The 70,223-nt window shown below is 48.2% G+C and overlaps 2 protein-coding genes across 3 annotated transcripts; both read left to right on the top strand.

Moving 5' to 3' along the window:
• Positions 1 to 915: 915 nt before the first annotated feature.
• Positions 916 to 3,639, top strand: PFDN4 (prefoldin subunit 4). Its single transcript, XM_038159372.1, has 4 exons — positions 916 to 1,121; positions 2,083 to 2,190; positions 2,806 to 2,949; positions 3,214 to 3,639. The coding sequence occupies exons 1-4, from the start codon at positions 1,098 to 1,100 to the stop codon at positions 3,343 to 3,345; spliced, it is 408 nt and encodes a 135-aa protein (XP_038015300.1). The 5' UTR covers positions 916 to 1,097; the 3' UTR covers positions 3,346 to 3,639.
• A 29,438-nt stretch (positions 3,640 to 33,077) lies between these two features.
• DOK5 (docking protein 5) lies at positions 33,078 to 58,576 on the top strand. Of its 2 annotated transcripts, none has more exons than XM_038159240.1 (8): positions 33,078 to 33,280; positions 45,431 to 45,538; positions 52,140 to 52,254; positions 52,344 to 52,463; positions 53,199 to 53,349; positions 55,695 to 55,830; positions 56,355 to 56,475; positions 57,977 to 58,576. In XM_038159240.1, the coding sequence occupies exons 1-8, from the start codon at positions 33,215 to 33,217 to the stop codon at positions 58,042 to 58,044; spliced, it is 885 nt and encodes a 294-aa protein (XP_038015168.1). In that variant the 5' UTR covers positions 33,078 to 33,214; the 3' UTR covers positions 58,045 to 58,576. The 2 variants fall into 2 exon arrangements, with proteins under 2 accessions (XP_038015168.1, XP_038015167.1); XM_038159239.1 differs by having other exon boundaries at positions 53,160 to 53,349.
• The last annotated feature ends 11,647 nt before the right edge of the window (positions 58,577 to 70,223 follow it).

The following is a 70,223-nucleotide window of genomic DNA, read 5'->3' as shown; positions in this document are numbered from 1 at the left end:
CCCCTGGGAGGGCAGAGAGTGCCTTTGTCTGAGCTGCTGAACGGGCCACAGCAGTTCAGGGAGAAGAATCTTGTAGATAACCAACAATAAACAACCTTGAGAACAGACAACAGAAGACTACTGAGTCTTTCTTCGAAGGCACGGGTTGGAGGAGGGACTTTTCCATCTTTCGGGGTCATCCCAATCCGGGGGTGAAACCCCACACCCCACTATCCCGATATCCCACTATCCCACTATCCTGATATCCCACTACCCCACAATCCCAATATCCCACTATCCCGATATCCCGATATCCCACTATCCTGATATCCCACTACCCCACAATCCCGATATCCCACTATCCCGATATCCCGATATCCCACTATCCCACTATCCCGATATCCTGATATCCCAATATCCCACTATCCCGATATCCCGATATCCCGATATCCCACTATCCCACTATCCCAATATCCCGATATCCTGATATCCCGATATCCCACTATCCCACTATCCCACTATCCCACTATCCCGATATCCCGATATCCCAATATCCCACTATCCCGATATCCCGATATCCCGATATCCCACTATCCCACTATCCCACTATCCCAATATCCCGATATCCCGATATCCCGATATCCCACTATCCCACTATCCCACTATCCCACTATCCCAATATCCCGATATCCCACTATCCCACTATCCCACTATCCCACTATCCCACTATCCCACTATCCCGATATCCCGATATCCTGATATCCCAATATCCCACTATCCCGATATCCCGATATCCCACTATCCCACTATCCCACTATCCCGATATCCCATCCCATGGATTCCCGTCTCATGGCGCCCCCTGGCGGACCAGCGCCCCGAAGCCGCCTCCCACCGGGCGGTACCAAGCGCCGCGGGGGCGCCTTCACATTCACTCCGTGCCCCGAGGCCGCTCGGGGCATCCCGCCGCGCTGCGAGCGGTGCGAATAGAGATAATCCCCGATGCTCACAGGATCGCGGCCGTTTCCTGGCGTTTTTCATCCTCTCCCTTCTTTTTCCCATGCCCGCTGCCCCTCCTGTGCGCGGAGGGCGGATGGCTCAGCCCTGACGGACGATCCAGCATGGCCGCCACCATGAAGAAGGCGGTGAGTGGGGAGCGGGCCCGGGGCGATTCGGCCCTTTTGAGCAGGATTCGGTCCCTTCCCGGCGGGGTTCGATCCCTCCCGAGGAGGCTTCAGCTGTCCCCCGGGCCGCTGTGTTCCGCTGCCTCCCACAGCCCCGGACGCGGCCGGGTGAAGCCCAGCCCGGAACGGCGCGGCCGCCGCCGGGGAGCTGAGGCGCTGGCACCGGGCTGTGGGACCGGGCTGTGGTATTGGGCTCCGCCGCGGGGCTCTGGCTTGGCACGGAGCTCTGGCACCGGGCTCTGGCACAGCGCTTGTCCCCGGGGTCGGTGGCCTTGCGGAACCTCTGCTGCTGCGGCTCGTTGTAAACAACAAGGGCAGGGTCAGGGTGGATGTGAGCAGAAGTTTATTCCTTGGGAGGATGGTTAGTTATGGAGCCGTCATCATCATGGCTTGGATTGGAAAGGAGCTTAAAATTCATCTTATTCCATCGTTCCAGCCCTGCCATGGCAGGGACACCTCCCGCTGTCCCAGGTGCTCCAGCCTGGCCTGGGCACTGCCAGGGATCCAGAACAGCCACAGCTGCTCTGGGCACCTCTCACCACCCTCCCAGGGAACAATTCCTGTCCAATATCCCATCCATCCCTCTGTCAGTTTGAAGCCATTCTGCTTTGCATGTCACCAGCTGCTGCTGTTCATGGTCCCTCTGCAGAGAAAACTCGGAGCAGGGTGTCCAGCTCAGCCACCAGTGCCAGGGAAACCTTTGCCTTTAGGATGCTGTGGCTGGCCGTTGTTTTAATGGGATGTACCCAGCTAAATGTGGGTATTTCTGGTGTCCCTGAGGAGGCCCTTTGAGCAGCCAGGTGCACAAGCAGAGCGTGGTGGCTCTCAGATTGTTTTCCATCTCTTTGTAGGAGTGTCCTGGCAGGGAGACTCAAGTCAGTGTAAGAACTGAAATCATCACTTTGACCTCTCCTCCTCGCAGGCTGCGGAAGATGTCAATGTCACCTTTGAAGATCAGCAGAAAATTAACAAGTTTGCAAGAAACACCAGCAGGATCACAGAGCTGAAAGAAGAGATAGAAGTGAAAAAGGTATATTTGCCTCAGATCTCATGAGCTTCCTATTGGATTTTCAGCTGGAACACAGGAAATTAGCAGCAGTGAGTTACTGTGAGTTTAGGTAATGCTTGGGCTCTGACAGGAGCTTTCTGATCCTTTGCAAATAGAGAATGGTAAAATATCAGATGATTTAATAAACGTCACTAATATCAGGTACTAGTGACATTTAAACCTGCTGTATTGCCCCTGCCTAGACAGTTAATTATTCTGTTAATGACAGATAACGAGTGCTGCCATGGAGTTTGTGCTGGATTGAACTGCTGAATTCCAGCTCTGATCTCTTGGGTGTCCCGGGGGTGGGATTTGTTCCCAAAATCCAGCTCTGAATTCCAGCTCTGATCTCTTGGGTGTCCCGGGGGTGGGATTTGTTCCCAAAATCCAGCTCTGAATTCCAGCTCTGATCTCTTGGGTGTCCCGGGGGTGGGATTTGTTCCCAAAATCCAGCTCTGAATTCCAGCTCTGATCTCTTGGGTGTCCCAGGGGTGGGATTTGTTCCCAAAATCCAGCCTCTCTGGGCTCCTTGCCCAGCTGTGGCTGTGTCCACCGGAGGGCTTTACCCAGAGCCTCTCTGTGTGTCCTGGCAAACAGAAGCAGCTGCAGAACCTGGAGGACGCCTGTGACGACATCATGCTGCTGGATGATGCTGACTCCCACCTGATCCCCTACCAGATTGGGGACGTCTTCATCAGCCACTCCCTGGAGGAGACCCAGGAGATGCTGGAGGAGGCCAAGGTTTGTGTGGGGCTGCTGGGCTGGGCTGTGCTGGGCTGTCTGTGTGCTGGGCACTGGGCTGGCAGCTGTGCATCCTCTGGAGGTTTCACAGTCTCAAATCCCTCTTGGATTCAGGATTTGAGTCCCTCCAAAGGCACTGCAGCAATAGATCCTGCAGCCAGAGCTAGGATCAGTTGGAGAAGAGGCATCTCTTTGTTGGCTCTGTGTGCTGACAAAGCTGCTCAGTTTGTTGTACAGAACTGATGTTTATTTTTTCTTTTCCAGAGGAGTCTACAGGAGGAGATTGAGGCGCTGGAATCCCGAGTGGAGTCAATCCAGAGCGTGCTGTCTGACCTCAAAGTTCAGCTCTATGCAAAGTTTGGAAATAACATAAATCTGGAGGCTGAGGACAGTTAAAGCTTTTCTAAACACAACACCCAACTTTTCCTTAGGTTATTAAATGTTTTGATAACATTGCTGCAATTATATTTGAGACCAGAAAATCCATCCCTTTCTTTTTCTTGGTTTGTTTGTTTGTTTTTTAACTTCCCTGTAAAGTTCTGTATATTTCATAAGAACTTCCTTATTTTGGTTATTGCAGTTATTTATTTATTCAGGAAAACACTGACTTCACGTTGCTGGTAAAGCATCAGGATTGGAATATCTGCATTGTTCATTAAGGCAATAAAGCCAGGCATGTATTGGACTGCCCAGGGTTTTGTTTTCCACTCATGAAATGGTTTAAAACAAACGGAAGGAGGGGATTTTGGCGTGGCTGTTGGATAAGAGCTGTGGGATACAGGGGACATGATGAGTTTTGTTTTCCACTCAAGAAAAGGTTTAAAACAAATGGAAGGAGGGGATTTTGGAGTGGCTGTTGGATAAGAGCTGTGGGATACAGGGGACAGGATGAGGGAGTGATGCTGCTCAGGTGTTTTTAAGGGAGCTCCTGGGTTCCTCCTCTGTGTTCCACCCTCAGCTCGGGAGTCAGGAATTTGCCAGAGGACAAGCAAGGGCTCTTTAAAGCTCACTTTGGTGGTGAGGAAAAGCTTTTGGAGCCCCCATATTCACTCATTTACTGCTTTGTATTTGGGAATCCAAAAACTGCTGCAAGTCACAGTGGTGAGTTAATTTCTAACTTCCCTGAACAGTTCCTAAATCCACGTTTGTGTGGCAAACTGACATCACAGTTGTTCATAGGTTTTGTTGCAGTGTCAGCATCAGTCCCTGATCTGTGCCTCCATCACTTGGAGGAGTGAAATGTCATTTTAAAATGTTTTAATTGGCTTAATTTGCCTTTATAACCAAAGCAAACACCAGAGAGGGGTGTTTTTTCCCAGGTGGAGTTTGAGCCATGAGGAGCAGCACCCAGCAGATGGCATCAAAGATCTGGGAATGCCAATTTTGGGCCAGCCCTTGCCGGGCTGGCAGTGCCACTGGCAGTGTTCTGCTGGCAGTGCCACTGCTGCTTGGAGCTGCAGCTTTGGCTGCAGGGCTTGGACTGGAGGGTGGCAGTTCCAGAGTCACTGCACAGCTCTGCAGGGGTTGCTGTGACTGGCACTTCCAGCTCTTCACAGAATTCTGAATACTGACGTGGATGTGGCTTTGTTGTGAAAAAAAAAAGGGTTTTGGAGTGGTTTGGGTTGGAAGGGACCTTAAAGATGATTTTATGATGATTTTATTTCCAACCCTCCTGCCACGGCAGGGAGTGGAGAGCTTGCTGCTCTTTGATCCTAAAATTGGGATTGGCCATGAACACAGTGCTGGTGTTCAGGGAAGATTGTTCAGTGCCACAGATCTGATTTCCCCCTTGTTTTCTCTGGGTTTTATGGGTGTGATGCATTTTTCCTGTTGGCTCAGTCCTTGCTACAGGAACGGGAGGGCTTTTTTGCACCTGGGATGTTTAATTTCCTCCTGTGCTCTGGCCAATTGTGTTTGCAAGTCATTACAGCTCAACATTTTTCAGCTCAGCCTCTGAATTTTTGTTGCTTGCAGAGCTCCCGTGCCAGGCTATCGTTTGGTATTTTTGTATGTGTAAAGCAGAACGTGCAGGAAACATTTTTTGAATTCTGGAGTTGTCATTGTGGAAGTGCCTTTGCAGATGGTGCATCAGCTGCTTGGAAGTATTTGGCAGCATCCTGGTTTTGCCTTTTAGGAACCTTTCTGTCATGAAGATCTGCAATTGTTTCTGAGTTGGCACTCTCTCTGTTCAGCACCCCATGTTCTAAGCACTTTTTATTTTTGGTGCATTGGAATTTGTTATCTCTAATAATGTTTCTTTTACCTGAACAAGAGAAGTGTAACAGAATCCTGTGGACCAAGCCCAGGTGCTCTGTTCACCCCTGAACACCTCGTGCATCGTTCAGGTGCACTTGGCAATTTAAATGTGTAAATGTCCTGGTCACAGTGCCAGGAGTTTATTGTCCTCTGCGTGGGCAGGGGAGGGACATTTGCAGGCACCTGGGGGTTGAAAAGTGTCACAAAGTGCTGTTCTTTCATCTCAGGGCTTTTGGAGTGCTGGGCTGAGGATCCCTTACTCATGGAATCACCTTTTCAGCTTTATTTTTGTTTTAAAATACAATTTCAACACAGGTTTTGTTTTGCAATCACAGAGTCACCCATGGCTGGGTTCTCACCTGGCTGCAGCAATTGAAGCAGTAAAATACAGGTGAAATTCAGCTCGTTTTGGTGCCTGCTGTCAAGGAGCTCCCAGATTTTTAACGCTGGGTAAAACCTCTGTCAGACACCGTGGGATCAATTCCTGCCCTTCAGGGATTTGCAAGGCTGGTTTGTGATTCTGTACCTGTGATACAAAAATGTTTCCCACAGGATGATCTCCAGTGGAACCTTTATTAATCCCCATTTTGTAGAGCAGACCTGGGCTCCCTTTACACTCCAGCACACAAATGTGGTGGATAATTACCCAGTAATTACAGGAAATGGTGTGTAACTGAAGCACTGACAATTTCGTGGTAATAAAATCACATCCAAGGGCAAAAAGAGACTGAATTCTGAATACTGAAGCCACATTTCTGCAGGAACAACAGAACTGAGCAGTTTGGTTTGCATGAGTCAGTGGTTCAGATAATTCCCCTAATGTTATTCTAATAGCCTGATTCATGAGAGAGAAAAAAATATGAATATATATAGGCATAATAAGGCCTGACAGGAATTATTTACAACCAACTTTGTCTTTATTTAGATTGTGTGAGTCACGCAGAAAACCAAATTATTTTCTAATTAAACTCTGGCTGCTGGTGGGGCTGCACAGAACACCAAACACAGGCCAGGGAGGATTCCCCCAGCAGGAGATGGAACAGCTTTGCATCAAGGGGACTTTCATCCCGCTGATAAAAGGTGGAATAAAAAAATGGAATGAAAAATTGGAAACATGAGGAGAACATCAGGGCGTGCTCAGTGTTGGACTCCAGGCTAGGCCAGGACTGCTCCCAGCCATTCCTTCAGGGAAGATTCCTGTTGGATTTCTCAAACCCTTGTTCAGTGGAGTTTTAGAGTCTGCCCAGCTTTGCCCTTTAAGCACGGTGCAGAATTCCATCAAATCATCAAACTCTGGTGCTTTTCCTGCCTTTTCTGTGACAAACAGGGTTCTGCACACCAGACTTACAACACACAGCTTTGGGGCTTTTAAAATCCTGTTTAGAGTTTAAATTTCTGCTGTCTCTTGAGTACCTGGGATTTGTGTGAATGTAACCAAGCTCCTGTGAAAGGCCTGGCCTTCCAACAACAAATATGTGCAGTACACAATATATATATATATATTTTTTATAAGATAAAACTGGCTGCCTTTGGGTACAATCCACTCAGAGGAAAATCATTAATCCCAACACACGTGGCCAAGGACTGCTGGTAACTCCAACGCTGCTTTTTATTAACACTTGGGGGGGAAATAATAAAACGTTCCCTTCCGTTGCTGCTGTGAAATCACTTTCCCCTCCAGTTTTTAATCCTGCTGTTAAAAGTTCAGCCAGAGGAGCTTTAGTTTGCTTCTGGAAATAACTCCCAGCACCAGTGTTGAACATATCAGGGATCAAAGAGCCTCTGGGACAGGTTTAAAGCTAAAGCTTGTCTCTGTTTGTAGGGTCTGGTGCGTGTTCGGGTGTTTGTTGTGTGTGTGCTGCCTAAACCCAGCCATTGTGCTCATTTCGCTCCTGAGGAGCCGGGGGTCACTTGGAGATTTTCAATAAGGCATTTCTAAGAGTTGACTTTCACTTTGCAGAAAATGCTGCTGCGACGTGTGTGCAGTTAAATCGAAATGTTTTAAATTACTTTTTTAAAACCTAAATATTCAAAATCCCTATTTTTATCTGAAGGAACAAAATGGACTTCACTGTAGAAGAATTTTGGTCCTAATGACACATTTTATTGCAGTCATGATACTTGATTTTAGACAAGACAAGTGGTAGGAAAATCAACTGCAGAATATATTTTACACCTCAACTTATTTGTCAATTTGAGAGATCTACAGTTGAAGATACATTTCTAAATATCTAAATGCAAATTTGCCTTTCCATCTACTGGCTGCAAACCCCAAAACTCCCGCAAGGTGCGGGAGCTGGGGCTGTGTTCTCACCTGGGTTTTTCTCTCACAGCAGGGCTGCATGGACAGGAATGCCCACGGAGCCCTGGCTGCCTGGTTTACCTCCAGCTCTGAGCGTCAGAGCCCAGCAGGATTGAGGACATGTGAGTGAGAGAAAAGGGCTGGGCTGGGTCAGGGCTCTGGATGCAGCTCTGAGCAGCTCACACACCCACATCTCACCTGCTCCATCCCTAATCCAAGCAAACAAAGCTATAAAATATTTGTAAAGTAAGAAAAAGCACCAGGGGCTCCTCTGGGCAGCTTCCTCACCCTGAGAGGGAGGAGTTTCCTGCCAATATCCCACCTAAACCTCCTCTGTCAGTTTGTTCCATTGATTTGCTGATTAGTGCCCCACCAAAACAAGAACACACACACACAAAACCACGAAGCTGCTGATTTGAGAGGCCTGGGCCTGTGATAAACCCGGGATAGGAGGCCTTTATCCCTGCCACTGTGTAGCCCAGCCTGCCATGAGTCATCTGACCTCCCAGCAAATCTCTGCTCTTTGGAAATGCATTATTGGAGGCTGTTCTCTTGGACAAAGAGCTGTCACATATCATTAGCACAGCCTGTCCGTCTGCCGTGGGAGTTTTTTTAAGGTATAAAGCTTGAAGCAATACGGTATCAGTGTAGATTAAATTAAAGGTTGCAAAGTGGATGCTTTATCTGATTTATCAAGAAGGCACAGGTTTGCTACTGATAATTCACAGGGCTCAGGAGAGATTTCATCTGCTCACCACCCAGTGCACTGGAGAGGAAGAAGATTTCCTTTCAATCACTGTAAGGCACGTCAGGATTCCAGGGAGCTGGAACCACGAGGATCATTCCAGCTCTTCTCTGGGCTGGTGCGTGTGCAGGACTGTCGCCCTGATTTTTTAAGATTTTTCTGAGCCTTCTGATGTTTACATTCTTGTAACAAACTTTCTCACACAATTCTGTAAATAACTTATTGTTTTGCATTCTTTTATGGAGGAGGAATTTGATGGGCTGTTGGTTTGCCCAGTGGCATTGGAGAGGTGGCACTGTCACCCTCCAACCCACTGTCACTTTTGGAAAACTATAAATGTTGGAGTCAGAAAAACAAACTTCTCTTTTTTCTTCACCTTGAGAGCCACAGTGAGCATGTCGTCATTTTGTGTCCTGTAGTGACACAGGACAAGCTTGGATTTCCAAATCTGATGGCATTTGGTGACTGGAAGAGGGAAATGTCAGCAGGGCAGGGGCAGGAAAATCCTCAAGGGAAAGGAGAAGCACAGCCTCAGGCACTGCTGTCAGCAGAGCTGGGAATTCCCACCAGGAATTTCTGCTGGGGTTGGGCCGAGCGGCAGCACGTGGCTGGTAGCAAAGCAAAGCTCCGAGGCCCCGCAGGGCAGAGGTTCCAGGGTTGCTGGGCTCCCAGGAAAGGCAGGAACGCTGCTCACACCCGGGGGATGCAGCACAGCCAGCCCGGTGGGCGGCTCAGAGGTGCTCATCTCTGTAATGCCAGATTGCAGAGAAAAGGTCAAAGCCACCTTCATTTCTCACTGCAGTTTTCCCCTGCAGTATCAATTTGGGCTTGGTGGCAGTTAAACCAGAGGAGGAATTGATTTTTTGGGGGTAGAGTACAGAATTTAGCTGGATACAAAAGCAAAGCCATTGCCACTGTCAGACACGGGGCTGGGTTGTGTCCTTCATCCTCTCTTCAGGCAGCCTCCAGACCAGCTTCATACCTTTGGATTATTTAGAAAAAGCTTTCAGAGTTTTGCTGAACAAATTGCTTTCCAGCGAGAAAAGGACAACTTTTTCTGAAGAAGGGAGATGTCTTTTTACCCAGTTCTAACGAAGTGATTGGAGCTGGCAGCTCAGTTATGAAGTCAGAGTTTCATCTTCCAGAAGTTACACGGCCACCGAAAGACTGGAGGAAGAAGTGTCAGTAACAAACCTGTGCTAAGAATTATTCTATTGTCTGTGGACTGCTTTCAAATCTGATTTTGACTTTTCTCAAAATAATTATGCTGCAGGAGATCAGGCACTGAGACAGGAGCTGCAGTTCTGACATCTCGGCATCAACATCCCAGCTCCCCATTTCAGTTCATTATTTCCCCAGCCGTGTCACCTTTATCCCCTTGGTGACTGAAGTGATTTAGCAAGTTCTTTGAGACTCCTGAAATGCCAGGTTCAGAGATCCTGTAGATAGGATGGATTTTCTGTTTGCAGTCACGTAATTATCAAGTTAAAAATCTGTCTCTTCCTTCAAACACAGAACATTTCTTGTGTGGGGTGAAGATTTGGTATGAAGAGCTTTAAAAGAACTCAGCCAGCTACAGAAAAATCTGAGTCCAGAGCTCAATTCTTTTCATTTTTAGTGCTTGAGTTTAGTTGATGGCAGCGTGCCCTTTAGATTGTAGGTAAACAGATAAATTTGTAGATAATTAGTCCCAGCAAGCACGGAGCATTCAGCAGCACGGAGCTGATATTTCCAGGGATCTCATTCCACCACTGGCTGCAAAACACATTTAACGTTTCCTGCAAAGCAGAGAATGACTTCTTTTCCCTCCCTCTGCTGTTAGATTTGCTCTGCTGTCTTTGCCCACTGCATTTTCCCATCCAGCTTCCCCGAGCCACGCTGTAATTCTGATGATTAAATGTGCAATTAAGGCTCAAGCACTGTTAGCACGAGGGATTTGGAAATGAGGAGCAGACTGGAACGCTGGCATCAAGTGGAAAAGGCAGCAGTGGGACTTTGCTCTTGCAGGGAAGGGCTGGGTGGCCCTGCCATGCAAATTCCTCCCAGGAGGCAGCATCAGGACCCCTGGAGCCAGCAGCAGCCTGGAATGGATTTGTCCTCAGTAATTTGGGATGAATTGGGATTTATCCTCAGTAAATTCTGGAATTATGTGCGTGCTGACAACATACAAATGGCACGGTGCAAATGATGTTATTTGAACTTGTTTATCCGCTTGTCATCCCAGCCCTTTTCTTATTTCCCCCCCCAGTGCAGCGGTGTAAATCTGACTCATGCAGGGAAAGTCACAAAGATGCACTGGCCTGTCTGCATTTCCAGCAATATTATGATGAGAAATACATTAATTTGTCTGTGTGGAAAGGATTTAAAGGTTGTTGCATTCATTTGTTACCAGAGCCTGAGCGCTTAATCACACAGACTGGCTGCAGCAAGAAAATGATCTCTTCTTCTCAACTCCATTAACAGCACTTTTACAGAGTCCTGAAAAATATAAATACTGGAGGATGTTAATGGAAATGACACCTGTAGCTGATGTATTGGTGCCAGGAAATGTGATTAGGTGCCCTGTTAATGAACTCCTTTGCTCTGGTACTTGTAAAAGGGGAGTCATTTTTTAAAGATGGCTGAACTGCCTTGGAAAGGGCACTGCTCAGATCTGGGGGATGTGGGGGTTTTACCTGGAGAATTTGACCTGCTTCTGATTTTAAATACTTCAATTGCACACCTGATTTCCAGGAGCCCAGCAGAGACATGAAGCTGGAAAATCACTGACAGGACCTGCTCCACTGCCTGTTTGTTCCCTTTGGTTGAAACAGCTGAAACACTGTCAGGATAATTTAAAAATATCCCATATAAAAATACTGAAGATGATGATTAACTGTTAGAAATGAGATTGATACCATCAGGATTCCTCTTTGCTGCTCCTCCCCTGGCCCAAGCAGGCTGCTGCCCCTGGCATCATCCTTGTGTGTAACCCATTCTTGGGCACAATCATTCCAGCTTTTCCCCGGGTTTTTCTGTCCGTGTGTTTCAGAGTGGTGCAGCCTTGGTGAACAGACACAGGGGTTGTTTTTTTTCTGTATGAAAACAGAAAAAAGGGCACCTTCTGGTTCAGGAGATTAGAGCCAGCGGCAGTGTGAGTTGTACCTTTCAGAACAGCAATTTGTTGGCTATTTAACAGGACAGTATTAATGCCTGTTAGCTTTCATTTTCATTTTTCGGAGCTGCTTTCAGTGACAGAACCTCTCTGATAATTGCAGTTGTAAAAAATGATCCGCCCGGCTCTGAACACTCCTCACAGCCACAGGGACATTCACTTGCCTCTGGTTGCTCTCATTTGCATTCTGCGCTGTTAATGAGCTAATGATGGTGCAGGTTTAATGAGCAGAGCATCGCTGCAGAGACAGGGGAGCGGATCAGAGCCCAGGCAGTGCTGAGTGAAGCTTTAATCCCCCTGTCCCCAGGTCATTAGCTGCACAGCTACCCGAGCACAGCTATCGCTGGCACTGATCAATTCTCTTTGGGTTGGGAAAAATGGAAAATGCTGAGATCCTTTCCATGAGCCATTCAGAGCTGGATCAGAGACCGAGCCCACCCTGCTGCCTTCCTGCCCCCCTCGTGCTGCTGCACATGGCCTGGCACTACAGTTCTCCAGCCTGACCCTCCATTAACTTTGCTGCAGCTGGACAGGACATCTTTGCAGGGCCCTGGAAAAAAAAAAATTAGGCAACAAAAATTTAATTTTTAATAAAGGAGTTGCTCCTTTAATTTTTCATAAAGGAGTTACAGTTTGTAGAGGCTGACCCTGGTTGTGTTGTCCTTGAACTCAGTTCCCAAAATCACATTTAAACCAATGTATCATAATCCCTACCCCCTGATAATTTGGGAGTGGATTTTGGCAACTGTAATACACTTCTAAAATAAATAGAATTTTACACTTCTAAAATAAATAGAATTTATTTCAGCTGCTGTGAAAAAGGGTGGCTTAAAATGTACATGGGGTGATTTTTTTTCTGAGAGGATCCAAACCTGTTTAATCCATTTTCCTCTGCACTTTATGTGTGTAATTGCACTCGCCTGCAAAGAGCATTTGAGTGAATGCACAGATCAAAGGAGCTGACAGCTCACATCATAAATCCTGTTTGCTCCTAATAGAGCCACAGGGCTGAGCATTGGCATGCACAAATCTGGGGAATTTTAAATATCTGAAGTTACACAGCAATCAAGTGGTATCAATCTCATTGCTAACAGTTAATCATCATCTTAAGTATTTTTATATGGGATATTTTTAAATTATCCTGACAGTATTTCAGCTGTTTCAACCAAAGGGAACAAACAGGCAGTGGAGCAGGTCCTGTCAGTGATTTTCCAGCTTCATGTCTCTGCTGGGCTCCTGGAAATCAGGTGTGCAATTGAAGTATTTAGAATCACAAGCAGCTAAACTTCTCCAGGTTACAGCCCTGAAAGGAAAAGAACCAGTGACAGTCTGCAAATTCCCTGACTTGCACAGGACAATGCTGCTGAGGTACAGCTCTGAGTAATGCCCTGAACAGTTTTCAGAGGGACTGAGGTTAATGCTCAGTACTGAACATAAAACACAGGTGATGCTGAGGATTGCTGTATCCCATGTCCTGCCCTTCTGTTTCCCATTTCCCTGCATTTATCTTCAAACCCCATAATTGCACTAATGAACCTCTCTGCCTGCTGCTCGTCTGAAATCCCTTTCAGACACTTGAGGAGCCGAGCCCAGGAGTGACTCAGCTGGCTAACAGCTCGGATCTGAGCTATCCCTCCCTTTTAAAAGCCATTAGGAGGGCTCTTGACACGTGGAATGTTCGAGGTGAGGAGAAGCAGCGAAGGAAAGACAAGTTGCAGTCTGGATGAATTTATTGCCAGGGTAAATGACTTTGCAGCAGCCCTCATTTGCCAAAGAACAGCTGGTTTAATTCTCTGAGCCAGCTGCTGATCAAGAAATGCCAAATCAGAGGTGGGGACTCCAAGAGGTGTTAGACACCCTTCAAAATTCCACAGGGCTTCCGGGCACACAGGAATTCCAGCCTCAAAAAAGGGATTTTTCTTCCAGCTTCTTCAGGCCGGAGTGCTCACAGCCTCAGGTGATGGGATGTTGTGAAGTTTGGTCTTCAAAATGAGGTGAAGGAAGCAGTGAAAAGACAGAGTTTAGGTGTTGGGAACTCGGATCTGCAGCAAGCCCTTGAGGCTCAGAGGTATTCCCAAAAGCAACACCCCGGAGCCTGTTCCCACAGCCTCCCTGCTTCCCATCTCCTTGTGCGCTGAAAACCCAGTTGTTGGTTAAACAGATTATTAATTAAGACAGGAAACCTGCCTTTCTCCATCCTCCAGATCCAGAGGGGTCACTACAGGTGTTGCTGTCAGAAATGCAGCTCCAGCCTGAGTGCCCCCCTTGGTGTGAAAACTCCTTTGCAGCCCCACAAATCCTCCAAGTTTTGTTGAAAACAAAAATCCAGCGCTGCTGGGCAGGGCAGAGTTAAACCCTGCTGTCACCATGATATTTTCTGAAAATCCTTTTGCCAGGATTTCCTTCTCCTGAGAAGCTGAGGAGCCTCAGGACAGAAATGTAACCAATGCCTGTCTGCTGCTGTGGGGTGCAACAGCTGCTGCCTTGCTTGGTCCATGGGAGGTGTTTCTAATGAATGACCAATCAAGGATGCAGCTGGCTCAGGCTCTGTGAGAGACACAAGATTTTTTATTCATTTTATTTTATTCTTGTCTTGCTTTTTGATGAATATTTTCTTTTTATTTTTAGTGTAGTTTTAATATAGCATTTCTAATATAATATATATCATAATACAATAAATCAGCCTCCTGATAAACAGAGTCAAGATTCTCATCTCTTCCCTCGTCCTGGGACCCCTGCAAACCTCACACCCTGCCCCACCCCAGAGGGCAGAGCACAGCCCAGCCCTTCCCCCTGAAACACCCCGATAAAGGAGCGGGGGAGAGGCCTCTTGGTGAGGTCCAGTGGCATTTCCATCCCCAAACAGGTCATTTTCACCTCAGCCTCTTTCCGTCTGGTGCTGTCTGCAGTTCCTGGCAGGCAGCTCTGCCGTGTGCTGCCTTTGATCCCCCCGTGCCTCTGGAGCAGCAGTTCTGATGGCATTCCTCTGCATTTAGCACGGACTGAACTCAAGCTGTAATATTTTATTCAACTGTTCCCACTTCTCCAGCTCACTGTCCATGAGATGCTGGATGGTTAGCAAAAAAAAAAAATAAAAAAATTGGATTAACAGAATGCTCCGTTCGTTTTTCTCTAACTTCTGGGTCAAATTTAATCAGCTTACAAGCCAAAGAATGCTTTCTGCCACAGCAGTAAACACAGCTGGGATCCAAAGTGGAGCTGCTGGGGGCAGAAAAAAGGCTCATGCTGTCGGATTGTCAGCTAAATTCTCCTTTCAGGCTCTTTCTCACTGCGTGTGATCCTTGGGAGCAAGAGGCAGTTTCTCATTTCAGCAGGCCAGGCTGTCCCAGGATTGCTCCTGTCAGACTTTCCTCGTTGCTCAGAAATCCCAGCCCGGCAAGTGCTGAAGGAGAATATTTATTTCTGCAGTGGAGGGATCAGAAACTGAGAGGAAACAGGTTTATGGTGTGAGCTGGGGTGGGGTTTGCCCTGGCCTGGCTTTCTGACAGCAATCAAAGCTGGCTGCAGTGCTGACAAGGCGAGACCCCCAGGAAAGGCAGGGGAGGCTGGCATTGATCATCATCATCATTTATCAGCCAGCTATCAAATTCCCACTCCTGGTGAGCACAGCCTCCTCTGCTCTGGGGAGCAGCAGGACAGGGAGAGGAGGAGCCTGACTTCACCGAGAAACTGGGGGAAAAATATTGTCAAATTTGTCAAATATTGACTATGAAATGGTGATGTTACACATTATCCTTCAGAGATCTTCTTCATTCTGACAGTTCCAGGTAAATTTGGGGAAGGGATCTGTCTTCCCCTTTGAGCTGTTTGCACTTCCACAGGACAATGTAACTCCAGCATAATCTGCTTTTTCCCAATTGCCCCACTGTGCTTCCAGCCATTGACATTTCTGACCCCTCACTGCACACTCTCTGCTGCTGGAATGAAGGTTTCATTGTAAGAATTCAACAGAATCCTCATTTGTTTTTCTCTAGTTATGTCTCCTTTCAGTTGGCCCTTCAGCTCCTTGCCTCGCTGCTGGGATGCTCCAGCCATGAGGAATTTTTGTTGGTTTTTTTTAACCTCTGGGTGCAATAAAACAGCTCTGGAGGATCCCAGCTCTGGCACAAGCTGGGCCAGGGTTTCCAGAACATCAGGGAATTTCTAGGCCTGCAGAAAAACAGGAAGATGTTTGGTTTGGGCACATCCACATCTGCAGGTGTTTTTTGGGAGGCTGGGAATGCACGTGGGAAATGCAGGACATTGTTCCCATCCTCTCCCTCCAGTGCCCAGCACCTTGGTGCCTGGTTTGGCCATTTTTTCATTGAAATTCCCTCCAGAAATTCACATTTTGTTTTCTTCAGTCAGAACCTCACCAGGGCCGGGTTGCATTGGACAGCAAAACTTTTTTGCTGGAGTTTTTAAAATGCTCAGCAAAGTGTTTTTCTCTCTCTCTTTTTTTTTTTTTCTTTACAGGCAATGCCAGTGTAGCTTAATTAGAGGAAAGCAAGGAGGTTCATAAAGCACTGCTGTATTAATTACTACTGAAATATTACAGGTAGCATGGGGAGCACAAATCTCGTGGAATAATTGCACCAAAATCTGACTTTCTCTATATTTTCCAACTCCTGTTCCTAGTCTAACTGAACCCAAAGCAGAATCTCATTTTCTGATCACAATATTATTTTCCTCTCCAATTGTTTGCAAAGCAGTGAATTGTACAGCACGTTCTGAATATTAGAAAGCATTTCCTTGCTTGGTCAGGAGCCAGTAATAAAAGAAATTATAATGAGCTAATTTCAATTCCAAATGAACTCATTCCTGTGCTGGCTGCTGAAAATGGATGAGGCGCTGGCACAAGGAACTTGGATTGTCCCTTTCCCTTCCTGCATGCCCACAGCAAGCATCCAGGCTGGGAGAGTTCAAAATGAACAGGCTGGAGGAGAAAATTACCACCTGTTCCAGAGCTGGCATTGCCTGGCCTGGGCTTGGAGCTCCCGAGCCACCCAGAGAGCTCCGGGGAAGGTTCAGAGGCACGAGAGCAGCAGTGTGCTGCCTGGGCTGTAAAAATCTGAGCAGGGTGTGGAAAATATGTATTGTATAAAATATGGCTGTGTGAAATCCCAGCAGGGTGTAAAAAATATATATTGTATAAAATATATATAGTAGAAAATACTGTTGTATGAAATTCCAGCAGGCTGTATAAATATATATTGTATAAAATATATATTGTATAAAATGTTGTTGTATGTAATAAGCGGAGGTTGTATAAAATATATATTGTATAAAATAAGGCTGTATGAAATCCCAGCAGGGTGTATAAAAATATATTGTATAAAATATTGTTGTATGTAATAAGAGCAGGCTGTATAAAATATATATTGTATAAAATACGGCTGTATGAAATCCCAGCAGGTTGTATAAAAGATATATTGTATAAAATATATATAGTATAAAATATTGTTGTATGAAATTCCAGCAGGCTGTATAAATATATATTGTATAAAATATATATTGTATAAAATATTGTTGTATGTAATAAGCGGAGGTTGTATAAAATATATATTGTATAAAATAAGGCTGTATGAAATCCCAGCAGGGTGTATAAAAATATATTGTATAAAATATTGTTGTATGTAATAAGAGCAGGCTGTATAAAATATATATTGTATAAAATACGGCTGTATGAAATCCCAGCAGGTTGTATAAAAGATATATTGTATAAAATATATATAGTATAAAATATTGTTGTATGAAATTCCAGCAGGCTGTATAAATATATATTGTATAAAATATATATTGTATAAAATATATATTGTATAAAATATTGTTGTATGTAATAAGCATAGGTTGTATAAAATATATATTGTATAAAATAAGGCTGTATGAAATCCCAGCAGGCTGTATAAAATATATTGTATAAAATATTGTATATATATTGTATATAAATATTGTTTGAAATCCCAGCAGGTTGTATAAAATATATATTGTATAAAATATTGTGTATATATATATAGTATATATATAGTATATATATTGTATATAAATAGTGTATATATATATCTATATATATACTGTATATTGTATATAAATATTGTTGTATGAAATCCCAGCAGGCTGTATAAAATAAATATTGTATAAAATATTGTGTATATATATATATATAGAGTATATAAATATTGTTGTATGAAATCCCAGCAGGCTGTATAAAATAAATATTGTATAAAATATTGTGTATATATATATATATATATAGAGTATATAAATATTGTTGTATGAAATCCCAGCAGGTTGTATAAAATATATATTGTATAAAATATTGTGTATATATATATATATAGTATATAAATATTGTTGTATGAAATCCCAGCAGGCTGTATAAAATATATATTGTATAAAATGTTGCTGTATGAAATCCCAGCAGGCTGTGTAAAATAGATATTGTAAAAAAGCCCAGCAGGCTGTAAGGGCTGAGCAGAATCCTGCTCTGTGCCAGCCCCAGCTCACCTGCTCTGGTCAGGTCTCAGAATGAACAAGTGCAGAAATCACTTTGGGTTTGTGCTCAGTTTGGGTTTGATTGGGTTCTGAAGCTCCAGAAAGAGGGGCGTAAATCCTTCCACCATTTTGGGCAGTGGTAGCTAATCCTTTTTAAATGAAGTCCCTGAACAAGCTCTTAAAGACCCTGCAAAATGTCCCCCTGCTCTTGTCACCAAATTGCCAAGATTGAGGGAAAAAGACTCTGAGTCTGTTTTCTGCTCCCATATTTCCAAAGGGCTCCAAAGGATTTTTTAATATCAGTATTCAGTGCTGCAGCACAGACTTTAAATGCCTTGAGCTCTTATAGGAGGGATTTTATCTTTGTTTTTCACTTTGGGAAGTCTTGTGGCAATCAAAGTGTGAATCTGCTAAAATCTGTGGCAGCACAGCCTAGGAAATGTTAGCAAGGCTGTTCTGTGGGGGAGAAAAAGGAACTGGAGCTGGTTAAACTGGAATGTCATTCCAACCAACGATCAAAAATACAAAATATTCTGGTGGAGGATGGTCTTTAGGGTCGCTTCCAACCCAAACCATTCTGTGATTTGAGGATTTTTTTCTGAGCTAAAACCCCACCAGGTTTCTCTTCCTTCTCTTCCTTCCCTCAGTGTTGTCCTTCCCTACCTGCCCTTCCCATTTACTCTGAATGCTTTCAAACAGACCCCAAATATTTATTTTTGAGAGCATTTGAAACCCCAGTTCTCTCTTCCCAGCAGCTCCAGCTTTTCCTGCTCGAGCTGAGACAAAACTGATGATTAATCAGCCAAGCCAGTGACTGCAAATCTGATTTTGAGCCAGCAGCCTCAGTTTCCTCTGCTCAAGGAGGGGGAAAATCGACCTTTGTGCCTGTCAGGAGCACTGAGTCACACGGGCACTGCTGCGGGGACAAAGCAGGGACAAAGCAGGGCTGCAAACCCCCTTTTTGGGGAAAAATCCACCTTTGTGCCTGTCAGGAGCACTGAGTCACACGGGCTGCAAAGCTGCAAACCCCCTTTATTTGCCTCAGTGCCTCAGACGGGGCTGGGGGAGAGCCTCAGGCCCCTCCTGTCCCATCCAGCTGCTGCCCAGCAGCAGGAAATGTTCTCCAAATTCTCTTCATTCTCCAAATAAAGCATTCCTCACTGGGAGCTGAGCTGGGACCCCAGCTGGAGCTGGGCTTTGTCCTGGGCTGACCGGGAATCTGGATTTACCCTGGGATTGACTGGGAATCTGGATTTATCCTGGGATTGACTGGGAATCTGGATTTATCCTGGGCTTGGCTGTGAATCTGGATTTATCCTGGGATTGACTGGGAATCTGGATTTACCCTGGGATTGACTGGGAATCTGGATTTATCCTGGGCTTGGCTGGGAATCTGGATTTATCCTGGGATTGACTGGGAATCTGGATTTATCCTGGGATTGACTGGGAATCTGGATTTATCCTGGGCTTGGCTGGGAATCTGGATTTATCCTGGGCTGGGAATCTGGATTTATCCTGGGACTGACTGGGAATCTGGATTTATCCTGGGCTTGGCTGGGAATCTGGATTTATCCTGGGCTTGGCTGGGAATCTGGATTGATCCTGGGATTGACTGGGAATCTGGATTGATCCTGGGACTGACTGGGAATCTGGATTTATCCTGGGCTTGGCTGGGAATCTGGGATTTATCCTGGGATTGGCTGGGAATCTGGATTTATCCTGGGCTGGGAATCTGGGATTTATCCTGGGATTGACTGGGAATCTGGATTTAACCTGGGATTGACTGAGAATCTGGATTTACCCTGGGATTGACTGGGAATCTGGATTTTATCCTGGGATTTACTGGGAATCTGGATTTATCCTGGGATTGACTGGGAATCTGGATTTTTCCTGGGCTGGGAATCTGGGATTTGTCCTGGGGCTGACTGGGGATCCAGGCTTTGTCCTGGGCTGGGAATCTGGGATTTATCCTGGGGCTGACTGGATTTTTCCTGGGCTGGGAATCTGGATTTATCCTGGGGCTGACTGGGGGTCCAGGCTTTGTCCTGGACTGGGAATCTGCAGGGACCCAGCAGGGAAATCCTCCCTGGGCAGTGCTGGGGTGGGCACAGATCCCATCCTGCTGTCCCTGGGTGAGGAAGAGGCAGAGGGGGAGGAAGCTGAGGGATTTCTGTGGTTCAGTTCTTTCTCTCTGGAGATTCTTTTCAGGAATCAAATTGTGCTTCTGGCAGAACTGGGTGAGAATTTGGGCAAAAGCAGCAGAGAGAACAGTTCCTGTGGGCAGCACACGCCCAGAGCAATCCAGAACATCCCAAGGATGCTCTGGCACCCCAGTTTGGATTCAAATATGGTCTAAAACAGAAAGCAAAGCCATTAACCTGCAAAATTAACTGCTGGGGTTATTCAGTGGAGCAATCCAGAACTTCCAGAGGACGAGGACTCCACACCCTGCTCCATCTCCAGCTGATCCCAGCAGAACTTCCTGCAGGGTTTGGAGTAAGAGCACTGAAAACATGGTTTTACAAGACAGAATGTTCTGGTGAGCTCACTTTCCCCCTCCCCTCTCCTCAAATCTGTGAATTAAGGGTGACTGGACACTGTGCTGAGATAAAGCCTCCAATTCCAGCCCAGGTGAAGAATTCTTCCTTTCATTTCTTCTAATTCAGCTTAATTGCAAAATATTTGGTGTGATACAAAGTTTGGCTTCAGACTGGTGGCATGGTAATGGTTTTAATTTCCTCTCTCAGCTTGAAGACTGCCTTGCAAACATTGCCTGACAGGCATATCTGTCATCTCACTGACAGCAAACTGGTCTGTCAAAAATCCCAATTAATATTCCGAGAGGGAGAAGAAAAGTAATGCAATTCACATCCGGTGAAATCACCTAAGATTTGGGATTCCTCCCTCTGAATCCCTCAGGTGCCTCTTGAAGGTGTCGCTGTGCAGGTGGCGTGTCCAGCTGCAGTGGAACTCTGCCTGTTTGTGCCTCCAGGAGGAGGTTCAGGGTTTATTTGAGAGTCCTTGTGCTGCCCAGCTCTGCCCTGGGCTGCTCAGTGCTTCCCTCCGAGGTCATTCCCTGCTGTTTCCATCACTCCTGCATTTCCCACTGTTGTTGATTTCCATGCATTCCGTGAGCTGAAGATCTCTGATAACTTCTTCTTTTCATTTTAAAAGGCTCCAAGTCAAGCTCACAGCACTTCCTGCACACTTTGAAGGCTTTTCAGTGCTCAGACCGCTCCTCTGCTGAGCTGGGGCTGAAATCCAGGGATTGCAGTGGGCCAAGCGCTGCCCTGCCATGAATTTCCTGCTCTTGGAAGGCGGCTGAGAGCGGGGTTTGATCCTGTTGTTAATCACCATAATGGTAAACAAACCCTAATGTTGGGAATGCATTAAAGGCAATGAAAAACAGCATTGCAGAGGGAAGTGGCGGGGGCTGCATTTGCTCATTATCCACTGAATAACCCCAGCAGTTAATGCCTTTGCAGGCTAATTGCTTTGCTTTCTATTTCAGACCAGAAAAGTCATATTTGAGTACAGATTGGGCTGCCATGTTTATCGTGGAGCATTTTTTTTTTAATGACTAATTAACTTTCTTTTGCATTTAAACCACTAAAATCAATTGAACTCCAGGCTCAGGAGCACCACTCTCCTCTTTGAGGAACACATTTCAAATTCCAGTTAAGGGATCCCAGACGATCTGAAATGCTTTATTAGCTCTTAGACCCTCTCTTCAGATCACTCAAAAATCAAAGAGATGCTGCAGAAGATTGATTGTTGTGTGACTTGCAGAGTTCTCTGCTGTTTGCAGGGCAAAGCCATGAAATACAGACATGTTTACCAAACATTGTTCATTGCAGGCACTCCAGTTAAATCTTTCTATTTGCCACAGTAATTGTTCCTTTTCAATAACAGCGGGGGGTGGGAAAGAATAGTTTGGTTTCTGTAGATTGAGTTTTGGATTGGAGGTTTTTTTCCTCTATAAATCACAGAATCTTGTGACTTCTGCTCAATCCCCTCCTTGTCCCCAGCCCAGAGCACCAAGGGCCACTTTCAGGAATTCCTGGGACACTCCAGGGATGGGCACTCCAAACCTCCCTGGGCAGTTCCAATTCCTGCCCCCCTTTCCATGGGGATTCCTGCTGTGCCCACCCTGAGCTCCCTGGCCCAATTCCTGACCCCCTTTCCATGGGGATTCCTGCTGTGCCCACCCTGAGCTCCCTGGCCCAGCCTGAGGCCGTTCCCTCTGCTCCTGTCCCTGTTCCTGTTCCCTGTCCCCTCCTGGCAGGAGCTGTGCAGAGCCACAAGGTCCCCCCGAGCCTCCTTTGCTCCAGGCTGAGCCCCTTCCCAGCTCCCTCAGGAACTCTGCATTCCCTTCCCAGCTCCCTCAGGAACTCTGCATCCCCTTCCCAGCTCCCTCAGGAACTCTCCATTCCCTTCCCAGCTCCCTCAGGAACTCTCCATTCCCTTCCCAGCTCCCTCAGGAACACTCCAGCTCCCTCAGGATTTCTCCAGCTCCCTCAGGAACTCTCCATTCCCTTCCCAGCTCCCTCAGGAATTCTCCAGCTCCCTCAGGATTTCTCCAGCTCCCTCAGGAATTCTCCATTCCCTTCCCAGCTCCCTCAGGAACTCTCCATTCCCTTCCCAGCTCCCTCAGGATTTCTCCAGCTCCCTCAGGAATTCTCCATTCCCTTCCCAGCTCCCTCAGGAACTCTCCATTCCCTTCCCAGCTCCCTCAGGATTTCTCCAGCTCCCTCAGGAATTCTCCATTCCCTTTCCAGCTCCCTCAGGAATTCTCCATTCCCTTTCCAGCTCCCTCAGGAATTCTCCAGCTCCCTCAGGCATTCTCCAGCCCCTTCCCAGCTCCATTCCCTGCCCTGGACACGCTCCAGCCCCTCAGTGTCCCTCCTGTGAGGGGCCGGAACTGGACACTGTCACCTCCCCAGTGCCCGGCCCAGAGGGGCAGAGGGACGATCCCTGCCCTGCTCCTGCCGCTCTGTTTGTGATAGGATTTTTCTGGTTTTTTAGGTCGGTGGCGTCCTGGCTCGTCCACAGAGGTGAGTTAATCCCCGCAGATGGCTGAGCCCGAGGCAGTGATGTATTTTTAACGAACGGTAATTGCAGCACGCATTTCCACGGTGCACAGCTCAGTGCTGAACACACGTTCTGATTTCAGTTCGGGGTTTGATAACTCTCTTTTGCGGCTCCAAATGCGCAGCACTGACAATCCTTCCAAACGGGATGACAGGAAATGCTCTCCCCCCCACAACTTGGGTCACTAATGAGCTTTACTGCCTGCGTGGCATTTTGGGTTTGCATTTATTTAAAACCCCAAATACATCCCAATGAGGCGTGTCCTGAGCTGACCTGCCAGTCTTATTTTTTCTGTCTTTTTTATTTTTTGGGGGGAGGGAGATGAGTGCCACAGGGGCAGCAAAACCAAATTCTTTTGTTCTGTTGAATTCAGCATTTTCTAAATTCCAACACAATTCCTGCCAGGTATTGCCAGAGAACCTGGATGTGCCAGCCTGCCTGGGTGTGCAGATGTTCCAGGCTCCACTTGCCAACTTCCCAGAAGATCTTCTCTCTCGGACTGGGTTACTAAGACAACAGCTCCACTCGATTCTTTGAAGCCAATTCATTATCTGAACGAGCAGAACGAGTCCTTCTGCCGCTCCTTGCGTTTCTCCAGTCATTTTTAGCTCTCACATTGCCTCGGGCTGGTTGCAGGGCGCTGACTTGTTAATTATGCAGCCTCTCTGTTCTCTGGAAGCCTGGGAAGGTGCTGGCAGATGCTGCTGGACCTGTTCTCAGTGAGATCCTGGTCTGGGATGCTGCTGTGTGACAGCCACAGGAGAATCAGCCCGGGCCCAAAAGCCAAATTCTGGGTTTCTGGTACATATTCATGAACAAATCCATCAAAAGGAGGTGGCAGCACGTTGTGGTTTCAGATTGTTGTGATTCATTTCACTCTGAAATGATCTGTGTAACATGCACTGGACTGAGAATCAAACACTGGGAGGAGAACAAATGCATTTGGCTTGAGAAGAATTTCTTTAAATGTCCTGGCAACCAAAAAGGAATGATCCTTAAGGAATCCAGGAGGGTGGCTGAGCTGCAGCATTACAGAAATGCAGCATTCCCACATCGCTGTCCGTGGTCTCTGTGATGGACCAGAGGGATCCATGCTTTGATTTAAGATTAGTCCTTCCAACGTTTTTAAGACTGAGCAGTGAAATTATTTTGTTGTCCTCAGTCCTCAATTTGAGGCACTTAAAAAAACCCCCAAAACCCTGAACATGAGCTTCCTGGAGATTTGATCATTGCTATAAATTTTGCATGGAGGGTGCTCCAGGATAATGAAGATGGTTGGAAACCATGGATAGAGGGAGAGAGGTTAGCTGAAGGAGACATCCTAATTGCATAAATCATTACTCCAGGGCAAAATGTAATGAGAGTTTTTTCAAACATGAGCTGTCTGCACTGAGACATCTCTTTAACCTCGTGCCATCATGCCACACCAATAATTGTTAATTTTAAATGGATTCCTCTTCCACCTGCACGTCACTGGTGCTTTTGATTATTCTGAAGGAATCACAACAATCCTCAGGACTGATTTCCCTATCAAAACAGCTGCTAGGTCCCCTGGTGGAGCAGGTGACACTTGTGGCCATGCAGATCTCAAATTACAGGGCTGCTCTGGTGTGACTGTGAGGATTGAGCATTGTTTGGTGACAGTCCATCCTAATTCTGCCACATTAAATACCTGTAGAACACCCAGATTTTGGGGTTAAATGCCCCACTGCACATTGGCACAAAGGGGTCACTCCCAGTGTGCAGATGTTCCACGGAGGCACTTCCCTGGGTCTGGACCACTCTGACTCCTGAGTAGGAGTAAAAACCTCCCACAGTGATGCTGCAGGGTTTTAGCTTTTCTATTTTTCATATATCTGTAATCCTGCAGTTCTTTAGTGTGTAACTCTAAACTCCACACTCAGTGTGAGCTGCTGCTTCCCCACTTTGGGCAGACACAGCAATTCCTCTGGGGCCTGGGAACCAAGGACACCTCACTGCCCCGGGGCTCAGAGCTGGGAACCAAAGGGAGTTGGGGGAGCAAACCTGGGGTAAATGACTTCATTAGCTGGAGCTGTAATTGGAACAGATTAATCTCCAACACACAAATGAACCGAACTTTAAAAAGTGTGCAAACCCATGATCTGTCATCTATTTTTGGGTGCAGCCCCTGTGGGGCTTCATCGCCCTAAATGTACCTGAAGGCCCTTCAATAAATACAACAGCTTTTTATTCCCTTAATTCTGTTTGGATTCTTTTTTCGCTTTCAAGAACTTTCTGACCGATTGGAAAATCCTCATCACTGAAAGAATGAGGAGTTGTCAGCAGAGCTGTAATATTTGCTTTTACTGTCATGTATGTCTTCACTTGCTTTGAGTTAATTTGTCACATATTTTATAATTACCATTAACTATCTGAAACCTTCTCTGGATGAAATGCTCTGCCAGCGTGGCCGTTTGCAGTCACTCACTTTCAATTAAGCAGATTTTAAAATAAACCTTTTGATCTTTTTTATATTTTCAGGGCCTTTTGGCTGCACCACACTGGATTTTGGCTTCTGGTTCATGAGTTTTGAGTGACCTTTTTGCCCAAATATCCTTGAAAATACTGCAAAGTTCACATAGGCTGATTTCATTTGTACTTTTTGTATCAATTATGTTATTTATATATATATATAACATACATATGTATATGTTAAATTATATTATTGAGATGTTAGGAGGTATTTTTCCCCGATTCTTATATTTATCAGTAAAAATATTAAACCTTTGCATTAAGCTGCAAGGAGCTATTTAGTTTCCATATGTGCAAGGTGTATTTTATTTAATATTGATTTTTTTTTTTTAAATGTGTGGTTTGTGCTTCCTTAAAGGCTGAGCTGCTTTTTTTTTTTTACTGACTCAGCTCCAAAAGTGCACCCAGAGTTTATTGCTTTGCCTTCCAGTCCTGCAGTGCAATTGTTTCTCTTCTGGAATGTTTGGGCAATCTCTCCCTGCCAGATAAGGACACATCAAAGCCTTTAATAGTTTATTTTACAAGGAGATTTTGGAGTCTTTCTAATCTGCTGGCAAGATTGCTTATCTTCTGCGCTGCCACTTGTTGAGTGAAAGGATAATCCTCCTTTTGGATTAGGCTGGGAATTTTAGAGCAAAAAGTGCCCGTGCCAGAGGAGTTTATTGTGGCGCTTCTGCTGAAGTTCAGGGAAGTGGCTGAGCCCAGATCAGGTTTTCATCCTGCTTAGCTGCCAGCATTAACCACAACAAGAGTCAGGAAAGGAAAATCAACAGGATTATGTAGAAAAAAAATATATAGAATTATATATAAAAACAGGTTTCCTGCCTTTCTTCTAGAAATGAAGGAACAAGCAAAAAATGGCAGCGAATCCCAACTGAAAATGTTGTCTGGGGTTGCTGAGGTGGTCGGGGCTGAGATGTCCTTTAGGGAATGGGCAGGATTAAATCAAAGCTCCACTCACATATTCTCATGTGGTAACAAGAGATGCTTCAAACCAAGCTGTTCTTCAGGGTCCTGTTGTTATTCTGAAATTAAAACGCTGGAAATGTAATCTGTAAAATTAATAAAAACCAACTGGTGATGTTAAAGGGGAGGGGGCTTTAAAAAAGTCAGGTTTTCACCTTTTCAGTCCTGTTTTGAGAGGTGGCAACAACACCTGGACGTATCCAAAATGCACAAAGAGATTCCACTGGATATAAATTTTATTCTTCCCCGTCAGTGCTTTCAAGGGTTTGTCACAATGCAGTGGAGTCAAATTCCTTAATTTCAGCTGGATACAGGAAAAAAAGCTCCAGGAGAAAAGCTGCTAAAGAACTTTATCCATCCAAATCACCAATTGCTTACACTTTTAAAGCAAGAAATGTCACAAAACCTTGAATAATAGCAATAATATCTTTGTGTTTTGCTCATTAAAGCACCGAGTTGCTAAGCACATTTATAAAGACAATCTGTGTAATTAGATTTGCAATTATACATTTTGTTTAGTGGAAACAGTTTGAAACAAAGCAGAAAATGTGATGGCAGCAATAAATATTCCCCAGAAATGTTTTTTAGCCAAGCTGCCCAAAGGAGGGCTGACACACAGGGCTGGTTCTCATCAGAGGAAATAACATTTGTTAAAAGTTTGGTGTCGGGGAAATGAAGTGTGCCAGGGTGGGAGGAGGGTGACAGCAGAGCTCCAGTGCCATGGAAACCAACCCTGAGCCATGATTTATGGCCACGGCTCCATCCGAGCATCACCTGTGCTGTCCTGAGCTGAACCGGGGCTGGGATTGGATCCTGGCTGATCCATCCCATGGCACATCCATCTCAGCAGGCAGGGGAGATCCGCCCTCCCAATTAACCCTCCCAATTAACCCAGGAGCTGCTCGATCCTCTCACAGCAGGACTCAGAGTGTCCCCAGGGGCCACAAACAGCTCCGTGTGTGCTATGAGATGCCCCCCCTGTTTTCATCCAGGGGTCACCGCACTGTTGGCTCGTGTGCTGTTCCAGGATGTCCAGAAAAGAGGGAGCAAGCTGCCAGAAGAGTGATTAGTGGGTGACATCTCTCCAGATCCAAGGGACTGCTGCCCAGGAAGTGCCACAGGAGTGGCCCTGACAGCCTGGGTGTCATCATCGGTGTCCCCTCCTTCTGCAGGAACGTTTTCCATCCTGTGTGAATTCCTGCAGGGAAAGACCGGACTGGGAGGAGAACGCCCTGTGGTGAGAGCCCTCCTGGAATCCTGCACCCAGCTCTGGGGCCAGCACTGCCAGGACCTGGGGCTGCTGGAGAGACCCAGAGGAGCGCCGGGATGGGCAGAGGGATGGAGCAGCTCTGCTGGCACAGCTGGCATTGTCCACCTGGGCAGGAGACCAGGGGTGAGCTCAGCGTGGCCTCACAGGGCCTGAGGGAGCTGCAGGAAAGATGGAGAGAGGATTTCCAAGGGATGCAGAACCCCCGAGTTTGTGCATTGCTTTTGGGCAACCCGGCACAGAACTGAAATCCACTCTGGCAAAATTCTGTTTCCTGCAAAGGGAGGAAGACAAAACCCACCCTTCCCACCTTCCCAAGCCCCAGGGGTCGGGACAGCTTTGGCTTTTCCTACCTGCAGTCCTGGGGAATGCTCTTTGTTCTCCAATTCATTCCTTTGATTTATTTCTTGTATTTAGCCCAAATGCTCGTGCCAATTTAACCCTGCCCAAGGAAATGGCAAAATCCAGCCCCCCAAATCTACTGCTCCTGAGGCAGCACAAAATAACAAATGCCTGGTAAACTGCCACTGCTGGGTGTCTTTTCCAAATGCCATCTGCAAGGACTATAGTTAGAACATCTCCTTCTTCCCAACTCACTTAACAGCGATAAAAAGATCAAAAAAACAAAATTCCAAGCGTAGATTTTCTGTAGCAATAAATGCTCAGAGCTGCACTGGGGCAGGAGAAGGATCTGCCTAGCAGAATTCTTGGGATGAACGCTGCTCTGTGCACAGCGACATGGCAGCCCTGTTAATCGATTATTTATTGTCATTAATTATTGATGATGGGTGGTTCCTGCTGGCAGGCGCTTCCCTGCTTGCTGCATGACGAGCTCTCTGCCCTGCTGCTGCCAGGATGGGGTTTTTTATCAGTTAAATGTTCAGTCTCGTGAATTTTCGCGTTTTGGCACTGACTGACATCTGCACAGTAATTCTGGGTGCATTTCACTCATGCAGTTTTCTACCTGGTGTATTTAAAAATGCCCCAGAATTAATAAAGAGGTTTTAACCAAGGGTCCTGCCCTCATTCCGCCAGGGAATGCTCGAATTTATGCCCAATTTTATGGATGCTTCCTAAATTCTGTGAGCCAGCACGACTCCTCAGCCTGACAGAGCTGGACATTGCCTGAGTGCTAGAAACAGCCTGTGGATGATGTACAGAGAAAAAATGTGCAGGAGGAGACGGAACAGCAGGGAAAAGTACCTGAGAAATCCTCATTGCAGCAGAATTCATTCACTCAAAATTAATTAGCACCATGACACATGCGTGGGGAAGGAATTTCTGAGCAGTTTTATGCTGAGGATCCAGCGTTTGCACCAGAGGAGAACGAGCCACAGTCATGAGGCTAAATGAATCAAATCTCTGCATTCTGAAAGAAATAAATTTGGGATGAACTCCTCTTTTTTGGTCTTTTTCCAAAATTAAATGATTGAAGGCAGCAGTTTGCAGAAGGAGAACAAAGGATTTCTAAGTCTGCAGGAACATGAGAAAACCCATCCATTTTTATAAAGAATTAGAGTCTTTTATTTCACTCATTACCTGTTGTATCTCCTCACGGCTGGAACTCATCCAAATTCCCAATTCCCACTGCAGAAATCAGGAGGAAATGTCAAAAATGTACCTCACATTACAACAAAATGAGACCATGGAAAGCCCAAAAGCTTTTCATGGAGATCCTGCAGCTGAAATGTTGAACCTCTGAGCACCTGGGAAAGTCAGCACACCTCACGGTAAGGTTATCATCCCCAAACTGCTCTGGAAAATCAAAACAAAAGCTGAAAAATGTTGGCATCTTCACCTTATGGAGGCAAAATGGCAGGGGAGCATTTCATAAAAAAATATTGAGGTGTGTTATAGATTTCCAGAAAATCATTTCAGGCTGATCAAATGAGAAACTCTCTCTTTTTTTCTCTTTTTTGGTGGTTTTTTTTTTTTTTTTTTTTTTTTTTTTTTTTTTTTTTTTTTTTTTTAATCAGGAGATGCTTGACTAGTCCTAGGAAACAACTTCCATGGTAAATATTGCTTGCTGAAATTAAGTAGTTTTTTATCTTTTAATTTGGGAAGCCCCAGAGATGTCTGGCAGATTTCAGCTGTGATGAAATAATATCCTGAAATCCTTTTCCTTTTAAAGCCAACATTATCGCTGTTATCTCTTAGGAAGAGCCAAGGGTCTCGTGCTGCAGATAAATAAATGTCACTTCCTTTTCAAATGTCAGGACGGGATTTTGGGGAAAACTTGAGTTAAAATTTGTGATCTGTGTTTGCAGGGGGCTAAAAGCAACGAGCTCTTTGTGGGGCAGCACGATGAGAGTTTTGATGAGATTAAAATATGACAATAATCCACTTAAATTATCAACAACAGGCTGGTGCTTCAAAGTGACCCTTGGCTCTCGAGAGCAAAAATATTGGCGTTAAAAGGAAAAGAGTTTCAGTGACAGCTTATTGAAGAGGTTTCTGACAGTTTGGAATGTGGATGAAGACAAATTTAGTGCTGCATTTCCCTGTGGCGAGGGCTAATGGCCAGCAGAGCCCAGGGACAGGAAAGGATTCCTGTCAAACCAACCAGGGCCCACATTTACATATTAAAAAGTGGGAAACAAGTTGTTGGTTTTTTTTTTTTCTGGAGATAGCACCGAGTGGAAAACCTGAACAATGAGATTTTCTGGCACATTCTTGGAATTCATTGCCCATTCCATTGTGGGAATTAAAGTGCATTTTCTCTTTGAACCGTGGCGTGTGTAAGGGATTTATGCTGTTCAAAGGGAAGATGTAAGTGGCCTCTAATATCCTCATTCATCAAAGAATAAGCACAGGCTTAAATCCACCTTGACTTGGCCAAGCTCTCAGGAATGTGTTTACCTGCAGGAGTTTGCCAGTGACTGATGAAACCAGCAGAGAGTGTTTACAGGTCCTGCCAGGGATTAGGAGAAACGTCTGGACTTGTTGAAGAGCCACCTAAAGTGGCTCTGTCATTTCTTCCCTGCTCCAAATGCCTTTGAAACCCAGCCAAGCCTCTCTGGGCTTGTTTATTATTGTCATTTTTTAATCCTGGGTTTAGAAGTCACTCGATGCTTCCAGCATTAGTGCTGAACAAAAGTGCATTTCTTGGTAATTCTGCAGCCTGGGCTTCACCGTGTGCAGCTGCTGGGTGGGGATTTCATGGCATGGTTTGGGCTGGAGGGATCCTAAAGCTCATCCTGTTCCATCCCTTCCATTGTCCCAGAGGGCTCCAGCCTGGCCTTGGGCACTGCCAGGGATCCAGGGGCAGCCCCAGCTGCCCACCCTCAAAGGGAAGAATTCCTGCCCAATATCCCATCCAACCCTGCCCTCTGGCAGTCTGAAGCCATTCCCTGTGTCCTGTCCCTCCATCCCTTGTCCAAACTCTCTCTTGATCTTTCCTGCAGCTCCTTCAGGCCCTGCAAGGCCACCACGAGGTCACCCCAAAGCTTCTCCTGTCCAGGTGAGCAATGCCAGCTCTCCCAGCCTTTCCTTACAGGAGAGATGCTCCATCCCTCTGATCAACCTGGTGGCCTCAAGGCCATATTCCAGGCTTATGTCAGAACATTCCTCTAATTTCTGGTGTGTTTTGGTGGAAGGTCCTGCTGTTTCTGGGTGGAGCTGTTTTATTTTATGCCTTCTGTCAAAAAAGCTCAGTGAAAAGGAGCGGGAAGTGTAAAACCCCAAAGTGAGGAGCGCAGACTTGCCTCCTGTATCCCCAGTGAATCCGTCCTTCAGCTGCAGAGCCCTCTGAAATCCACTCCGTCGGTATTTCACAGAGCATAATCGCCTCTTCGAGCGAGGGCTGTGAGCACCGCGCTGCCCCCACATCGCTCCTGCCTGCCCGCAATGAAGGAGCCGCACATCCAAACCACACAGGGGCCACTTCCATCAGAGGAGGATTTAACCTCGATACTAAATGATTCCTCGATTCTGTGATCTGAATAAACATGGACAGCTCTCCCCCCAGCCCGAGCTCGGCCCAGCTGGGGCTGCTCTCCCGTGGTGTGTCCCTGCTCTGCCACCTTTGCTGTCCCATTTGTGATTTCCAGCTCAGGACAATTCCCAAAGTCAAAGCCCGCTGTCTGGCTGACCTCCTTGGGCTTGACCTCCTCGAACATCCTTGCCTGGCTCCCTCCTTGGCTATTTGTGGCTATTAAAAGCTGCGATGCAGAGCTGAGCAGTCCCTTTTCCAGGCCATGGTATTTATAGCGTGGCGCTGGCAGGTAACCCGTGTGGAGCCACCAGAGGCCCTCTGCCGCATCCCTGGAGTGCTTGGCACTGCTTGCACATTCTTGGAAAAGGAGAACTCGGAGCCGCAGAAGGCGCCCCCAGGGCACGATGCCAGGCAAGGTCTGTCCTTACTGCGGCCGCACATTGCCCGTAAAAACACAGCTCAGCTCCTGGGACATTTCCACGGGGCGGCAGCTCGGGTTACCCGTCCTTCGTCCCTCGTCCTTGGGAGGGGATTCCGGAGAATCCCGCCATCATTTCAGGCACCCGAAGGACTTTCTGGGAAAGCCGCTTTGCTGGGGAGAAGCCACAGGGGTGAGGCAGGTGGCCCAGCACGGAGGGGCCGCTCAGGGCGGTCTCGGCTGGGCCACTGCAGCTGCGGGACAGCGCGGGATGGGGCCGAGGATGGAGCAGTGGGGGCCGCACGGGGAGTGCGGACAACAGCTCTGTCCCCGGCCCGGGGCGCTCGGGGAAGGTGCGGGACGGAGCGGAGCGCTCCGGGGGCGGTGCGGGGCTTTGCAGAGCGCTCCGGGCTCGCTCCGGGAGCGGAGCGGATCGTTCAGAGGGCGGTGCGGATAGGTGCGGGACACTCGGGGCCGGTGCGGAGAGGTGCGGGACACTCGGGGCCGGTGCGGATGGCTCCAGGCGTGCTGCGGGGTCGCTCCACCGGGCGGTGCGGGGCGGTGCGGGGCGCTCAGGCGGCGCTCCGGGGGCGGTGCGGTCCCTGCCGGGGCGGTGCGGGGTCTTCGGAGGGGCGGTGCGCTGGGAGCTGCGGTCCTTCCCGGGGCGGTGCGGTCCCTGCCGGGGCGGTGCGGGCTGTTCGGAGAGGCGGTGCGCTGGGAGCTGCGGTCCCTGCCGGGGCGGTGCTGTTCTCCCGGGGCGGTGCTGCTCTCCCGGGGCGGTGCTGTTCTCCTGGGGCGGTGCTGTTCTCCTGGGGCGGTGCTGCTCTCCCGGGGCGGTGCTGTTCTCCCGGGGCGGTGCTGCTCTCCCGGGGCGGTGCTGTTCTCCCGGGGCGGTGCTGTTCTCCTGGGGCGGTGCTGTTCTCCCGGGGCGGTGCTGTTCTCCCGGGGCGGTGCTGCTCTCCCGGGGCGGTGCTGCTCTCCCGGGGCGGTGCTGTTCCTTCGGGCGGTGCTGTTCTCCCGGGGCGGTGCTGTTCTCCCGGGGCGGTGCTGTTCCTTCGGGCGGCGCTGCTCTCCGGGTGCGGCCGGCGCTGCTCGGCCATGCGGGCGGGCTGAGCGGCGCCGCCGCCGCCTGTCCCGGGCGAGGATGGCCTCCAATTTCAACGACATCGTCAAGCAGGGCTACGTGCGCATCCGGAGCCGGCGGCTGGGGGTGAGTGCCAGGGAGAGCCTGCCCAGGGCTGGGCATTTCGCTATTTTTTTCCCCCCCTGCCACTCCTTTGTCCTCTTTTTGCAAACTGAGCTGGGTGGGTTTTTCCGCAGGAAACAAAAAGATGAGGAGAGAACAATGAAGGCACCTGAATATGTATTATAGATAGGCGTGGATGGATATATTTCTTTTCTCAGTGTCTCCCTTCGGAAGCCGGGGATGCTGCGCTGGCTCCAGCCCTGTCCGTGCTCTTCGCTCCGAGCGCTGCTCCGGGAGGGAGCCGGGGCTAGAGGGAGCCGGGGCTGGAGGGAGCCGGGGCTGGAGGGAGCCGGGGCTGGAGGGAGCCGGGGCTGGAGGGAGCCGGGGCTGGAGGGAGCTAGGGATGGAGGGAGCCGGGGCTGGAGGGAGCCGGGGCTGGAGGGAGCTAGGGATGGAGGGAGCTAGGGATGGAGGGAGCCGGGGCTGGAGGGAGCCGGGGCTGGAGGGAGCTAGGGATGGAGGGAGCCGGGGCTGGAGGGAGCCGGGGCTGGAGGGGCCCGGGGCTGGAGGGAGCCGGGGCTGGAGGGAGCTAGGGATGGAGGGAGCTAGGGATGGAGGGAGCCGGGGCTGGAGGGAGCCGGGGCTGGAGGGAGCTAGGGATGGAGGGAGCCGGGGCTGGAGGGAGCCGGGGCTGGAGAGGCCCGGGAATAGAGGGAGCCGGGGCTAGAGGGAGCCGGGGCTGGAGGGAGCTAGGGCTGGAGGGAGCCGGGGCTGGAGGGGCCCGGGGATGGAGCCGTGCCCTGCCTGGAGGTCGGGGAGCTCCGGGCAGGGCTGTGCTGAGCGCTCTGCAGCCGCTCGGCTGCTCCGGTTCCCGCTGCCCTGCAGGGTTTGGGCTCCTGCGTGGGACAGGTGAAGCTTTGCGGTGTTGTTGGGGCTTTTAGAGTCGCTTGAGTTGCCCGAAATGAAAATTCCCGCAGCCCCCCTCAGCTGCTGGTTTAATACTGGAGTTATTTCCAGGCTGCTCTGCTGCCCTGGCGCGTTCCCCGTTCCGGCTGTGCGCGCTAGATGTGCCGGCAGTGGCAGGGCAGCTCCCCGCAGGACCTGGGCTGGGATGAGCTCTGAAATCCCAGGGCTGTTTCTCCAGTCCAGGGGCTCCCCCGAGCTGGCAGGGCATGGGGCTGGGGAGCTCCGTGTCCCTGAGGGAGCCTGGCCCAGGGGATGCACCTGGAGGGAGGCTTTGTGTGTATAGAACATTTCAGTTGTTTTCATTTCATCTGCCTCTCAGCACTGGAAAGAAACTGATTTATTGTGTTTATTAAAAGCTGTTGGGTTGGCAGTTCGGGATTTGTTCGTTTTAGGGCAGTGTCTGTGGCCCTCTGAAAGCTTTTGCTGCCCCACTGCAGTTACAGTTCCTTTCTCTTGCTGTGCCCGTGGACAATGACTTCTCCACAGTTGTGGGAACTTGTGTCTCCCTGGCTGCTCTGGAAACAGGAGAGATTGAGAAGTGTTCCGTCAGGCTGGAGTCATTCTGTAAAACCATGAGATTCTGTCACATTTTGAGGGAGTGTCACTGGGAGAGCTCTAGTAGTAAACTGGGCACCGTTGTGTCCTGATTCAGTCTCATCACTGAGCGCACAGCAGTGTTCAGTCTGCTCTGGCATAAAGGATGAAGAAGATCAGGCTGTGATGCATTTTTCCATGCTGTAACGGTGAAGCTCAGTGAAGGTGTGAATGAGGCTTTCCAGCCCCACGGCAGCTGTGAGTGCTGTCAGTGCTGGTGCCTCACCTTTATTAAGGCTTTCCAGACCACTCTGAGGGTGCTGCTGCTGAGGAGAGGCTGGATGCCCTCATAGGAGGAGTGCCTGTGACAGCTGTAAAGGAGTCATTTCTCTCCCTCCTCTACTCGGAGCACACTGGGAGGTGCTTCTTAAATCACCCTAAAAGACATTAAAAGCAGGACTCGAGTCTCCAGCCTGCTCCCCCTGCAAAACTGATGAGTTGGATGTGGTGTCATGAGAAAGAGCATTATCTGAAATATTCTTCCTCTTTTTTTTTTTATGGACCTACAGCCCACAAAGTGTAGGTTTGCTGGCTTGTTGGGGTTCTTTATGGACCACACACAGGTTATAATTCAGGGCTGCTAAGTTTCCAGCTTGGGAAGCGTTGGCCCACGACTCGAGAGGGGATGTGGCTGCAGGTTCTCCCTGTAGCCTTTCCTGTAGGCTGCTCGCAGCCCAGCGCCCTGATGTGCAGCAGCCGAGCACAAATGGGTAATTCTCATCAGTCTGGGGTCTCTAAAGGCAGGGCTGGAGCCTGTCCCTGCTCCGTGCTGCCCCTTCCTCCTGGCTGCAGGTGTGGTGGGACACCTGGAGCTGGCCGAGCTCCTGCCTGGAGCAGGAGCTGGATTCAGTCTCGCTCAGCGGCTGCCGTGAGCTTGGCTCCTTCAGAGGGTGAGGAGTTTATGCCAACAGGTTGTCTTTGTGCTGGGGAGGGCTGTGGGACACCCAGCTGCTGGAAAGGGGAAAAAAATACTTCAGATTACAAAAGAGTAACTTTCAGACAACTTCCCCGTGCTGTGAGATCTTCAGGAGGGACCAGCCTGCTGCAGCCCTGTGCAGGATTCTGGTGAACTGAGAGGGATCTCATGCTGCCTCCCCACGTGGCAGGATGTCAGTGGGAGTCACTGAAATCCCTTCCCCTGGTCTGGGGGCACAGCATTGTCTCTCCACGCTGGATGCTGCCTTTGCCTCTGTGGCAATTCCATCTCCAAGGGAACTGGGAGCAAGGCTTGGAGCCACAAGTTACCTCCAGAAATGGCTTTCCTGGGGACCTGGGGTGCAGGTGCCACATTTGGAATGAAAGGGGTGCAGAAAAGCAGCTGGCTCGAATCCCAGCCTCTTCTGAAAGGAACGTGACAGTTCTGGAAGGCCCTGCTTTGTAATTCCAAAATTGAATTTAGGCTAATTAGTTTTGCACCTGAACTCTATCTGCGCGCTTCAAACGTGTGAGTTTAATTGAATATTATTTAATAGAATAGTTTCCATAGCAACATTTGTATCACATGTGTCTTCTGCAGAGCCAAATATATTCAGGAGAAAGCTCACTCCTCCTGACTCTTTCCATCCTTACAGGGAGGAAAATAATTCCCTCAGCCAGCGGTGTGGGGCCGGTGTGTCATTAGCAGTGACACACAGGAGGCTGTGTGCTGGCAAACTGCTGACAGGGCAGAAGCACCACCTCCCAGAGCTCCCTAAACCAGGAGAAAATCAGCTTTGCTTTGGGGGGAGGGATTCTGTCAGGGACCACCAGGAGCTGTGTCTGGGGAGGAGGACACTCAGGGCTTTTGCAGCTGATAAAGGGATTTTTATCTATGTATGGAGCAGGGCTGTCGCTTTATGGCTTCTCTCTGTCTAAAAAGTCCTTTTTGTGCTCCTGATTTTCAGATCATGCCTCATTCCGTGACCTTTCTGAGGGGGAGTGCATCAAGGAGATGTTTCCCTGATGGAAAACCTGTTCTTGGCTTTCCATTTTTGGGCTGGGGGGAGGTGAACACACCTGAGCTTTCTCTTTGGGTTGGGCTGGCTCAATTAAAAATACCAATTAAAATCAGAACAGGAGCAGATCTTTGAAGTGGAGGGCTTTGCAGCCCTGGTGAGCTGAGGAGCTGTACCAGGGAAAAGGCAGCTGAGGCTCCGGGGAGGGTGGGAGGCTCCAGAGCTGTGTGCTGGTTCCAGGCTCACTTTTTGGGCTGAACTCCCCCTTGCTGAATCCCCTCCTGAGCTCTGGGGGAAGATGTGACTGCTGGGACCACAGCAGTGGAACTGTTCCTTCTTTAGGGTGACCCTCCTTGAGGACAGAAATGGGATCTGGGGGGGTCAGGTTTCTGTGCTCGATGGGCCTGCCTGGCCCAAAACATCTTCATCACATCAGGGGCAAGGAATGCGGTGTCAGGGGTGACAGGGGTGTCCTCCAGGGTTAGGGCACTCCTGGCCAGCCCCTGGAGGGGTTTGTAGTAATTCAGCCTTCAGCTTGTGCCAGGAGGGAGCTGGGGCTGCCACAGCTCTGCAGCCAGCTGTTTGTTCCTAGGAGAGGCTGAAGTGGTGTCAGCAGTGCTCGAGTATTTCTGGCTTGATTTAAAAACTCAGCAAAAAAAAAAAAAAAGTAGTTCTTCTTTTTCTGGTTTGCCTGCTTTGCTTTGATTAGTGATTTTGGGGCAATATTAAACTCTCACCTGAAACGAGGAGCGTGTGGAGCCTTGCTGTGTTTATTTGAGTGCTGGGTGAGGAGTTCCCGATGCACAGTGGCCACGAGCTGGGAACTGGGAACATCCCGGTTCTGTCCTGTGGGGTGCTCCCAGAGCACCAGTGCTGGCTGCACACCCTCATTTGGGATGGGAAAACTTCTGCCTCGTGCCTAGAAATTGGGAGAAACTCCTGCACGAAGCTCAGGGCTTGCCCAGTTCAGCAGAAAGGTTTGATTGTGGAAAGCTGCAGAGAGATCCACGCTCTCGGGGTTTGCTGTGCTGGGTTTTAATTAAAGCGAGTCCCGTGGCAGCTTCATTGAGGAGCCTGGTGCTGCACGTTGCCTGTGACATGTACTTTGACAAGTTCTGCACAGCTCTGATGCTGTGAAAGCCTGTGGGAGGAGAGGTAGAGTGGGGGAGAGACAATCTGCAGGACTGGAACCATATGGTGGGAGAGATTTGGTGCTCGGGTACATGTGCCAGCAAGTTAATATGAGGATTTCAGAGCCTGAGCTGTGAAAACTGGAAAGAGGAATGATGTAAAGCTGGGGGAAGGGGCAAGGAGAAGGGAAAAAGTTGCCCGCATCTCCGTTCGAAGCAGCTTTATTAATAAAACTCTGTTCACCTCTGCAGCTCCTTTCAGTCTGCAAGTTGGAGAGAGGGAAGAACTGAACAGATTTCTCAGGCACCAACTGCAACCTGCAGGATATTAATCCCTCTGGAAATTCAGAGTTCTCCCGAGCTGCCAGATAAGGTGTTAGAATATATTCACAGATATTAAGATTTCTTATTGCTTGGAGCTTGTCAGTGGCAGCAGGGATGGGATCCAGAACATTCCTGGGGAAGTTGGAGCATTTCCCTGGAGCTGAGGAGGGGAGGGATCCCAGGAAAGGCCAGAGCAGCTCCCTCTGGGCACTGGGGCAGAAAACCCTCTGGGTTTTCTGAGCAGAGATGCAGGGTGAGAGGCCAGGTCTGTGTCCTGATGGGGTCAGCTCTGGCCCTTGACAAGGGTTTGTCCTTTGGGTGCTGTCACCTCTGTCCCCCTGGGCTGGGGGATCGGGGGGCTCAGCCTGGCTCCAGGGGAGGTGCAAGGAGGTTCTGCAGCTCCCGTGGTGAAATTACATTTTGTTTCTTTCAGTGTTTGGCTTGTGGGAACAGCGTGGAGGTTTGAGGGTCCTAATTTGTTCCCAAAGAACCAAAACCCAGGAAGGACAAAGCTCAGAACTATTCCTGGTTTTGCCCCAAAACATTCCACAGATCATGATTTGGAGCGTGCAGCTCCTGCTCTGATGCTGGCACATTTTAGGAGGAGGGATGGGTTTTTTTGTGCTTTCCAGCCTGTTTTCACATAAATCACCTTCTGTGTTCTTTGGAAGATGGGCTCAGTTTGTGAAGTCAAGCAGTCAGTCCCAAACGTTTTCCTGGGCTGAATTGACTCCTGAACAAGTGCCTCTTGCCCATTTGCTATCTTGTTTAACATATATATTTTACTGTAACAAGTTTCAAGCAAGTCTGACCCTTTTCCCTTTATCCCAAACGCTTCCCTGACCTGCTGCTTGTGGATCCTGGCTCTCTTTTCCCTGTTTGCTCTCCTTTGGTAGAAAAATCTGTGATTTCTGGAGGTGACGGCCCCAGCCCTGCAAGGGGGTGTCAGGGATGATTGCACAGGCAGTGGAAGAGAAAGGAAACCTAATTATAAACAGGTGAAATTCACTCTGTGCTGGTTCTGGTGCCTTTTCATCATCAGTTCCTTTCCCGGTGTGGAATTCTCCCTCTGCCGTGCAGGGGCATTGCCCTGGAGTGAGATCAGGGATAAATAACATTTTGCAGCGGCTGTGGAAACACTTGAAAGAAAGTAACAGATGCAAGGGCTGCTCCTGAGACTGACATCTTAATTTGAGCCTGACATCTTAATTTGGTGTTTGTGTAGCTTCAGGAATGCTGGGGAAGATGATGGACTGTTCCATTATCTTTTTGTCTGGCTTCATCAAGTGCTGTCAGAAATACCAGGGAGAGTTCAAGCTGTTGAAATGAATATTGGTAGGGTTTTTTTGTTCGTTTGTTTTGTTTTACTGATAATAATGTCACTTGTTTCAGTTCAGAAGATCAATAGGGTAAGAAGAGTGGTGCTTCCCCTCAGTAATGTCACTGTAAGAGGTTAAATTGTCCCTTTACTTGCCAGGTTTGTCTGGGGAGCTATCAATGAATTCTCTGTGACTGGCAAAGGAAAATCTCCTGCGAATGTCTCCAGGAAGGTGAGGGGAGATGTTTGCTGATGTTCTGAATTAATATCTTCTGAATGAGCTCATCCCATTGAGTGGCACACTCCTGGCACGGCGCTTGTGGCAAAATACCAGTGGCTGTTCCCTGGCAAACGGAGGAGAGTAAAGCTTTTATAGACATTCTAATGCAGCTTTCTCCAGTTTGGATCTTCCTAAATGTGAATGAACTTTAATTACCCAGCTGGGCCATGAGAAATTCATTCATGTGAGCTGGATTTGTCCGTGGAGAAAGCTGGGAAAGGGCAGGAGGGCTGCAGGAGCTCGGGGAAGAGGGAATTCTACCAGGGAAGCACTGGCTCTGGGATCCTGCTTTCATTCAGGGTTTCTTTAGGTCAGTGTTGGTCCATTCATCTGAAACAAAAGAATAAAAACAAATGAAAAGGAGCTTCGTGTCCTGGGGAGCCCAGAGCTGGACACAGCGCTCCAGATGTGCCTCATGGGGCTGGGCAGAGGGGCAGGACCGCTCCAGATGTGCTGAGCAGGGGACAGGATCCCTCCAGATGTGCCCAGCAGAGGGACAGGATCACTCCAGATGTGCCCCACAGGCTGAGGGGAGGGCAGGGTCACTCCAGCTGTGCCCAGCAGAGGGGCAGGATCACTCCAGATGTGCTGAGCAGAGGGGCAGGATCACTCCAGATGTGCCCCACAGGCTGAGGGGAGGGCAGGGTCACTCCAGCTGTGCCCCACAGGCTGGGGAGGGGGGCAGGATCACTCCAGCTGTGCCCAGCAGAGGGACAGGATCACTTCAGCTGTGCTGAGCAGAGGGGCAGGGTCACTCCAGCTGTGCCCCACAGGCTGGGGAGGGGGGCAGGATCACTCCAGCTGTGCCCAGCAGAGGGGCAGGATCCCTCTCCCTGCTGCCAGCGCCCGGCTCTGGTGCAGCCCAGCCTGCTGGCTCTCCCTGGCAGCACCATTTGCCCTCCCGTGCCCGTTCCCTTGGATTCCCAGCTGCTCCCCAGCAGGCAGCTGTGCCTGCAGGGCTTTGGTGCCAGGAGGGCAGGGGAAACGGGGAAGGAATGGGGTGAATTTACCTCGTGCTGAGCCAGAGCTCACCTGCACACCTGGAGCTGGCTGCGGGGATGGCAGGAGCTGCATTCATCACAGAAACTCCTCTGCTCTTCCTGCAGCTCTCAGCTGATGGCAGAGGGTGACAGCAGGCCAGGAATGGGAAGTTGTTCCCGTTATCCCATCTGCTGTGGGACGCTTGCAGGGCATTTGTCACCTCAGCTCTCCAGGCAGCTCCTAACAAGCACCATTACATGAGTTTTGCAGGTTTTTTATCCTGTTTTCAGGTGCAGCTGGTCTGCTCAAGGATGGAGCAGCTGCAGCCCTTCTCCCATGGCTGCCAGCTCAGCGCTGGAAAAATTGCTTTACTGACAGAAAGGCTTTGTTCTGTGCAACTTCTGCCCTTTTTCTTGGGTCTGCTGAGGTGTCACCTTAAAATGACGAGTCCAGCTCTGAAATGCAAGAAGTGCAGCCCTGGACTGCAGCTCCTGCAGATGGCTGTGTGCTGTGGGGGGTGAAAAGCTGAGTTTGAGAGCGGGTCCGGGCGTGGGGCAGGTCCCAGCTGTGCCTGCTGGGGACAGCGCCCTGCTGCCCTGCTGTAAGGAGTGTCCCTGGCAGGGCTGGCGTGGCTGGCACCCAGAGCATCCCATGTCCTAATTAGTGAGCTCTGTCAGCTGTTAATGAGCTGCAGCAGTGCCCCACAGCCTGTGGAGCTGAAGAACCAGATTCTCTGGCACAAAGGAATCATTGCAGAGCCTGATCCCACCCGGGGCTGCTTCCCAGGGTTGTGCCGTGGCTGGCCCAGCAGGGCGGCACATCCAGCTGCAAATCCAGCTGCAGATCCAGCTGCTGGCAGCACGAGCTGCCTGCACAGAGCCCAGCTCTGGCCTCCGGGGAAGCCTGTACTATTTCTCCTCCCCAGTTACAGTCCCAGGCTGATTCTCCTCTCCAGTTTCATGCCCAGAATTAACTGTGCCCATGTACAAAGCTTAGCAGATGTTCAAGGAGCCAAATCTGATACTTAGCTCCAGCCTGGCTGGTTTTTTTTTCAGCTGTCACTGGCAAGGGAGGGTTTCTGCTGTAAATGCTTCTTGGCTCTTCTTTTGGAATGGCTCTTCTCTCCCCTGATGGCCTCAAGCAGCCCTGAATTATAACCTGCTCTGTGTATGGTCTATAGAAACCCCAGCAGGCCAGCAAACCTGCACAAACCCATTCTTTATTCACGTTTTATCCAGTTTTACAGACCCTGTGTGTCAGCAGCTTTCTTGCCAATCACTTCACTGGTCAGTAACAAGTTGTTATCCTGTATTGGTCACTCAAACCCCGGGGTGGACGTGCAGGGAAAGTTGTTTGTGAGAAACAGTTTTTATTTTTCTATCTAAGGTGTAAAACCAGTTCGTACAGGTGCTGGTTGTTTTTCACCCAGGAGTAGATTGTTACGCTAACAAATGCTCCCACCAGGATTGCTCTACATGGCAGCTTGCAAAGTGCCAGCTCGCCTTAGAAGAAACGACAGGCCAGCCAGAGCAGGCCTGACTTTATGAAGCCTTTCCTTCTGATTTTCCTCCCTTACTGCAACACTCCAGTACTTCGTCACTCTTCCAGTAAAAATCCTTTTCCTGACGTCCAGCCTGGCTGATGCTCCCCAGCTCCCCGCGTGCCTCACACAATGTCACAGACTTCCAGTGGCTCTTCTCTGTGGAATCAACCCCTGGAGTCCTGAAGGACCAAAAAACCCCAAATAAATGCAGATGTAGGACAAAGCTGCCTTCTGCTCACGGTGTCAGGCAGGAGTGCATCTGTGGGCTCCAGTCCAGCTCAGTGTTTGAAGCTAAGGCTGGAGAAAGGGCTCTGAGCCTCAACCTCTAACAAAAATCCCTCTTCTGGTGGGTGTAAATCCAGCTGGGGAGGAGAGAGCTTTTGTAGAGAAAAGACCTAAAGTGCCTGGTGTTCCAGAGCAGTAGCAATCTGTTGTGACTTGCTTTAACAAGAGTTAGGGGTGCACAGATTCCTCAAGATCTGCCAGGCGTTTCTCTGTGCCCTGGCCTCGCAGCAAGTCCTGGCCAGTGCCAAGGCTGCGTTTTGTAACTTGGTGAAAAAAAAACCTTTGCAGCCCCGAGCAGCACTGTGCATTCTGCATGTTAGAACCATGACCACAGCCATGTTCCCTGTGAGCCACAATCACAGCCTCGCTCCCTGTGAGCCATGATCACAGCCCTGAGCTGCACTGTGCATTCTGCATGCAGTCAGAACCACCATCACAGCCTCATTCCTTGTGAGCCACGATCACAGCCTCACTCCCTGTGAGCCCTTTGCAGCCCTGAGCTGCACTGTGCATTCTGCATGTTAGAACCATGACCACAGCCATGTTCCCTGTGAGCCACAATCACAGCCCTGAGCTGCACTGTGCATTCTGCATGTTAGAACCATGACCACAGCCATGTTCCCTGTGAGCCACCATCACAGCCCTGAGCTGCACTGTGCATCCTGCATGTTAGAACCACCATCACAGCCTCACTCCCTGTGAGCCATGATCACAGCCCTGAGCTGCACTGTGCATTCTGCATGTCAGAACCACCATCACAGCCTCACTCCCTGTGAGCCACGATCACAGCCACGTTCCCTGTGAGCCACGATCACAGCCACGTTCCCTGTGAGCCATGATCACAGCCCCGAGCTGCACTGTGCATCCTGCATGTCAGACCCACCACCACAGCCTCATTCCCTGTGAGCCACGATCACAGCCCTGAGCTGCACTGTGCATCCTGCATGTCAGACCCACCATCACAGCCTCGCTCCCTGTCAGCAGCTCTGGCTGACTCTCGTGTAAAGTATCGTTGCTGGGGAGGTTCATCCTCCCCCAGATGTGTTCTCGGGGCGGAAGGGAAATTGAGATTATTTTCTGTAGTGCCCAGGAGAGGGGAATGGCAGGCTGCAAAGCAGCCTGGATTGATGCAGGCATGACGAGCTGGTGCAGGGAGTGTGGCTCGCTGCTGCCACGTGGAATGGCCATCCTGGGACAGGGAGATTGCCTGCTTGCCAAGAGCAGGGCTGGCGTCACAGACAGCACGTGGGCAGCTGCTGCTGCTGCTTTTACACAGCCCCTGCTCCCCTCTGCAGGCAACACTGAAGTCCTGCTGAGCACCATTCCCCTCAGAGACCTTCAGAGATGTGGGATTTTCCCCAGTGATCCCTCCCTCTGGAATTGTTCCATGTTCTGTTGTGGCTTTCCAGGGTGGGATTGGCCTGAGCGAGCTGCCAGTGGGCGTGGGTGGGAGCAGGAGAGGCAAGCTGGCATTTTATGGAGGAAATAATTCCAATTAAATGTTTTGAGCACCCTTAGGAGGATTGTGGCTGTTCTCTGGGGTCAGCCAGTCCCTTCAGACGGGAGATGGAGCAGAGCTGGTGGTGCCCAGAGCTCTGGATGGGAAGCAGCCCTGCAGTTTTCCATGGGAGAGGATTCCTGAGGGATGGATGGATGGCACACAGGAGCTGCAGGCTGGCTCTTGCCGCTGCTTCATTCTTCCAGAAGCACAGCAGAACTCTAGATCCTGTCCCCTCCCAAATTTCCTTTGGACTGGAAATGATTTCAGGGCTCCTTTCCCACCTTTGGACCCTGAAGTGACAAACTGAAGCCTTTTTTCCTTAAATAGAAGAATGAAGATCCCAGCCCTGGCTGGCTGCCTGTGTAAACTGCTCCCTGGTGGAGGGACCTTGGACCTGAATTCCAGCCCCCTGGAGACTCCCTGCCAAAGTCCAACCACAATTCTAAATTCTGAAGTTCCTAGAGTGTTTTAGGGAGAAATTTGGTTTAGATATTTTATTTTTTAGTGGGGTTGATAATGAATTGTGAAAGATTTGGGGAGATATTTTGTGGTATTGGTTAATTGCTTACTGGTGAAACAACTAAATAGGTTGAGAATGGCTTTTTTGGACTTGAATAAGTTAAATAAATGGTATCTAAGTCTGATGGCTGGGCTGCTGTGATCACTGAGCACTGAATTTGTGCTGTGAGCCACTTGCTGAGGGGCTGTCTGGTTATTTTTTTTGTTTTGCTCATGAAATCCCAGCAGTTTTGGTGGCGGTTTGGGTTGATTGTGGAGCTGCCAGGTGCTGCTGATGGAGGGTGGGCTGTGAGCAGTTGGCAGGGCTGGTAGCTCCTGCCCTCTCTGCAGGCAGGGCGAGCTCAGCTGGGAGCTCTGAGAGCACCACAGCCCTGGGAGGGCTGCGAGGAACGGTGGCAGGAGCTGGAAAAGGTGGTTTTCAAACCACTCTGCACAGAGCCTGCCCCAAATGACCTGGATTTAAATTCAGTTAGAGCCAGGGAGCAAAATCCTGGGCTCTCCAGTTAAATAATCTGCTTTTTTCACTGTCCATAATTCAGCTCCTGCTCCCTCGTGTTCACAAAGTACCCCGATCCACAAAATGCACAAAATAGACAATTCACAAAATACAGAACTCACAAAACCCCTCCTGACACAGGAGAATGGGCCCAAAGGAGCAGGAGGGAGCTCCCCAGCAGCTTGGGCTTGTGTTCCCTCTGAACCTCTGAGGGTCCACAGCTGATTTGGGGTTTCCCTTCTCCGTGAGTACGGGTGATGCTCAGCTCAGTGGAGATCCAAGTTTATTCTTTTGTGTCTCCAGATTTACCAGAGATGCTGGTTAGTGTTCAAAAAAGCTTCGAGCAAAGGGCCCAAGAGGCTGGAGAAGTTCTCAGATGAACGAGCTGCTTACTTCAGGTGCTACCACAAGGTAAGGCTCGAGGCTCTCGCAAACTTTTATTACTTGATTACTTTTATTACTGACTAAAATCTAAACTTTTATGTATTACTTAGCCTGAAAATTGATTTTTTTTTAACTCTTAAGGTCCTAAACCTCTGTGTGTGCTTTCATTCAGTGAAGTGGAGGCAGATTAAATGTTCTTTGTAGCAAGTATCTTCCTAAGCAAGTGGAAAATGACTTTATTGTTAAAGCACTTGGCTTTTCCTTTCCTCAGCCCTTGAAAATCACACCTGAAATACTTTGCAGTGGCTCCTGCTCTTCCTGTTTACAGGAACAGCCATCCCAGGGAATGCGGGAATTCCAAAGGCACCTGGAGGCTCCCATTTTTCTGGGATTCTGCCTCTGCAGGTAGGCAGGAGGCAGCTGCAGACACGCAGGACATTTTTGCAGCAGTGAAAAACTCTGCTGAATTCACTGGCAATAAAAGAGTGAAGCATTTCCCCCCAGCCATGCTCTGGGATGATGCACGCCTGGGAATGATGTTCCCCTGGGAATTTCTGTGTGTCATTCCCCCGAGCACGGGGGTGGAAATAAGAAACCTTTCCATTCATAGCAATTGCAGGCAGAACCTGAAGGTTTGGAATGATGGGCAGCAATTCCCAGGAGCCGGAGGCTGCTCTGCACTCACCCCGACAGACATCTGGGGGGAAATCCTGGGGCAATCCTGCCTCTGAATGCCACAGAATCTGCGGCTGCTTGGCCATAAAACCCGTGGCTATTTCCAATCAGTCAGGCCCAGAAATAATTCAAATTTCTGTTCGGCAGCTGCAGAAATAATGAGGTTTTTCTCTTTGTTGTGTGAGGGCTGCACAGTGTGTGCAAGGACTTCAGCCCTGTGTCAAACACTGCGTTTATTTTATTGTAACTCTGTCAATTATTGATGCAAATCTGTGTTTTTCCCATTGTGTCAATGCAAAGCGTGAGCAGCGCCTTGGGTAGTGGATATGAAATCCAAGGGGAGCCTGAATGAGGCTGGAATTTCTTCTCCTCTTTGGTGGAATTCCACAGCTCAGCACCTGTTTGCAGGTGTTTGACCCACAGCAGCCTGGATGTGCAGAGTGAAGCTCCATGGGGAGCCTCGCTGGCTCCACGGAAATCTGAACATTGCTTTCAAACTTTTACAAAAATCTGAAAAAACTGAAAATCATGAAAAAACTGAAAATCCCACAGAGGGGTTTTTGGTTTAAACCAAGCTTTGTTTCTGCTTAACATTTCATTTCAAGCCGTTGCTTCTCCTGCCAGTTGAATGTCTGGATTTTCTAGTAGCTACTGGAAAATGTGATGGGAATGAACAATGATCAAAGTCCAAAATCAGTCCCTGGGAACTCACACACAGCTTTGGTGTGGTTTTTATCAGAACTTTGCCAATCCTGTGGACAGAATCACCCATTTCTTCCCCAGGGCCACCTTCCCCTGTCCCAGGCTGCTCCAAGCCCATCTCAGCCCAGCCTTGGACACTTCCAGGGTGGTGAAAAGTGGGAAAATTCTGATTTTCATTTGGATTTTGAGTGTATTTTCAGGCAGAGAGGGAACTGAAATGGCACGTTGGGTGAGGCAGCTCTCTGGGTTAGAGTCATCAGCTCTCCAAACTGACAGGGCTCCTTTATTTTTAACAAACCTCTCTGAGAGGGAGCTAATGAATATTAAATGGCATTTCTGGGCAAAATGTGCTCGTTTATAAAGAGCACAGGTGGATAAAAATGCAGGTTTTTTTAAAAAATAAGCCTTGTAAATGTGTGAAATTTAAATGTGAATGATGGAGCTTCTGAGAGTATTAAATATGAGCTGCTGGAAAAAGAGAACTTGTCCCTGCTGCTCTGTAGCTGAATGATTCTTATGGAAATCACGGTTAATTATTGATAAAATCATGGATAAAAATCACTGATAACGTAAAATTATTGATAAAATACTTGATAAAAATACAAAACTTGAAGAGCCCTCACTCAGCCCATCAGTCCTGGGAGAGGTTTCATCCATCATGAAACCCTAAAGGAGGGAAAAGGAAAATGATGAATGGAGCTCATTTCTCAGCAGCACCTGCCTCCTTCACTCAAGTGTTCCCTCCTGAGGCTTTAATCCATCCTTTTTCCTGGGGTGGACTGAAGTGCAGGGTTTGAGGGGCTGGCAGAGCCCTGGTTGTGGTGGCACAATGGTGGCACCAATCCCCAGGGCTGAGGATGCAGCTCCTTCCCTTCTCCATTTGAATTTTGGGTCCCCAGCCCTGCCTTGGTGCTGCTTCTGTCATTTTGGAGAGTCCCAAATGTTTGCATCTGAGCGTGTCCTTGTCTGCAGCTCCGCCCAGGGCCTGAGTCTGGACATCCTCACCACTGGAGGTGTAAAATAGAAACAAGCACCTTTTTTTTTGGTGTAATATTAACCTTTAAATCCTTTCTCATCTAATCTTGCTCTACTTTTTTAAAAGTGGAAAGGTCACAGTGCCCTGAAATAAAAGTCACGTGGGAACAGCTGGGGTTTACGGAGTGAGCTGGGAATTTGCATACACAAAGCAAATTGCCCACTTAATTCCTTTGGTCCCACAAGGGAGGGAAAATAATTACAATTCAGGCTGCAAAACCTGCACAGAGAGTTGCTTTTCAGGTGAGTGTCTGATGTTCACTCGTTAAACGTAAATAAACAACCACAGACTGCCACATTCTTGAACAAAATCATCCTGGAGGAAGGAAGAAATTCTTATTTCTTTTGACTTAGTGACGTGCCAGAAGAATCCTGAATATTCCAGTAAAAACTGAACTCATGGTGTCCTGCTGCCAGGAATACCCCGAGCCCTCGAGGCTTGAGTTTTAATCCAATTGTATTAATCTTGCCTTGAAACAGCAGGAGTGATTTAAAGAGTCTTTTCTGTCTGCTTATGGAATAATCCATTTGGAAAATCGGATTGTGGAACTTGGAATTGTTTTCCAGGCACAACTGTAGCACATGAAATGTTTCCAGTCTGACCCCTCTGCTAAGAAGGAGCAGTTATTGAGTGTAGAAATGTTGAGCAGTTATTGAATGTTGAAATGTTGAGCAGTTATTGAATGTTGAAATGCTGAGCATTTGTTTTAATGATTGCTGTCACTCAGCTGGGAGTGAGGTGTCGGGTTCAGGGATTCAGGAGGATTAAAGGAACTTTCCGGGGGGCTTTGGTGTCTGCGCTGAAATTCCACCCAGGAATTTGTGGGATGTTTGTGAGGAGGAGAGAAGAAAATAAGAGAGAAGAAGAGCAGAGAGAAGAAGAAAAAAAAGAGATGAAAATGGGAAGGGAAGAGAGAAGAGAAGAGAAGAGAAGAGAAGAGAAGAGAAGAGAAGAGAAGAGAAGAGAAGAGAAGAGAAGAGAAGAGAAGAGAATTGACCTGTATGGGCTTTTAGGTCCCTCCAACCCAAACCAACCCAAGCCCTTCCATGATTTTATATAAAATTTAATCTGTTGTTCATACTTAGCAGGTTAGAGATGTGCAGGCAGGAGTGAGCAATAACATTTTCCATTAGCTGTTCCCCTGGGGTTTCCTGGGAAATGTTGGATCTGCTCTCATCATGGGGCAGTTTTCAGTAGGCCAAGCCAGAGCCATGAATCCTTAATTAAGATGAAAACCCCAAGCTTGGGAGCCATTGTGCAGGCAATAAACACAGTCCCTGGTGTTCTGCTCTCAGTGCTCCCCACATCTGAGGATTTGCACCAATTCAGACAACACTTGGAATGCTGAGGATGATTTCTTAGGAAACTGCTTTTTTGGGTGTGTTTTTGATGGGAATGGGAGGGATGGAAGGAGGGATTTTGGCTGAAGCTCTGCTTGCTCTGTCAGCTGGGAAATGACTGATGGATGAATCCCTGGTGCTGGTTCAGAGCTCTCTCACTGCACAGCTCTGCAAGAATTGCAGAATTTAATCCAATCAAATGCGTTTCAATTCTGGGGATTGTCATCTTAATCCAAGGAAGGCTTGGAAGGGGAAAGGAGGGGGAAATATGCAAAGAGAGGTCTTTAAACCTCAACAAAATAACAAAATATCATTCTTGTGATTGCTGTGTTAATACAGTCCCAGGTCTGATATTTGTGGTGTAACCCCCATTTTAGAATTAAGTTTACATTACATGTAGACTTAATAATATACATTAAATATACATTATATGCATAATGTATATTTATATATACATAGTTTAAATATACCTTGGTTTTGATCTCAGATAAATAAAGCATACATGAATTAGTCTAACCATCAAAACATGTGTTTGCAAGAGCCTGGCAGGAGGAGAGCTATTTTAAAATGCAAAAAAAAAAAAAAAAAATCAGGAGAAAAACAAACTTCAGCCTCAAATATTTTATTTGCAGGTGTTTGGTGCCCGCTCCTGCTGGTTCCAGGAGCGTGGGGGTGTGGGCAGGCTGCAGCGTGAGCTCCAGGAGGATGTGCCAGACACTCTGGGCCATCTGTTGTGCCAGGGGGGCACAGGGAGGCTGGGCTGGGGAGGGCACTGCTGCTGCCTCGGCAGGTCGCATATGCTGATTTTTCCAGAGGGCTTCTGTGGGATTATGCCCTTCTCTGACCCAGGGGTGGGGCAACTGAGAGGTGTTTTAAAGGCTTTCATTCTATTTTCAGTCTCGTGGGAAGGGTGAGCCAATACAGATGTTAGAATCAATGCTGTTACAATCAGAAGCCAAGCATTTCCTAATGGCAATAAATTACAAGTGTTTCTTGGCCTAACAGGTTCGTTCCTCACAGTGGCAGTGCTGAAGGAATTGCTCCTGGGATGAAGCTCTGGCTGGTGCCAGGAGCTGCCACTGCAGAGTGGAGAATATCCCTGGAGCTGGGGGGGTGTGAAGGCAGCCTCAGCTCCTGGGCAGCTCCGGGGGCACCAGGAAACCTGGAGGTGGAGAAGGACACGCTGGGGCCCTGCTCTGTGAAATGCCACCTCACAGGAGCTCTCGGGCAGCCAGAATGAGCCAGGAGCTGCCAAATGTTGCAGCAAGCATTTCTCCAAATAGAAATTCCTTTTCTTCCCCCCTAAAATTCAGAGCTAAAACACAAATTCCAAAGGATTTGGTGAAATTAGTGATGCAGTGAGCTACTGACAGCGTCTGTTTGTGTGCTCTGTCTTCACCCTCTGCTCTTGTGTTTGTTTAGAGAGAATTTTTCTTAAAAAGATGAATTAATCTCCTGGAAAAGGCAGACAGACCCCTGTGAGTACTGCAAAGGCAATAGATAAGAGATAAGCAATGCTTGGGGAACCTGCAGTTTCCATTGCAGGAAATGCAAATGTGCTCGGCCTAAATGTCACGGTGGCTGCTGCCCTGAATGGGGAAAAACCTGATTTCATTTCCCCTTGCATTTAAATCCTTTCTTGGCATCTGAGAAAGACACCTTGGAGTGGCAGTGGCAGCTGGCAGTTTGTGCCTGGCCTGTCCCAGGAGTCTGTGACAGATTTGTGCTCAGAGTGGGGGATCTGCTCCCATCCCCGCATTTCCTGCCCGGGGGGGAAAAACAAAAACCTCGAGCAGAATTAAGCTCAATGATCAAGCCTCAGTTTTGACACTTGACAAAATCTTCAGCCTGGAGGCTGCAGAAAGCTGAGCTCCAGGTTTGGCAGCTCTGCTGAGGGTTTGGGTGCTGCCCACGGGGTGCTCCTTCCATTCCATCCTGCTGCTGCTGCCCGTGGAATGAGGTTCTGGGCGTTGGCTCTGTTATTTGTTTTTGTTTTGGGGAGATGCTGTCCATGAACTGCTCTTTGTGCCTCCCGGTCACTGTAGGGAAAGCTTTTCTGGGGTCTTGCTTGGAAATGTGATTAATCTGAATAAAGAATTGCTCCTCAGCTGAATTTCAGAGCATTGCCCATGGGCTGCGAGGGTGAAAGGTTCATGTTAGAAAAGTGAAATCACTGTGTTGTGTATTCACTAAAGCTGTGTACAACGTAATACCAAATTTTATATTCTTTTGGGTGTAAAAGCTATTTTTCCAACCATTGTTTGGCAACCAAACAGCAGAAATGTGTTTCTGAATCTTTAACACTAAAACACTTTCTGATAACGAAAACTGTGATTTTATTTTTGCTTTTTTTTTTTTGAAGTGGACCAGTCTAACAAATCCTCAACTTTCCCTCAGTAAAAACTAGCACGGAGAGCAGCTTTTCACCACTGTTTTCCCCTCCGTGCCGAGCTGGCAGTGCTGGAGCTCCCCAGGGGTGAATCCTTTGGGTTTCCATCTCCACCTCTCTTTGCTCTGCCGCGCCAGGTTGGTTTTCCTCCTGCCCCTCGTGTGAGTATTGCTCAGGCTGGAGGGAGCTTTGCTTCCACCTTTCCCTTGGCTGCCCTTCCCTCAGGATGGTGTCCCACTGATGCCTTGGAGAGCTGGAGGACGTGGCTGCTGCCTCTCCCAGGGAAGATGGAATTTCTGTGGAATTTCTGAGGTGATTCCTGGCCAGGCTGATCTCCTCAAGAGCCATCCTAGAGATCCCAAACCTGCTGATGCTGTCTCACCTTTCTCTCCCTCTTCTTTCCCTTCTCTCCTCCCCTTGCCCAGCCAAGAATGGACAGATCTCTTGCCAAGCTCCTCGTTAAAATCCCAAATTGTGCTTTTCCAGGTCACGGAGCTCAATAACGTGAAGAGTATCTCCAGGCTGCCCAAAGGCACCAAGAAACATGCAGTGGGCATTTATTTCAGTGATGACACCTCCAGAACCTTTGCTTGTGACTCAGGTGGGTCAAACGGCCACGCTCCTCAGCCTCAGACTGTGAAATTATAAATATGATGTACCTACACACAGATTTTCTGGGCGTTTGTGCAGAGCTTGAGGCAGATGAGTGGTGCAAGGTGCTGCAGATGGAGTGCCTGGGGACACGAATTAATGACATTAGCCTTGGAGAGCCTGACTTGCTGGCATCTGGAGTAGAGAGGGAGCAGAGTGGTAGGTACAGAAATATCGACCTTTTGCATTTTTTTATTGCATTATTTTCAAGCCTTTTAGACTGTACATGTGGATATTGGAAATAAAGAGGAGCAAAACTGTTTTTCCAAGCCCTCCTTGCTGTTTTGGGGGGTTGGTTTTGGTTGTTTTGGGGGTTTATTTTTGGCTCTTGCTACCAGAGATAATAATTAAGTTACCTAGAATTGTTTTGGAGTAGCACTTCCCTTTCTCAGAGGAGTTAGTTGCTCCTGGAGATGGGAACTATTCATCGTGTGGGTTTTTTTTGGTGTGATGTCAGTGGCTGAGGCTTTGTAAGGAGAATAATAAATAACAGTAATTGCATGCAAAACCTGAGCCCGTGGCTGCTCCACTTCCCTGTGCAAATGAGCTCATTGCCTGCACAGGCCGTGGATTTATTCACAGATTGCTCCCAGCTTTATGGGCTGTTTGCAAATACCGGGATTGTGCTGGTGCCCTCTGAGTGCACACACAAATACCTGATGCCCTTTGGGTGCAGCATTTGACTGCCCCAAACGCAGGGTTTACAGGGTTGCAGGAGGGAATTCTTTGTGTGGGAATGAATAGTTCTAAGTGGAAACAGCAGTGAAAATAGAGGTGGAAAAATAGGAAATTCCTTGAATGACTTGCACATGTGCTGGGCAGGGATTTTAGACTAACCTTTTGTTTTTCTCCCAGAGAGATTCAATGTGTATTTGATGCCATCCCCTAATTTAGATGTGCATGGGGAATGTACCTTGCAGATAACATGTGAGAATATCTGTCTTTGGGACATCCAGAATCCCAGAGTCAAGCTGGTCTCGTGGCCACTCAGTGCCCTGCGGCGCTACGGGCGGGACCCAGCCTGGTTCACCTTCGAGGCAGGCAGGTAAGCTGGGGCTTTGCTCCTGCTCTGCCTTCTGGGGGGCTCCTTTTCCAAAGGGTTCCCAAGGATCTGGGAGCTGATCTGTAGCCAGAGGCCAGCCTGGATCCGTTGCTTCAACAAAAATTGCAATTAAAATGTTGAAACAAGTGTAAATCCCCCTAAAAACCTAATTAAAAGAGTAAAATACAAGCCACCCAAAACCAAATTAAAATGGTGAAACAAATGTAACCCTGCTGCAAAAACTAAATTAAATATTGAAACAAATGTAACCCTCTCAAAAATCCAATTAAAATACTGAAACAAGTAAACCCCCCTAAAAAATCCAATTAAAACACTGGAACAAATATAACCCCGCTGAAAAAGCATCCAATTAAAATACTGAAACAGGTATAAACCCTCCCAAAAAAATCCAATTAAAACACTGAAACAAGTATAAACAGCCCTAAGAAAACCAAATCAAAATACTGAAACAAATACAACCCCTCCCCAAAAAAACCCCGCAATTAAAACACTGAAACAAATATAACCCCCCAAAAATATGTTCAATTAAGATACTGAGACAACTAAAACACCCCAAAACCGAACTAAAATACTGAAACAAATATAACTCCCCCCAAAAAACTCCAATTAAAATACTGAAACCAGTGTAAACCCCCCAAAAACCCCAAATAAAATATTGAAACAAATGTAATGCCCCCAAAACATCCCGTTAAAATATTGAGACAAATACAACCCCCAATCCAATTAAAATACTGAAACAAATGTAACATATAACCCCCCAAAGAATGTTGCTAATATGCTAAAACAAATGTGCCGCCCAGTTAAAATACTGAAACTAATATGCACTCCTAAAAAAAACCAAATAAAATTTGTATTTATTGTTTCAAGGGGAAGACAAAAGTCTGCAAAACTCATTAACAGTCCAAAAGGGGAGGACAAATTAATCGTGCCTGGCACAGATTCCAGATAGAGACTAAATATAAAAAATCTGGGTTTGGTGCAGGATCTCTCCAGAGGTTTTGCCCTTGTGAAGGACAGCCGGGTGTTGGAGAGGGTGACCCAGCTCGGCCTGGGACAGTGAATGCTCCAGGGCAGGCTCAAGTGATGCCCTTTAGGTTTTGCCTTTTTCTATATTCTGTGCATTCTTTGCTCGTCTCGTTGGAGCTCTGTGGCCTGTTGTATCAGTGGCTGCTTTTCCCTGCAGTTTTCCGTGGCTTTTCCCTAGGCAGAAAGGCAACATAGTAATGATAGGACATGAAATAACAGGACGCGGACACGCAGCTCTTCCGAGGCAAAAAGAGAGTTTGTAATTTCTGACTCCAGCGTTTATAGATTGCCAAAAGTGACAGTGGATTGGAGGGTGACAGTGCCACCTCTCCAATGCCACTGGACAAACCAACAGGCCATCAAATGTCTCCTCCTCCTCCATAAAAGAATGCAAAACAATGAGTTATTTACAGAAAGTGTGTGAGAAAGTTCGTTACAAGAATGTAAACATCAGAAGGCTCAGAAAAACTTAAAAAATCAGGGTGACAAAATAAATTCCAGAGCTCCAAGCCCTGGGGGCACAGGGCCCCAGTGCTCTCGTGGTTCTTGCTGGGAACCAAAGTTGGGAAAAAGTCTCAGAGATATTCCATGGACAGAGCACAGCCAGTGCCAGGGGAGACTCCAGAGAAGGGGCTTGACCTGGAAGGAATTGCAAAATTGCATCACCACTTGTCCTCCTAATTGGTACTTTTCATTAATTCTGTTAATTTCCTAAAACTTATAAAATGTCCTTACCCCTATGGGAGTGGCTTTTGTGAAGGGGCTTGACCTGGGGGGGAATTGCAAAATTGCAGTTGGTCCTCCTTGCAACTTGTCTTCCTAATTGGTGCTTTTTATTAATTACGTTAACTTCCTGAAACCTTTAAAGACGTCCTGGCTCCTGTGGGGGTGGCTTTTGTGGGCATCTTTCCACAACTGCCCCGGAGGCCTTCTGATAAAAATCCACTCTTAAATTACCTCCTTGTTAAATGATCCCAAGTTCCATTTCCAGGCTGAGAAAAGGCAGAAGCAGAGGGTGGAAATAACTTCATTCCCTCCTGGTTGAGAAAAGGCAGAAACAGAGGGGGAATAACTTCCTTCCTTCCTGGCTGACAAAATGCAGAAACAGAGAGGTGGAAATAACTTCGTTCCCCCCTGGTTGAGAAAAGGCAGAAGCAGAGAGTGGAAATAACTTTGTTCCCTCCCAGTTTCCTCCCCCCTTGTGTGAGGGAACTTCAGGGCAGCACAGGGAGGTTCTGCTGGTCCTGCTGGGCTGGACCTTCCCCCTGCCACTTGGCTGCCCTGTGCTCGTGCCTTGGCAGGATGTGTGACACGGGAGAAGGGCTCTTCATCTTCCAGACCAGGGATGGGGAGGCCATCTACCAGAAGGTGCACTCGGCTGCCCTGGCCATCGCGGAGCAGCACGAGCGGCTGCTGCAGAGCGTCAAGGATTCCATGGTAGGGAGCTGGCTGCGGAGGGGCTGGGAGGGGGGTTCCACTCTGGGCATGCACCCAGGCTGGGCTGCTGCAGGGGGCTTGTCAGTGTTGTTGTCATAGTCGTCGTTATCAGTGCAATGATATTTTATTATTATTACTGTTATTATGGTTATGAATCCCAGAACCTCAGACTGTATCCAGGTAGGAATGCTTGGCTGCTCCCCTGGGCAGAGCCTCCCCCAGTGGGATGATGGAATTTTATCAGCCATGCAGGGACACTGGTCCATTAATGGAAGATAATTAATAACGAATGGCCCATGAACAGCAGATGTGTCCCAGGAGGGAGGATTGGTTGTGGAAGAGTAGAAGAGATAAAGAAAACTGCACAATGAAGGGATAGCTGCCCCACAGATAGGAATAGAATGCACGCCCCCATTTCCAGCCCAAGGCACAGCCCTCGGGGGGGTTTGTCAGCCCTGCAGAGACAGCTGTGCTGGTGGTGCTGTCCCTGTGCAGGCTGTCCCTGACCCTGTCCTGCCTTGCAGCTGCAGCTGAGGAGGAGCGAGCGGGCGGTGTCGCTGGGCACCGTGGTGCCCCTGCCCCGCAGCGCCTACTGGCACCACATCACCCGCCAGCACAGCACCGGGCAGCTGCTGGGCCTGCCAGGTAAGGACACTGCCCCTGCCCCGGGGGACACTGAGCCACCCTGGCCCTGCCCCGGGGGACACTGAGCCACCCTGACACTGCCCCGGGGGACACTGAGCCACCCTGACCCTGCCCTGGGGGACACTGAGCCAGCCTGGCCCTGCCCCAGGAGACACTGAGCCACCCTGACCCTGCCCTGGGGGACACTGAGCCACACTGACACTGCCCTGGGGGACACTGAGCCAGCCTGGCCCTGCCCCGGGGGGACACTGAGCCAGCCTGGCCCTGCCCCAGGGGGACATTGAGCCACACTGAAACTGCCCCTGGGGTGGCACTGAGCCTACATGCTGCTCTGCTCCATGGGGATGGCACTGATGGGGGTGACACTCAGCTCTGCTCCATGGGGGTGACACTCATGGGGGTGGCACTCATGGGGGTGACACTGAGCCTGAACACTGCTCTGCTCCATGGGGGTGGCACTCGTGGGGGTGATGCTCTTGGGGTGACACTCACCTGAACCCTGCTCAGCTCTCTGGGGACAAGGACATGTCCTGTTTGGGATGGCCAGCAGGGGCAGGGACAGGATTCCTCCCCTGCTCTTTGGGTGCCGTGTCCCCAGCTCAGGAAGGACACCGAGGTGTTGGAGCAAGGGCAGCACGGCTGGGAAGGGTCTGGAGCACAAATCCTGTGAGAGCTGGGGCTGTTTGTCCTGCAGCAGAGCAGGCTCAGCACAAACCTGCCCCAAACTCTTGGTGATTTTTGTGCCGCGTGGCTCCCCTCCTCTGAAGGCTGCCTTGTACTGAGAACCTTCACGATCCATTGTGTGTGCTTGTTAAAATTCCCCAAAAAAGAAAACAGCCACATCCCCCAGACCAGTGAAATGAGGGGACATAAAAGGAGATGCTCACACCTCGGAGGAGCTGGGCCAAAAAAAAAAACAAACAAAACCAAAAAAACCCAAACAAACCAAAAAAAAAAAAGCCTTAAAGGAAATACTTTCCCGGTTCTTTCTTGCCAACACTAGAGGGGGCAGGCAGCCCGTGGAAAGCTCCATGCAGAGGGATGGAGGATGGAGGCAGCGCTTCCCTGCCTGCTTGGAGCTGTTCATGGATGAGGGCATAGCAGGAGGAGCTGCTGCTGGCAGCCTGTGCCACAGCCTGTGCCCTTCCCCAGAGCCCTTCATTAAATCAGTCATTCAGCGTGGAGGTGGCAGGAGAGAAATACACTGCAGGGGTACAAACCACTTGTTTTATATCAAAAAAATGCCTTGCTTGTTAGACTGGGGAAAAAAGGATCTAAAAGGGCATTTTTACATTTTAAACACAAGCCGGGACTTTGAAAAAAAATTAATTTGCTTTTTATAAGTTTCTGTTCTGAAGGAAGGGGTAAAGAAAACCTGCGTGGCTATTTCTGAGCTGGAGCAGCAGGTGAAGCAGGGTTAACTGAATTAATTGATGTGTCAGTCGCTGCCTGGGTGCTGTGGCTAACTGGGCTGTTCTCTTTCCCCCCTGGCTCTGTGAAGGTGTTTCCAGCCCCCTGAAGCTGCATCGCACGGACACTTTCCCAGCCTACAGCTCAGAGCACCGATAGAAATCCAGGCAGAGCCTCACAAACTCTTCGTCCTCTGCCCAGCTGCCCCAGGGCGTGACAGTGCTGGTGACAGCCCAGGGTGGGAGCACAGAGAAGTTCAGGTTGGACGAAAAATTCCTGCAATACAAAGGATTTTTTAAACTTTGCCAAAAGCAGAAACACTTCTGTGGATGTTGGGGAGAGGAACCAAGCCACCAAACCCTCTGGTGTGTCTTTTATGTACACTGGACAGAGAAGAAATCACTCCCTAAACCCTTCCCCTGGTTTTGTATGATAGGGCTGTTGTAAATATGTGAGACTCCTGCTGTAGTGTGGTTATTTTGTTCCCTGACACCTGTTTGTGGCGATGCTTGAGTTTTTCCCATTATTGTTACCCTGTTCCTGATCTCTGGAATGGTGGCCAGTTTGAAGCAGCTCTTGGATACAATTTTTCCTGTTTGAAGACTTGATTGATTTCTTTTCAAAGAATCTCCTCTTTCCTGTATTTATTTCCATCTCTGTAAACATTGAAAATAAAAAAAGTCCCATGCAATTTGTGGTGCAGTGGTCTTTGGTTTTGTTTTTCTTGTTTTTTTGGGGTTTTTTTTGTCACTCAATTAGCACAAGCTAATTAATATTCTTCTAGGACAGAATAATGGTCTGGGGCTTTGAGTTAAAAACAGCAGCAGGTAAATGCTGGATTTCCACGGGCAGGGATGTTGTGGGAACAGGGCTGGAGGGGAGGGAGGCTCTCAGGGAAGCCAGGCCCTGAGAGTGGTGCAGGCTGATGTGTTTCTGCAGGAGATAAAATCAATCTTTAAACTTTTTTTTTCCCTTAAATAAAGGAGATCTTCCTTTTTTTTTTCCTTGATCAAGATGTAATAAAGCAATTTTTGCCTCCTTGAGGGAAGGCAGTGATTGAAGTGGGTTGGTTTAGCATTTGTCTGAGTGAAACACCTTTTATTTTCCCAGCTTTCCCTGCTGTCAATGCTTATTCTTATAATTGTGTTTAGTTTTCCTTTCCCTTGCCCCTTACAGCAGAAAAGCTTCATTAATATTTAAGTAGGTGAGCATCTCTAGAAGCCTGTGACTTGCAGGCAGATTGGCATTCATTGAAACAGTCACAGAGATGGAATGAATTCGAGCAGAGCTGTACCTGAGCAGCTCGGGGAGCAATAACAGCCCTGCAGCCTCGGCAGAGATCAGGGCCAGGATGTGAAATCTGCCGGACTCATTAACTTCCACAAGGGCAGATTGATCCTGTGTTTCCACGAACACTAATGAACCATTCTCTGCTTTTTAGGGAATATTCTGCCCCTGCCGCCAGCCCTGTTTAAAGAGCAGCTGGGTTCAGACAGGAGGCTCTAATTAGAGCCAGACCTCGGCTCTATTGATTGCTGCACAATTCTGGATTTACAAATGCAGGGGAAAGTTTGTTGTGGTTGTTTTTTATCGCCTGTGGGTTCTGATGCTGGAGTTCTGGATGCTGAGGGTTTGAGACTTTCTGCTCTGACAAACTCTTGACCCCCAGAAGAACAAAACTGCATTTGACCTGAGGCTGTGGAGAAGGCTTCCGAAAAATTGATTGATGGCACTGATTGGTAGTGTGCAATGTCATGTAGTAGAAAACTTAAGAGTTTAAAGTTTTAAAATGTAGTAAAATTCATAAAACAAAATAAAAATTTTAAGGCAGAAACTCGACCTTCTCCTTAACCTTTTTCTTCATTAGTTGAAGTAGTGTTTTGTAATTAGACAAAGAAGTCTGCATTGCGGACTTGGAGTGCTTAGTTATTAAATTAAAGTAAAAATAATTTAAGTGTCATTTCTTAATTGAATACTTTAACCTTAAAAAACCTTTTGCAGAAAGATAGTAAGTCTTGTCGATCCAAAAACAACAGAAAAAAGGGAATTAGGTGCTGAGGCATTCAGGGTGGATGCTCTGCCCATGAGTGTTTTCCCAGCTTTTCCTCACTCTGGGAATCTTGCAGGTAAAGGGAGGGAGGGGCTCATCTGCTCTAAGCCATCACAAAAATGATTTTACTCGTGCTGCTGAGATGAATTTTTGGTTTTCCAGCCGCAGCACACGGAATAAGGGGATAAGGGGATGAGCAGGAGGAGCCGGGAGTGTTTGTCCGGCCGAGTGCGATGCCGGCGGCTGCCACGGGATGCCAGCCTTGTCCTGGATATGGGATCTGTGGGATGCCAGCCTTGTCCTGGCTATGGGATCCCGGGATGCCAGCCTTGTCCTGGCTATGGGATCCCAGGATGCCAGCCTTGTCCTGGCTATGGGATCTGTGGGATGCCAGCCTTGTCCTGGCTATGGGATCCCGGGATGCCAGCCTTGTCCTGGCTATGGGATCCATGGGATGCCAGCCTTGTCCTGGCTATGGGATCCCGGGATGCCAGCCTTGTCCTGGATATGGGATCCCAGGATGCCAGCCTTGTCCTGGCTATGGGATCTGTGGGATGCCAGCCTTGTCCTGGCTATGGGATCCCGGGATGCCAGCCTTGTCCTGGCTATGGGATCCCGGGATGCCAGCCTTGTCCTGGCTATGGGATCCATGGGATGCCAGCCTTGTCCTGGCTATGGGATCCCGGGATGCCAGCCTTGTCCTGGCTATGGGATCCCGGGATGCCAGCCTTGTCCTGGATATGGGATCTGTGGGATGCCAGCCTTGTCCTGGCTATGGGATCCCGGGATGCCAGCCTTGTCCTGGCTATGGGATCCTGGGATGCCAGCCTTGTCCTGGCTATGGGATCCATGGGATGCCAGCCTTGTCCTGGCTATGGGATCCATGGGATGCCAGCCTTGTCCTGGATATGGGATCCATGGGATGCCAGCCTTGTCCTGGCTATGGGATCCCAGGATGCCAGCCTTGTCCTGGCTATGGGATCCCAGGATGCCAGCCTTGTCCTGGATATGGGATCCCAGGATGCCAGCCTTGTCCTGGATACAGGATCCCAGGATGCCAGCCTTGTCCTGGATACAGGATCCCGGGATGCCAGCCTTGTCCTGGATATGGGATCCCAGGATGCCAGCCTTGTCCTGGCTATGGGATCCTGGGATGCCAGCCTTGTCCTGGCTATGGGATCCCGGGATGCCAGCCTTGTCCTGGATATGGGATCTGTGGGATGCCAGCCTTGTCCTGGCTGTGGCATCGCAGAATGCCAGCCTGGTCCTGGCAGTGGGATCCGTGGGACAGGAAAACCCCAGAAGTGTCACCCTGGGTTTATCCCTGCTCTGTGACCCTAAAGGGACCCACACCTGCAGTCCCCAGGATAACCCTGCAGTACAAGTCCTGCCATTTTCAGAAACAGTGGGATAAGGACCACATAAAACAGTGCAGGGAAGGATCTGGTCCTACTGGACAAATTATGAACACATAAAAAAGAAATTTAATTACTTGTGCTCATTAAAATGCTTTTGGTTGGGTTTTTTGGGTTTTTTTTTTTTTTTGAGAATTTCTCCCAAGCCACAGTTAAAATCTGACAATTGCTTTAATTTTGTCTCTCAGATTTCTGGGCTGACTTTTCCCTAACTTTGTGTCCTCCACTTTTATATTCTGCTGTGAGCTTAACAAACCTTAACAAACGCGAGGAAGAGCCTTTTATTGCTGCTGTGTGAAATGCCATTTTGTCTGGAGCCCAGAGTGCTCTCCCTGCCCCTGGCCAGGGCTGCCAGGCAGGCAGGGTCACAGCTGCCCCTCTCCTCGGAGCAGCAGCAATTGTGGGGAGCAGGACACAGGGATGTGTAACTCCTGCAGCCCATCTTTCAGCTGGATACGTGAGAAGGAAAAAAACAACCTCTGACATCCTGAAGAGATGGAATAAAGGTTTGTAAATAGCACGCAGGGAACGGATTATATGTGAATTAAACACTCCTGGTCTCCGCTGCGCCCACAGCATGCACATTGGTGTTGCCTGGGGTCAAACATGGAATTTAGCCAAGGATGAAAAGCAATGTAAGCCTGGAAATCAGCAGTGCCAATGATTTAATAACACCCGGGCCCGCTCCATCGGATATCCCTGGCTTTGCTCTGCAGTGAAACCACGAGATGCCAGCAGAAGGGGTGCTGAGGTCCTGCTCTGCAGCCAGCAAACTGCGGAGCACCCCAAAGCAGCTGCTGCCTCAGTTGTTCTTGGCGGGGAGATGTAGCTGTGGTTAAAAGAGATGTCAAGTTGTGGCTGTGAACAGGAAAGGAAAAATTAAAAAAAAAAAACCATGCTGGGACGGAAAAAATAAAAGCAGATGATTCTGGTTCTCTGATTAATCAAGGTGAGACAGCAGTTTAAAGCTGTGAAACTGGGGTTTGGCATCAGGGATGATTTCTGAGTTTGGTAACTGGATGCTCTCAGGTGAGGCTGGCACCCCTGGCCTGTTTAGGGGTTGTGTTGGCACAGCTCTCTCCCTCCACTCTCTGCTTGCTTTCCTTCATGGAACCATTCAAATGCTTCTGGAAAGTGAAACTTGGAGGGCAACACCATCCTTGACCAGAAGAATAAACCCCGGGCTGTCCTGCCAATGCACACAAATTTATTTTCCTGATATGCAAGGTGCAGATTGCTTGCCCAGGTATTCTTCCTGTCGCTGCTTCCTTCCTGTGAGCTCCAAAGGATCCTGGCAGATGGTGAAATTCCCTGTATCCCCCAGGGCAAGGTGCTGACTCTTCCTCTCTGCTCCAGAGTTCTGGGACCCTGAGGAGTGCAGAGAGGATGGGCTGAGCCAGAGCCCTGCTCATTCCAGAGATCTTTCTCACTCCAAGCAGGGTTTTATCCTTTTTTCCTCTCTGTTTGTTTGGTTTTGGGGTGACCTGTTCCTCTCTGTGGGGATGCTCTGGGCAGGGCAGAGCCTTGTCCCCCAGATTTGAGAGCTCAGGGTTTATTTATCCCTCCTCCTGCTGAATTGCTGCTCTCCCCATTAACTTCCATCGCTTCAGCTGTCACCTCTGCATTTATTCACTCCCAGGGAAAATATTTATTTCCCTCGCCTGTGGAGTGGGGAGGCAGTGATTAGCCATGCAATCAGGAGGTGCTGATCTCCATAGAAATCCTCTCCTTTCTGACATGAATGGGAATCATGCACCCTTAAACTGCATTAGTTCCACTCCTTAGGCAGCCACGGTGCAGGGAGACGGGGAGTTCAGCAGCCAGAGGAAAAGCTGCACTCATTTCAGTGGGCGTTCAGCCAGGGCAGGAGTCTGGAGGAATCAGATCTGCAGGGTTAGAGCAGGTAAAGAGAGGCCCCTTGGAGCTCTCTCACTTGGAGGTGCTGGAGCATCACTGCTCGAAGCGGGCAATCAACAAGCTGCTCCAACTTTTGGGAAGTAGATTCAAATACTAGGTTTGATCCATTCCCATTTCAGTGCTGCAGACCTCCGCTGCTGAAGGCAGTGCTGTTCCTTGAGCTCCCAGCGAGTGCCACTTTAGTTTGTGTTCATTTCTGTGCCCCTGACTTTGTTGTTGCTCTTGCACAGGTGAAAAAAGCCACCCAGATGTGTTTGGCTGAGCAATCATCCCAAGAAAATATAAACTATTCCAGAGGGTCCATCTGCATAAGCACACATCAATCTCATTTTAAATATGTAGTGTTTACATACACTCCTTTCCCCTGGGGGGGCTCTGGAGCTGTGGAAATGCATTAATTAATTAATCAGGAACTAATGACAAGGCAGGAACAGACTGATATTGCATGCGAGGGCCAATAAAACAAAATGTGTGTGAGCAAGAGGTGTCTGTGGGTAATGGGAGCTGGGCAGGGATCTCAGGCAGGGCCAGGGTCATGTTTAATATCCTATCAAAAGGAAAGTGCAGGGTTTTATTTGAATGGCATTTTCTGTATGGAACAGCTATTTATTTTCACGGCTCATATTTTAGACAAACAAAAACATTTTATTTCCTCTTTCCCGAGAGATCTGCCTTTATTGTTGCTGCAGGAAAAGCCATTTCTTCTTTCAGGAATTGCTGCTGAGCATATTATTGAGGTTGGAGGTGTTAAATATCACTGCCCCGTCTGTGGGTGAGCTGGAGATGAGAACAAGCTCCTGAAAGCCCCTCCTGTGCTCTGTTCTCTGCCTTTCACCACCGCTGTTTGTTTTGTGCAGCAGAGATCTCCAAGTGATGTGCAGGTGGAGGTTTCACCCAAATCTAAACCCCAGGAAATTTCCAATCTGCTTTCCCTGAGTCGTGCACTGATTAACCCCTGGGAAATCGGGATCTGGATGCTGGCACTGTGTGCGGGAGCCACTGCCACCCTGGTGATGGGGACATTTGCTGATATTAAAATATTTGCTGATATTAAAATATTTGCTGATATTAAAATATTTGCTAATGTTAAAATCCTAATACGGGTTTTAATTCAGGGTATTAAAGGGGACTCCAGATCTGGGTGTTTCATGTGACAATATCAGGTGGACGAAGCCATCAGGACGCCGAATGCAGTTTCTGACAGGGGGAGGCAGCACATGAGAAGGTTTTGGTGTGGAATATCCAGACCTGACCATCTCCTGAACTTCCCGATATTCCAAAGCTGTGGAAAACACAGCAGAGGAGGCCCAGGATGGGCTGTGCTTATCCCTGTTTTTCCAGGCTGGAGTAAAAAGGGAAACCCAGCATAGACTGCCTGAGACCCCCCTGCCCTCCTGTCCCAGTGCTGCTGTTGCAGTTTCCCTGCCAGAATTCTTCCCCAAGTTCACAGCTCCCCAAACATCTTATCTAGGCGGCTTCTTTGCTCAAAATATTTGCTTTCTGACTTGTCCACAATTTGAACTTTTCAGGCAGTGAAAGCAGGACACTTTCAGGAAGCCAGTTCAGGACTGCAGAACAAGTGATCTCCACACAGCTGAAGATTTATTGAAGGTTTTTTCTTTCCCTTTCGAGTATAAAATTCACTGTTTCTGATAAAGAGGGGGAAAGCATACTTAAAAATCAGGCACGTGGTGTTTCCACCTGGCTGAGCAAATGGAGGAGGACTGGAAAAAAACCTAATTTGGATTGTAATGATGGGTGCAACAAAAGGCAGAGGAGCTTCAGGGGAGATTTGTCAGCTCTGCTTTTAGAGTGCCTGGATTTGTCCTGTGGATGAAAAGCTGACTTCATTTTCCACTGGGGTAAATTCAACATCTGCTCACCAAGCTCATTTTTAAAACAGATCTAAGCGGAGTAAAATAATATCTTCTGCCAGAACCTTTGAGGAGAAGGTATTTATATTCCTGGACGATGTGGGGATGGAGTGTGAGGTTTAAAATATCTTGCTTTCTTCATTTCCTGAGCATCTGTGGCACTTTGCCAGCTGAAACGATCTTTAAATCTCCTCCTTTTCAGAAACTGGAACCTGCTTGGCTGTCCCTTGCCCTTTCTCTGGATGCAAGGTGTCAGGAAACAGCAAGGAGAGCGGGGGGCTGGAGCTGCTGGGGGGGGGCCAGCCTTTCTCAGCAAGGTCACTCAGGGAGGAGAGGTCCCTTGGCACAATCCCCCTCCTGCCCCCCGAGCTGCTGGCACTCCCCAGCAGGTGCTCTGAGCTCGCCTGCTCTGGTTTGTGCTGCAAACAGAGGGGAGATGGAGAAGGGAAGAATACCTTGTGGTTTTCTGCAAACGTTCACACAGCAGGGCTTTCCCTCAGCACTTCAGAGCAGGAGCAGCCTCAGGAGGAAAACATCCTCTGAGTGTCTGCACGTCTGCACCGGTGCAATGAAGGTTATTCGGGTGCCCATCTGTGCTCCCAAGTGACAATTTAATTTAATGCAGATTATTTGGGCTCTCCAGGTGCCCATCTGTGCTCCCAAGTGACCCATTTATTTTAATGCAGATTATTTGGGGTCTCCAGGTGCCCAGTTTGTGCTCCCAAGTGACACATTTCTTTTAGTGGAGATTATTTGGGCTCTCCAGGTGCCCATCTGTGCTCCCAAGTGACCCATTTATTTTAATAGAGATTATTTGGGGTCTCCAGGTGCCCGTTTGTGCTCCCGTGACCCATTTCTTTTAAGGACAGGCTGGAGCTGCACTGAACACCCATTTCCACGATGGCATGTGGTTTTGTGCTTCCAGAGGTTTCCTGGGCTCTGCAGGCATTCCCGAGGGAACGGCTTGGGTCGTGCAGCAGGAATTCCTGGAGCAGCTCCTGCAGCAGGTGCTGGGAAATCCCTGGGGGGGATCAGAGAGGACACAAGTTAGGATGTGATCTTGCAGATGTGCAAACCCCAGTTTCAGCTCTTTTAGCTGAAAGAAATCCTGCGAATCCCTGCACCCGGGGGAATATTTACCCACAGCCCCTGGTCTGTGCCCCAGTGGTTTTGGAATAAAGCAGAGACTCAGCGATCACCTGCACGTGCTGCTGCCCAGGGTGGGCTTTCAAATGTAGAATTCTGTGGCTGAGATTCTCCAAAGAAGCCGTGGTGATCAAAACCAAGGGGTGTGAGTCAGGATTTTTGGAAACCTTGTCCTGGTTGTGCCTTTCAAGTTCTCCTTGATGACTGCAGCCTGCAGCACAGGGGACACTGGGTTCCCTTGCCAACGTTCCTGTCAGAAATAGAGGAATTTTCATGTAATACAGCTCATGTGGTCTGTCCCCTCACGAAGGAATGGCTGACACATCTAAGAGTCAGGGGAGGTGACACAGGTGGGCTCCAAGGATGTGCATAATGTCAGTTTTGTTGTGGCTAACTCAAGAATGCCTGATGTAACCCTTTCGCCATAATATAAAAATATAAATTAGCTGCGTCTGAACTATGGCCTTATTCTCCTCCACTGGCAAGTTTCACATACAGTGAAGTAAAGAAAAAAAAATTAAATATTATCTTGGTTTTTTCCTGAACTTTGCAATTTCCTGCTCCTTCCCCAGCCTTTGCAATAACATCTCCCAGTGTCAAGCCTTGATTAATTCAATGAATTGCAGCAGAACTGGAGCTGTCAGGAGGTTGCCAGTGTGTTTTGATTGATATTCAATTACTTTTCATGTAAACACCAATGATTTTAATGTCCTCATGTTCTAAAGTTATTTATGAACCAAATTTCCTGCAGGAAGAGCTGGAGCTGGAGCTGCTGGGCTGCCACACGCATGGCACGGGGGTGGAATGTGCTCACCAAAGGGACAGGGGCAGAAAAATCCTGGAGCTTGCGTCCATCAGAGCCTCCTCTTGGGCTGCCCAGGGTGGAAATCCTTCCTGACTCAGCTTTGTCCATCCCTCTGATCCTGCCTGTGCCTCTGTTCCTGTTTTCATATTAAAATAAATTAAATATTACACACAAATAACTATTACACGCTTCTAATTAAACCCGTAATTTTAATTAAATTATATTTTTTAAAATTTGAATTTAAATTTATTTAATTTATTTAGAAATTAAAATTTAAAATTAGCAGTTTTAACATGCTGGTAAGTTCAGTGTTATTAGTTAATCTCAGTTTCAGGTTAATGGAGCATTCTCTGGCAAGTCCTCCAGCAGGACTGGAGATTTGTTGAGAGCCTGGCTCTCAGCTGGGGTTGGGTCCCACAGGGGCTGAGTTTCACCTGCCCTGGGACTTCCTTTGTTGCTCTCCCAGCTGCAGGTGACTCTTCCTGGCGGCTGCTTGGGCTCAGCTCAGAATCTGAGTTTTACACCTCCGAGCCAGCGAAAACCTCAAAAGAAATGCAAATATTGGAGAGGGGCAGCTGGGCAAAAATAGAATTCCTGAGCTCTCCATGCCCCCGGCAAATTAATCAGCCTGGCTCTGGACCTGCTCCCATGGCAAGGGAATCAATATTGCAAAAGTGAGGGAAATGCTGCTGCTAAGGAGAAATGCCCCAAAAAAGGAGCTGCCCCTCAGCTGCTCAGGCACCAGGGGCTTTAGGAGGGCAGTGCCAATCCAAATGTCACCAGTTAGGTTTCTTGGGTATTTTAAACTGAATTTAGGCTTTTTTTTTTTTCTCCTGGGTTTGATGAGAAGTTTCCCTGACCAAGATTTGCCTGAGAGAATCCACGGGCTGGGCTGGCTGTGAGGCAGAGAATGGAATTGTTTCTGGAGGCAGATGAGCTCTCGGTGTGCCCCAGCTGGGGGGGTTATTAACCAGCAGAGCTGCAAGCCCCATCTCCCCAAAAGGTTAAAAACTGACTCGTTTTGTTATAAATAAAAAGCTTGACCGGGCCAATATTCAAGCAGCAATCAGTTTATTAATTAATGTGGTAAAGTATGAGCAAAACAGCGCTGGGTACAGTGGGGGAAGTTTTCCCTCCGGCTGCACACCGATGGTTGGGGCTCACAGGTATTTATAGGGGTGCACACATGCTTTCTCAACAGTTTCTAGTCCAAATTTTCACGTCACAATTCTATACACTATTGTGAGTTAGTTTTTCTCAGGATGTACCTCAGAAAGGAGCATCCCCACATGATGGGGTCCGACTTCCAAAAGAAGTCTTCCAGCTGGTGCGGTCCAGACTCCAGATGTGGGCCCACCTTTTAATTGCAAAGACTATAAATCTCATAGCAGTGATGTCCAGCTTCCCTTGGTCGAAGCCATCAATCCTTGGGTTGATGTTCATCTTCCTTTCTCAAGCTGCTTTTTACTGTTTTGCTAAGGTGTTGAGATAAGCATCTTTCCTTTACATATATTCTAAACTTGTATTTTCAAAGCTCCTGACTACAAGCAATATTCTAAAATTCTACTTCAAAAGGTTATTATTGCAAAGCTGTTTAATCCTTAGCTACGTGCAGAAAGCTCCTGTCCAGCAGCAGCATCCTGAAAGCTTTAATTCAGATGCTATAAAGGTTAATTGCAAACAAAGGATGGGTTCAAAGGCCTTCTTCCCTGCTTTACTCCCTCAGTTATTGATTAGAATTCATCATCTAATTGTCCCATGTTTCCACACATATCCCAGTCACGCTGCCTGTGTGTACCTGACACCAAACACAGCTTTGCATCTCACAGTTCAACCCCAAATGTGTTTGCTGACCTCCGCAGCCCAGACTCTGGGGTGTTCCAAACAGAACCAAGGGCGGCCACAACCTCTCTTAACTCCAGGAGGTTTTGTCTCTAAACCTCCTCCTGGCGCATCTTTGGAGTGCTGAAGGGCTTTTCCTCTTAAAAAACACTTGAAAATATTTAGGGGCAGAGTTCTGCTGTAGAAATAAAATTGTTTTCAGCTTCCCTGCTCCTTGATGCCCAGGAAATGTGTCCCTGCAGCCAGCAGCCTTAATCGAGGTGCTGCTCCAGAGCAACGCATTTCTAGGGAATGTCACTGCAGCCAAGGATTTTAAGGCTCCTGGATTGCCTTGATTATGTGAAAATTAACTTTATCTGTAAACAAATCCTCTTTAAAAGAGCAGGGAAATCAGGGCAGGGGGGGCTCTGTCAGAAAATGAGAGGCCAGCTCTGTTTGTGAAGGACAAACTGGGTTTGAGCAGTGCCAAGACTATAAAAGAAAATAAAATATAAAAATAAAATGAAATGAAATGAAATGAAATGAAATAAAATAAAATAAAATAAAATAAAATAAAATAAAATAAAATAAAATAAAATAAAATAAAATAAAATAAAATAAAATAATAAAATAAAATCTGCTTTGCTTAACAGCTCATAAATCTATTTTTCCTCCCACAGTACTGGTGGTTTCAAGGTAAGGTCTGGCTGGTTGGAGAGAAGGAAAACCCCAAAAGAACAAACCTCACACTGCTCTGTGGAGTTATTTTAAATTAATACATCTCCTAAAATATAGATTTGAAGTGTTGAGTGTGCTCTGCCCACCAATATTTAAATGTCAAGTATTTTTTATACACACACACACACACACACACACACACATATATATATGTGTGTGTGTGTGTGTGTGTGTGTGTGTGTATAATATATATGGGTTTTTTGGGGGTTTTTTGCCAAATTCCTGGCAGTTTTCAGCTGTGTCCTGCTCAGTAAATCACTGGAATTGTTGCTGCAAAGCTGGAATGCACCGATTTAAATACTGTTCAATGTTTGTTTTCAAAGCCCTCTGTTTCATTTCCATTTCAAATGAAATTATTATGCAGAGTAAACTGGGAAAGCTTGAGTGGATTAAAGAAAAACTAGTGATAAATTAGAGTTTGAATCACAGGGAATTTCAGCCTCCAATCCCATAATTGCACACGTGTAGTTTGTTTTATTCCTGCAGACAAATGCATTTAACACGCTGGCAAGTTCAATTTCCCCACAGCTTTATTACACAAATCACTTTTTACAAGGGAAAAAAAAGTCAAA

Source organism: Motacilla alba, chromosome 20 (genome assembly GCF_015832195.1).
Source record: "Motacilla alba alba isolate MOTALB_02 chromosome 20, Motacilla_alba_V1.0_pri, whole genome shotgun sequence".
Classification (NCBI taxonomy): domain Eukaryota; kingdom Metazoa; phylum Chordata; class Aves; order Passeriformes; family Motacillidae; genus Motacilla; species Motacilla alba.
This window is presented reverse-complemented; position numbering and strand designations above follow the sequence as displayed.

Coding starts and splice junctions, on each gene's coding strand:
- PFDN4 (XM_038159372.1), top strand. CDS start 1,098: ATGGCCGCCACCATGAAGAAGGCG. Junction 1,122..2,082: donor CCGCCACCATGAAGAAGGCG/GTGAGTGGGGAG, acceptor TCCTCCTCGCAG/GCTGCGGAAGATGTCAATGT. Junction 2,950..3,213: donor AGATGCTGGAGGAGGCCAAG/GTTTGTGTGGGG, acceptor TTTCTTTTCCAG/AGGAGTCTACAGGAGGAGAT.
- DOK5 (XM_038159239.1), top strand. CDS start 33,215: ATGGCCTCCAATTTCAACGACATCGTCAAGCAGGGCTACGTGCGCATC. Junction 45,539..52,139: donor ACTTCAGGTGCTACCACAAG/GTAAGGCTCGAG, acceptor GTGCTTTTCCAG/GTCACGGAGCTCAATAACGT. Junction 52,464..53,159: donor AGTAGAGAGGGAGCAGAGTG/GTAGGTACAGAA, acceptor TTTTTCTCCCAG/AGAGATTCAATGTGTATTTG.